The 72,089-nt window shown below is 40.8% G+C and overlaps 1 long non-coding RNA gene across 1 annotated transcript; it reads left to right on the top strand.

Annotated features, from left to right (window-relative positions):
• The first annotated feature begins 14,909 nt into the window (after positions 1 to 14,909).
• On the top strand, positions 14,910 to 56,720 carry LOC114673818 (uncharacterized). Its single transcript, XR_003724628.2, has 3 exons — positions 14,910 to 15,140; positions 15,811 to 15,893; positions 55,949 to 56,720. It is a non-coding gene; the product is annotated as an uncharacterized LOC114673818 (long non-coding RNA).
• The last annotated feature ends 15,369 nt before the right edge of the window (positions 56,721 to 72,089 follow it).

Genomic DNA, 72,089 nt, shown 5'->3' with positions numbered 1-72,089 from the left:
TGTCTACTAAAAATACAAAAATTAGCTGGGCGTGGTGGTACATGCCTGTAGTCCCAGCTACTCAGGAGGCTGAGGCAGAAGAATTGCTTGAACCCGGGAGGCGGAGGTTGCAGTGAGCTGAGATTGTGCCACTGCATTCCAGCCTGGGTGACAGAGCGACACTATCTAAAAAAAAAAAAAAAAAAAATTGAAAGGAAAATGGCTGTAACAAAGGCCATGAACTTTACTTCATAGGAAAGGAGATGGACACTTTCATTTTTTGGATACACTGTATCAGTATGGATACCACCAGAGTTTTACTGCCTTAAATTTTATGACAAGTATGGCCGGGCGCGGTGGCTCAAGCCTGTAATCCCAGCACTTTGGGAGGCCGAGGCGGGCGGATCACGAGGTAAGGAGATCGAGACCATCCTGGCTAACACGGTGAAACCCCGTCTCTACTAAAAAAAAAAAAATACAAAAAGAAATTAGCCGGGCGTGGTGGCGGGCGCCTGTAGTCCCAGCTACTCCGGAGGCTGAGGCAGGAGAATGGCGTGAACCCGGGAGGCGGAGCTTGCAGTGAGCCGAGATCGCGCCACTGCACTCCAGTCTGGGCGACAGAGCGAGACTCCGTCTCAAAAAAAAAAAAAAAAAAAAAAAAAAAAAAAAAAAATTTATGACAAGTAAAGTTGTCAATAGAAACAGAAGCCTGAATTCCAAACAATCAATTTAATGTACAAATTTTGGGTTTTAGCATGGAACTGTGTGTAACTGCATGTAACTGAGCTGCACGTCAATGGCTACAAATCAATGGGAAGCTTCTATGTAAGGAGGCGGAACAAAGTGATAGACTTTGTGGCAGTGCAAGCTCTCTGCTTTTCACATTCATTTTGAATGAGGGTTAGGGTTTCTGGAAGTCCATTCTTTGTATATGAGAGCTTTCCTCTATTACTATAAATGTGGCTCCTAGGGTCTCTTTCTACTAAAAAATTACTACTAATAAAGATGTATGTAGTGATGATTGTATACATCCTTGTTCACATCTGTGAAACTGAAATTTCTTGTGGGTAACACACCTGGCTTTTAAAAAATTACCTATAGGAATATTAAATGGTAAGCAAGGATCTCAGTAACCAGGTTCTGGAGTGCAGCCAACCCCCAAGCAATGAAATGATGATTTCTGCAACCAGGCTTGACTGGGCTGGACCTGGGCAGATGATGGAGGGGAGCAGGAGGTGCAGGCAGCTGCTGTCTAGTGAACCAAAACGGGGCATTCACAAGGTGGGCAGACAGATGCCATAATGACCCACTAAAGAATACCCACATGCAATACAACATAGCTGTGAAACGTGGGGAAACAATGGCAGCAGATGGACAAAAACCTGGCATGCAGCAGGCAGGGAGAAGCAGCTCATTTATAGCAAAAAGTCCTGGGTGGCTCAGGGAGAGACAAAAATCCAGACCCATACCAAGCCTGTAAATAGCAACAGGCCCTGTAAGCAGCCTTCATCCTTTTCAAATATTTATTGACTGCTTGCTATGTGTCACATACTTGGCAAGGTGATGCACAAATGCAGGGATGAAGACAGGCTTATCGACTGTCAAGGAGTTTAGAATCCAATGGACATGCAGCGGGTTTCTGTTTATATGAGACCATTTGGGAATTATGTTGTGGTTCCTGGCATTATAGGTGTTTAGCATTCTTCAAAATGTGGTTCTTCTTTTTCTAGATCTTGGATGACATAACTTCAAAACCAAGGGAGATGGAGGAGTTTTAGAGGAGTAGAAGGCTGCAAGCAAGAACCGATGCTTTACATCTCCAGCCACCTCACTCTAAGATTGTCCTGTAGCTAAGACTATTGAAGGAGACTGTTGTTCTTCAGTTTGTAGCCACAAAGCACAGAGGCATCTCCCCATGAATACACTGCAGGAAGGATGAACAGCCCTTACCTGGATTTTAGCTTTACCTAAAAATATATTTGTAGAAGAAGGAGCATTCTAGTTTCCAAATACAAAGGGCAATCTCCTTCTCTGTGTGTGCATAGCACACAAACACACTTCTACAAGTAAACATTCTTCTTTATTATCATAGTCATCATCATCACCGGGTTGGCAACTAAAAACGAAACTACAAAACTCTCATGTTAGCAGTTGAGTAACTTTTAATAACCAGATACAAACCATTCTTCATTGTTTACAAGGGGCATTAAAAAGAAAAGGAGGATGAACTGCAATGTGACATGTAGTTAAATATGTAGACATCTTGGATTCTAGAACACTTTGTAATGGATTAAAGGGTTAAGCTATGAAATTGTTGCCCTCTGTGATTTTTCCACACTAGAACAGACTGACGTGGTTTGAAGTAGCTGGGCTTTAACCTATAGATAGTAGGACAGAGATGATTGCCTAAGAAGCCATTATTAAAGTAGCTGCATTATCTTATATACTGTTCATAGGAATGTACTACCATTTTGGAGAACAGCTGGAATTATCTAAAGAAAGCTGGAGATTTCCTAACTTATAATTTTAAAAATTGGCACATGCCCTCAAATAACACTTGCATACCCAAGAAGACAGGTGTAAGTGTTTTCACAGCAGCATTATTTGTAATAGCCCAAACTGGAAATGACCTAAAATCATATGTTCTCACAAGGAGTACTACACAACAGTGAAAGTAAATAAACTATAGCTAAATGTTATCTATCCTGAAGGCATTTATAAGAATAATGATGCTTTTACAAAGTAAATTGCAGAATGTTATATACCTTATGATACAATTCATGTAAATTACCAAACCTGCAACACAATACATAAAATCATCCAAGGATAAGTATAAATGCAGTAAAAGTATACATAAAAGTAGGATAATGATGCTTGCTTGAATATTATTTATACTCTTTTGCACATCTTTAATATTATTTAATAAATGAATAGACAAATCAGTAATACTAAAAGCAAAGTCCAAGGGTGCCAGATTCTGTTCAAGAGGTGGAAGAAGACTGCTGGAGGGGAGGTGGAGATTGCAAGACATAAATGGGTTTAGAATTTTTTTCCTGTATTTTCCTCTGTGACAGTAGATATTAAGTTGCTATTTTCTTTAGAAAATAAGTTCAAAAAGGGAGATGATCCCCATTCCATTTTTTTTTTCCAAGACAGAGTCTTGTTCTGTTGCCCAGATTGGAGTGCAGTAGCGTGATCTCGGCTCACTGCAACCTCTGCTTCCTGGGTTGAAGCAATTCTCCTGTCTCAGCCTCCCAAGTAGCTGGGATTACAGGTGCCCGCCATCATACTCGGCTAATTTTTATATTTTTAGTAGAGATGGGGTTTCACCATGTTGGCCAGGCTGGTCTCGAACTCCTGACCTTGTGATCCACTTGCCTCAGCCTCCCAAAGTGCTGGGATTACAGGCATGAGTCACCTCACCCGGCCCTATTCTATTTTTTTTATCTGTCACTTTTTTTTAATTCTGAGAGGGCATAAAGATATGGGGTTATGAAAGCAAGTCTTTCAGAAGGCCCTCCTCTTTGAGGGACAGGAATAGTTCAGTACGTATTAAGCAGGTAATTTCTGAAACAGAGTTATGTTAGATTGGAACCAGATATTGATCAGACTGTGGCAGTGCTTAAATGTAAGTGTGAAGAGGTGAGACTGTGTCAGAGACGTTAGAGTGCTACTAATGCATGCATGCATGTAGGGAAACAGGATAAGGACAGAGAGATTAATAGAAATAGGTACATACCCTTATATACAGCTATACATAAATACATACGCATATATATCTTACATCTATAAGTATGTGTCTGTTATCTATCATTATTTATGTCTATAATTATCACTACAACTATATATCCTCTTTAGAATACTCTGACTTATCCAGGATTGGGATGGGGGTGGGAGGCAGAGTGTTGAAGAAAAGTTATAAAAATATTAGCTGGTGGGCTGGGCTCGGTGGCTCATGCCTGTAATCCCAGTACTTTGGGAGGCCAGGAGATCACGAGGTCAGGAGATCGAGGCCATCCTGGCTAACATGGTGAAACCCCGTCTCTACTAAAAATACAAAAACAAAATTAGCCAGGCATGGTGGCGGGCACCTGTAGTCCCAGCTACTTGGGAGGCTGAGGCAGGAGAATGGCCCACTGCACTCTAGGAAGTGAGACTCTGTCAAAAAAAAAAAAAAAAAAAAAAAAAAGCTGGTTCATTCGTTTTATTACAGTATGAGAATGGAAAGTGTCACTTTAAAATGAAATGCCTATATTTAAGTGGTGTAGCTTTAATAATTAATGGTAACTAATAGATTCTCAAAATACCTTTAAAGATGAGAACGCCATATACTGGGTAATGAGAATGACTATTATTGATAAAAATAGTATTAACTTGTGAACACACAATTGGGAAGGGAGATATACAAAATTAGTTTTTCCTATGTAAAAACAGAGATTGATATTTCTAGCTGTGGAAGGTGAACTCAGAAATTAGCTCAGTATTTCACAATTTTTTTAGAGATGTGACATATACTTCTTAAAATATTTTGTAATTTTTTCCATCTTAAAAAAAGGTGTAGAATACCATATTTATTTGAGGAATTATTTTTGTTTTAATATCATAACATAAAGCCGTAACAGGTGTTTAACAAATAATGATTGAAATAGCACATCTCTTCTAAAAATAGCGTCCTTATATTTGATCACACTTTTTAAAAATTCTTTTACCTATTTTTTCATTAACCACTTATATAGCACCTATTATGTTTTGGGCATCATGCCGAACACCCCAAAGAAAAGACATACAGGTAAAGTCTTAGGAGAGTCGCAATCTGCGGGAGAGAACAATGTAAACAGCTGAAATGTGATGTGTAGATTAAGGAGCAAGCTCTGAAAGGGCCATTAGATCAGTCTAGAGCAGGGTTTTCAATCTTCACACTACTGACATTTTGGGCCAGGTAATTCTTTAGTGGGTGGCTGTCCTGTACACTGTGGGTTTAGTGACAGTTCTGGCCCCTACCCACTAGTTGCCAGCAGCACTCTCCCGTACCAAAATGTCTCCACCAAAAATGTCTCCAGGTATTGCTGAGTATTTGGAGTGCTGGGGGTCAAAATGGCCTGTAGTTTAGAAGGACTTCTCTAGAGAATCTACTTATATTTCAGAAGTGAGAAAGACTTCTATAGATTTATTTTAAAATTATCACTATTATTTCAGCCATTTTTTTTCCATTCAGCCAATATGCATTTTTTTCTTTCTCTCTTTCTTTCCTTTTTTCTTTTCTTTTTTGAGATGGAGTCTCACTCTGTTGCCCAGGCTGGAGTGGTGCGATCTTGGCTCACTGCAGCCTCTGCCTCCACGTTCAAGTGATTCTTCTGCCTCAGCCTCCCAAGTAGCTAGGACTACAGGCATGCGTCACCAAGCCTGGCTAATTTTTGTATTTTTAGTAGAGACAGGGTTTCACCACGTTGGCCAGGCTGGTCTCGAACTCCTGACCTTAAGTGATCCGCCTGCTTCGGCCTCCCAAAGCAACATGCATGTATTGAGGAAGTATGGAAACTAGCATGGATGGAGAAGATAAAGTGAAAACTTTCTCCTTTTATAGGACATAAAGGATATCAGGGATTCTGTGTGAAACTTGTTTACCTGGATAGTTTCAATATTGTTATGATTAAGAAATGGGATGATCCAGAAAGAACATGGCACAGATTACAAATTCCAAGAGGCAGGGATCAAATCTGTTTTTAAGAACTTTTATTGAGGAATGATTTAAATACCATGAAATGCACCCACTATAAGTGGATAGAAGTTCTACAAGTGTAGGTAAATTCACACAATTACGCAGTCATTACCATGATCCAGTTTAAAATATTTTCATCATCCTGAAAGTTCCTGTGTGGATTTTTGCAGTCAATATCTGTTTCTACCCAGTCTCATGCATCCATCAATCTTTTCTTCTGTTTTGTAGTTTCCCTTTTCTAGACATTTTCTATAAATGAAATTATATAATACATAGCCATTACTCTCTGGCTTCTTTCAAGTAGCACAAGTGTTTTGAGGTCTAGCCATGTTGTTGCGTGTTATCAGTAGTTTGTTCCTTTTATTTATTCCATTGTATGAATACCAGATTTGGTTAATCCTTTCATTAATTGATAGCAGTTTGGATGGTTTTCAGTGTCTAGCTATTATGAATAATGCTAGTACAAACAATCTTCTTGCAGACATATTTTCATTTCTTTTTAGCAGATAACCCAGAGTGAAATTGCTCAGGGTGAAATTGCTGAGTCATACGGAAACATTTTGCTAAACTGCTAAACTGTTTTCTAAACAGACCATGACATTTTACTCTCACCAACAATGTGTGCAGTTTCCAGTTTCTCTGCTTCCTTGTCAACACTTGGTAGTGTCAGTCTGTTTGATTTTAGCCATTTCAATAATTTTGTAGTGATGTCTTTCATTGTGTTTTAAGTTTGCATTTCCCTAATGACTAATGATTTTGAGCATTTTAAAATGTGCTTTTCTGCCATGTGTATGTCATCTTTGGGGAAGTACCATTCAAATCTTTTGTGATTTTAAAATGTTGTCTTATTATTGAGTCATAAGAGTGCTTTATATATTCTGAATAGAAGTCTTTTATGAAATGTATGTTTTGCAAATCTTCTCTCCCAGTCTGTGGCCTCTATTAATTTTCTAATGATGTCTTTTGAAGAGCAAAATTTTTATATTTGATGGAGTATAATTTATCAGTTTTTTTTTTCTAATGATGCTTTTGATTTCATTTCTAAAAAAAATTGCCTAGCCTAAGTGACAAAAATTTTCTCCTAGGAGTTTTATAGTTTAGCTCACTCTTATAGTTAGTTCAGGCATCCATTTGCATTAATTTTTTTCTGTGAAGAGAGTTAAGGATCAAGCTTCTTAGTTTACTTTGTATATGAATGTCCAATTGTTCAACATACTTTCTGGAAAAGCCTATTCTTTCTCTGTTGAATCGCCTTGGCACTATGTTGAAATCAGTTGACCATATATGTTTTGGTTTATTTCTGAACTCTCTGTTCCATTTTTTATCTATATGACTATTCTTACAACCAGTACCACATTGTCTTGCTTACTGTATAGCTTTACAGTAGGTTTTGAAATCAGTGAGTACAAATCCTAAGAAGTTTTGTATTCATTTGTTTTCAAAATTGTTTCAGCTATTTAAGATCCTTGTATCTCCATATTAATTTTATATCAACTTGTCATCAATTTCTAAAAAAAAAAAATGCTTCTTTTGAAGCAGGGTCTCTCTCTGTCACCCAGGCAGGAGTGTGGTGGCACAATCACGGCTCATTGCAGCCTTAGTCTCCCGGACTCAAAATACCCTCCTGCCTCATTTTTTAATTTTTTGTAGAGACAAAGTCTCACTATGTTGCCCAGGCTCACATTCTGGGCTCAAGTGATCCTCCCGCATGGACCTACCAAAGTGCTGGAATTGCAAGCGTGAGCCACTGCACTCACACTTCCTGGGATTTTAATAAGAATTGTCTTGAATGCGAAGATCAATTTGGAGAGAATTCCCATCTTAGTAATATTGACTGTTTCAACCCATGACTGTGGTTTATTTTTCCACTATTTTAGATCCCCTTTAAGTTTTGCCATTCTTTCAGTAAACTTATTACTATTGTTGATGCTTTTGTGAATGATTTCTTAATTGAGGTTTTGAATTGATTGGTGCTAATATATAAAAATGCCACTCATTGAATTTTGTGTATTGGCCTTATAACTGTGACATTACCAAATTTGTTTACTTTAGTAGATTTTTTGGTAAATTCCTTAAGCTTTTCTATATCAAAGATTATGTCTCTGTATAAAGATAGTTTTACATCTTTCTTTACAACGTGCATGCCTTTTATTTATTTGTCTCGTTTTGTACCACAGTGTTAAATAGAAATGGTGAGAGCATGCATTTCTCCCTTGTTCCTGATCTTAGGAGGATAACTTTCAGCCTTTAACCATGAAGAGTGATGTTAGTTGCCCAAGTTTTCTGTAGATGTTCTTTATCCAGTTGAGGAAGTTCTCTTCATTCCTAATTTTGTGAGAATTTGTATAATGAATCAAATCATCAAGTAATTTTTTTCTATATCTATTAAGGTGATTAATTTGTTTATTCTATTACTATGGAATTTTATGTTAATTGATTTTAAGATATTAAAACAACTTTGCAGTTCTGGGATAAACTTCATTTGACCATTGAGTATAATCTTTTTCATATGCTTTTAGATTTTATTTGTTAATATTTCTCAAGGACTTAAAAATCTGTGTCCATGAAGGATATTGAGCTATATCTTTCTTTTATTTTAATTCCTTTGTCTAGCATTAGTATCAGGCTAATAGCGGTTTCATAGAATACAGTGGAACGTATTCTCTCCTTTTCTATTTTCTGAAACGGGTTTTGTAGAATTAGTATTATTTCTTTCTTAGATGTTTCAAAGAATTCATCAGTGATGCCATCTGTGCCTGAACTTTGTGGAGAGACTTTAAATTACTAATTCAATTTCTTTACTTGGCATAAGTATATTCAAAATTTCTATTTACTCTTGAGTCAATTTTGATAATTTGTGTCTTTCTAGGAATTTGTCTATTTCATCTAAGTTAACAAATTCATTGGCATACAGTTGTTCATGATATGCTTTTATAAGCCTGTTAATTTCTGTAGTGTCTGTAGTCTCGTTCCCTCTTTCGTTCCCAAATTTGGAAAAATTTTCATCTCTCTTTGTTTCTTGACTGACATCTAGCTAGCCTACTGTTTCAATTTTGTTGATCATATCAAAGAACCAACTTTTGATTTCATTGATTTTCTTCGATTGCTTTTTTCTATTTTCTAGTTCATGGCATCCTGCTCTGATTTTTATTATTTCCTTCCTAGTACTTTGTGCTTAATTTGCTTTCTTTTTCTAACTTCTCAATATGAAGACTTACATTATTGATGTAAGGTATTTCCCCCTTTCTAATAGAAGTGTATAAAGCTCAAATTTCTCTCTACGCAACATTTTAGCTGTGACACATAGATTTTGATATACTGGTTCTCATTTACATTCAGTTTATGATATTTTTGAATTTCCCTTATGATTTGTTATATGAATCATGAGATATTCAGAAGTATGTTGTTTCATTTATTTCTGCCTGCTGTTGAAAATAATGTATATTCTGTTGTTTTTGGGTTAAATGGTCTGTATTTGTCAGTTTGATCAAGTTGTTCAAGACTTGTATATCCTTACAGATTTTCTGTTATGATCTTTCAATTACTGAGAAAGGAGTATTAAAGTCTCTCTATATAATTATTAAATTGTCCATTTCTCCTTTCAATCTGTTTTATGTAATATTTTTGGCCCTAGTGATAAGGTATATGCATATTTATGATTATTGTATCTTCTGGTCATGTCAATACTTTTATCATTATGAAATGTCCCTCTTTGTCTCTAGTAATAGGTCTTTTCTTAAAGTCTGCTTTGTCCAATATTATCATAGTCACTCTAATTCTCCTACAGTTACTATATTCATGGAATATAGTGAATATGTAAATTTAACATGTGAATATGTGAATTTAATCTGTGTGAATTTAAGGTGTTTCTCTTGTAGACTGCATATAAATTGAATCTTGTTTGTTATTGTCTGATACTTTCTGCTTTTTGATTGGAGCATTGAGTTGATTAATACTTAATGTAATTGTTGATGTCATTGAATTATGCCTCCCATTTTGCTATTTTTTCCCTATAAGGCTCATGTCCTTTTTCTTGTTCCTCTGTTCCTCTGTGGTTGACTATTTTGTGTTAAATAAATAATTTTTAGTGTACCATTTTAAATCCTCTGTTTATTTTGTTGTTGTAGCTTTTGAAAACTTAAAAATGTGGCTGCTTTAGAGATTACAATATTCAATTTTAATTTATGACAATCTCAGGTTAATACTGGTTTAACCTGAGAAAAGTATAGTAACTAACACAACTCAATTTTCTTGTTCCTTCTACTGCTATTATTATATATGTTATATCAATGTCAGGTATAAATAAAAAAATACGGTGTTGTAATTAATGCCCTAAACAACCTTATGTCTATAAAAAATTAGTATAAGAAAAGGGAAAAACGTATATGATCTTCAATCTTTAATATTTACCAATTTACTTGCCATTTCAAATTCTCTCTCTTTCTGGAGATTCCAGTTACTCTGATATTTCCTTTCATCCTGAAGAACTTAAATTTTAGTATGTATTGTAGCAAAGTTCTGCTATAAAGGAATTTTCTCATTTTGTCCACCTGGATGTTTCTTTACTTTAATTTCTTTTTGAACAATGATTTTACTGAATATAGGATTTCAGATTGACTTTTTTTTTCTTTCAGTGCTTTGAATATGGTATTCCACTGCCTACTGGGTCACACTGATTCTGATGAAAGTCAGCTGCTTATCATGTTATTCTTTTGTCAAGGATTAGTCATTTTCTTTTGCTGCTTTAGAGATTTTCTCTTTGTTTTTATCTTTTGGCAGTTTGACAATGATGTATGTCTATGTGGTTCTCTTTGTGTTTATTTTATCTGATGCTTGTTGAGCTTCTTGGATCTGTAAGTTAATGATTTTCATCAAGTTTTGGGAGATTTCAGCCATTATTTCTTCAGCGAATTTTCTGGACCTTTCTCTTCTCTTCTGCTGGAACTCCCACTACACATATGTTGAAATGCTTGATGTTATCTGGCAAGCCTTTGAGAATCTGTTTATTTTTCTCCCTTTATTTCTCTCTGTTCTTCAGATTTAACAGTTTCCATTTATCTATCTTCAAGTTTCCTCTTATTTCTTTTGCCATTTCAAGTTTGCAGTTGTTCCTAGCTAGTAAATATTTTTCTTTCAGTTATACTCTTACACTCTAGAATTTCCATTTGGTTCTTTCATATAGTTTCTATTTCTCTGTGTGGACTTCTTACTTCTTGACCAGTTGTTAGCATATTTTTCTTTTAACCTTTGAGGATAATTTTCTCTAACTCTTTTTTGTTTATTGTTTCAGTTTAATTATTTGAACATATCTATAACAGCTGTCTAAAGTCTTGTCTGCTAAGCCTAACATCTAGGATCACTCAGAGTCAGTTTCTAAAAATTGTTTCCTCCCAAATCCTCCAAGTATGGGTCACACTTTCCTGATTTTTTACACGTCTATTAATTTACATTGTGGAAAACCTCTCCCACACAATGCGCAACTGCTGATGCCTCAGCCCATCTGTTTTTTCTATTTCTAATTTTTAACCTGGCTCTCTAGGGTCACTCCTCTGTCTGTATAGTTTAATGGTCAACTAATGATGGCTCAAGTTTTGTTCAAACACCTTGAACCTATTAGACTTCCATCCTGTGCCAACTGAGTTATGTGAGGAACATATTCAAAGTTGCAGCCAGTTCTCATGTCTCCCTTGGTTTATCACATTTCCTAAGGGTCCTTTGGATCTCTCCTACACACAGGTAGTTTAGCTGTCAGCCAGGGATGTGTGGAGAGCTTATCTCAGCCCTTTCATGATGTTCTAAATTCCAAGATTGCCTTATTAAATTTCTGGTTGGTCACTCACCTTAAACTGAGAAACACGACCTAAGTCTAGAAAAGCTGCAGCTTTTTACAGTCTATTCCAAACCAAAGTTGCCATATTTAGCTGTGAATGTAATAGAAGTTTGTTCCTTCCCCTATACCCCAAGGCAAGTCTGCCTTCTTTGGCAGCAAAGTCCCTTTCTAATTACAGCCTGCCTAAGTTGGCATGGCCATATTCTTGCCAATTGAACTGAGAAAGGGGAGCATAGGAATAGCCCAGGCAAGAGACCACAGACTTCCATCATTCCTGCCCAAAAACTCTATCAGTTTTTGTGTATTAGAATAAATTCTGCTTAATTTATTTTTTGGCTTTGGTAGGTTTCTGCATGCTAAAACAAATTTTTTAAAAGACAATTTTGTCCATTTTATGCTTGTTTTCTCTAAAGGAGAATCACCTGACCTCTTCATTATTTCTATTTTTGAGACAAGGTCTTGCTCCGTCACCCAGGCTGGAATGCAATGGCATGATCATAGTTAACTACAACCTCAAACTCCTGGGCTCAAGCGATCTCCCACTTCAGCCTCTTGAGTAGCTGAGACTACAGGCACACCCACACCTGGCTATTTTTTTTTTTTTAATTTTTATTTTGTAGAGACAGGGTCTTGCTATGTTGCCTTGACTTGTCTTCAACTCCTGGCTTCAAGCGATTCTCCCTCTTTGACCTCCCAAAATATGGGGATTACAGGCATGAGCCACCATGCCTGGTCATTATTTTTATTTTTAAATTTTATAGGTATGTAGTAAGTGTATATATTTATGTGGTACGTGAGATATTTTAATACACACCTGACCTCTTCATGTTGCCAATACCAAAAGGTCAAATCTGCTTCTATAATAAATTTGCTAGAAAGTAGTATTTAATAAATATGTGTTGAACATGATTTGTTGAAAGTCAGACTCTGTACTGAAAAGCCTTCAGAGCACAATAAACTAAGTATCTCAAGATGCCAAGTTATTCTAGGAACAAAAATAAATGTTTGTTGAGTGAATACATGATCTAAAGCATCAGCCAACTTTTTCTTTGCTTTTATGAGAAATTGAGGAATAATAACCTAGAAACTCTTTTGAAGCTTGTTTTTTTTGTTGTTGTTGTTTTTTGTTTTTTTTTTTGTTTTCAGACGGTCTCCCTCTGTCGCCCAGGCTGGAGTGCAATGGCACAATCTCAGCTCACTGCAACCTCCGCCTCCTGGATTCAAGCGATTGTCCTGCCTCAGCCTCCCCAGTAGCTGGGACTACAGGCACCTGCCACCATGCCCGGCTAGTTTTTTGTATTTTTAGTAGAGACGGGGTTTCACCATGTTTCAGTCTCCTGACCTCATGATCCTCCAGCCTTGGCCTCCCAAAGTGCTGGGATTATAGGCGTGAGCCACCATGCCTGGCCTGAAGCTTTGTTTTGATAATAAATCTATTGATTTATTTGAGCCATTATATTAGATTCTGCTAAGATAATAAAAATTCCGTACTCTTCTACATCTTAAGAAGACTTTTGCAGAGCTTCAATATCTCTTAATTTTCGTTTACGTAAAAAAAGCTGAGCAACTACAATGTAGGTAACCTTTCCCTGTAAAGGTTCTTACCCTCTTCTAGATCAAACTTCTGCACCAGCGTGTTGGAAGTTCCGGTGATAGTCACCGAATTTGTCAATAGGATGGTGCTGTGTTTAATTAATACATGTTTCCATTTAGGGATTAAACAAATTCTAGCTGTGAAGGAAGCTGTCTTCATAAAGCCACGTGGTTCTGAATTAGGTTGGTAGATTGGGTTTATTATCTCACTAAAGGCTTCATTTAATCTGAAACTATACATCAGAGGTTTCAGATTGACAGCCTGGATCCAGCCCACAAACATGTTTAATTTGGCCTGTGCAGTGTTCTAACAAAATCTCTTGTTATCATTCAGAAATCAGAGATTTTGTGCAGCGATATAGATTTTCTAACTTGAAGATCTCACAATACAGCTTTGCTTCCCTGAGGCAACAGTTGGCCATCAGCCCTTTAGAAGGTCCTGGAGCTTTGCTATCCAGCTCGCCTCAGTCCTGGCCTAGCCCCACCTGATTCGCTTTTGAATGAGCACCTGGCCCTGTAGACATTTGATTTCATGATTTTTTGGGACTGTGAATTTCTCTAAGGCCAGGTGGCTACTAGGGGGATAAATTGATCATCAGTGGAGGAGTAAGCCGCATGTATTTATCATAAAGGAACTTGGATCAAATAAGAAGTATTTGAGCCAGATTAGAGAATAATATTTTGCATCCAGAGTATATATCAGTGAAATCATTTAAAACTGAATTTGGATAGATAGGAGGACTAAGTTCTAGTGTTCTATGCCAGTGTAGATGACTATAGTTAACAATAATATATTAAATAGTTTCCAATAGCTAGAAGAAGGATATTGAATGTTCCCAGCACAAAGAAATGATGTTTGAGATAATGGATATGTTAATTACCCTGATCTGATCAATATACAGTATATGTATTGAAACACCACTATGTACTCCATAAATGTGTACAATCATTATGTCAATTAAAACAATTTAAAAAAATCTAAAAAGCCAAAATGGGGGTAGGGGAAAATAGCATTGCTGTATCTAAAATAATTAAATTGAAATAATATAAATGCAATGTATTTATTCATTCATTGTTTATTGATTCACAAAATATTTATGGATTGAGTGTTTCTGGTTCACCATCATCTCTCCCTAGTTCCTCATGTATAATAAGCCTAATATAATAAGTGTTCTATACCTTATAAACTAACTCTTCCATATACATTCTGTGGATAAATGAATGAATGAATGGCATCCATATTATTTCATTGCTCTAGAAAATGAGATAACTTACTTCCTCAATTTTCCCCCTCCCAGCAGCCCTCAAATGTCTCTTTTAATTGATTTAAAATTTGTATCTAGGGTATTAGTAAAATTTTTCACACTTCGTTAATGAAAAAAAAGAATTTAAAAAAACCAACCTGAAATATTAGACGTTTTACCTGTAATTAGGTCTGAACGGTCTAGTTCTCATAAAACAGAAAAAACCCAAACTTGTGGAAGCAAGCAGCTTATTATCATGAAGAAGACTTCAACCTTCCAGTTTCTGAATGAAACTAGGGACAGTAATATTAGAAACCCGAGTGGACCCTTTGCCTGAGAAACATGTTCATCTCTTAGTAATTGGGACTAGAGAGCATGCAAAATATGCATCAATATAAAATCAACTAACACAAATTCCAGGGTCACAAGCCCAAATAACAGTAAGATCTGTCAATATCAAGGAAAACACAGATTTAAAATTTCGGATCAGATTTATTCCTCCACTCACAGCTTATACATATTGTGGTCAGAAGCTGGAAGTCTGTGCTCTAATTAACTCTGCTCTGGGAGGCGAGGCTCTCGTGAGAGAGAGGAGAGAGAGAGAGAGAGAGGGGTGGGGGGTGGAGAGGATTGGGAGCACTTCAGAGAAAAGATCTGAGAGAAAATCCTGGGACTCTGCCACCCAGCTCCCTGTCCCCCGGGAGGGGCCATTGCAGATATTTGGGCTGAGGCAGCATGCTGGTCCCTCAGCAGCATCCTTATCAAGTCAGCTGTGGTGAGTGATATTCTTGATACTTGACGTTTTGCCAGAAGTTAGAATATTGCTTTTCTCTTGAATCTATACATGCTGCTTAGAAGCCACTGGGTTTCTTGGCATGTCTATTTAGAATTACAGATATCCCAGTAAAAATTTTCAAACATCATGTAACATGTATTATCAGTCCAGGCACGTGTAGATATTTGGACTCACGGAGACAGAGGAGTGTCACGAAAAAAGCATTGCATCAGGAATCAGGAGGCCTGGGGCCTAATTGTATCTTTGACACTAATGTGATTTTAGCAAGGGGGCTTAACTGCACGGAGGTACTGTCTTCTCTTCATGGCAGACCACCCCCGATCATTGCTGCTATCTCCATAAATCCCAAAGGAAAATAATACTCAGTCTATTCCAGAGCTGCAAGACTTACAATCTCCTGGTCAGGAATTTTAGGCTCTAATCCATATAAGATATCCTGGTCTTTTAGCAGAAATAGAAATGTCCTCAAGTGGGGCACGCTGTTAGATAATTTTTAAAAATAAATTGGAAAGTCATTGGTACTTTGTAGTAAGGAAAAAGACTTGTTTTACAAATCAAAATGCCAGAGTCCAAAACGAGCGAGAATTCCAATTGCTGACTATGAATATCTGAATACAGCACTACTTTCTAATTGCTTCACTTGCTACAGAGAGAAATAAAACCGTGAGACTGTGAAGTGTATAAAGGATTCTACCGCTCTCCCGGGGCTCGGAGTCCCAGAGATTGGAGAAAGTGAGTGCCTTTCTGACCATTGAATTCCTCACTCTCATTGCAAGTTAGAAAGCTCTAAGGACTTTAATGAAACCAGTCTCTGCACGTCCTAAAAGAGTACCGAAACAGCTGGAGAGACAGCGCCACCTCGTGTCCACCTAAAAAAACTCCCCGGCCATCATCTTTGCGGAAATGGGCCCCAGCAACTTCCATGAAATAGGGCAAAGAAAATAAATCCATCAAAGCTGACTGGATAAGAGAGAAATGCCAGCTGAAAGCGTTTTTGAGTGTTGATGACTTCAAAAGCTAGGAAACTTAATCCTAGCTTTATGTTTCTTTCTCCGTGCCCAAAAGGCAGCCGAGCTCGTCACTAAACCAGGGGAGGTGAAGCAGGTCACTAAGTTTATAATGTAGTTGGTTACTGGCTTTCATTTTTTCTCTGCATCCTGGCAGCAGGATACAGGCAGCTTGTTATAACTTAGAGGGGGCTCCTGGAAAGCCTGCTTGCTGGGTGTATTTCTGTAGGCGTGGGCTCACTGGGAATATTATGACCTCATGGAGTCACGAGTTTAATAGCATTTCTTCCACTTCATTCAGCACAGCACCACGTTACAGCGACTCTGGCTGCAGCACATTGCAGACGCACATTGTTCCCTGCAGCATCATGTCTTCACGGTCCCATGTGGGTCCCAGCCGCGCTGCCTGCTCTTGCACACATGAGCCATTCTCACACCTGCAGGCTCTCTGGCGGGGTCTCCACCTCCTACATCCCTAGCTGGTTTGCACCTCTCTCTACCCGTTTTCTCTCCCCTATTCTACCTCCCTCTTCCCGCCGCCTTTCCTTCTACTCTGTCATAATGACTATCATTTGCGGCACCTGCCATCGCTTTGCGCATCATTTGCTACTTGAGATTTTTCTGTGTCTCGCAGCTTGGGAGACTGTGGCTCCTGCAGTCGAACACAATCAGGGGAGAGGAGTGCTCTGCTCTCCTCATGCCGCTTGCAGTCTCCTGAAGTTCCTGCCACCGAGGGAGCTTCACTAGCAATTACACTCCTGACCACCTGATGCCCCTCTGGCTCCTCTTAGAAGAGGAAAGGAATGATTTCATCACATGGTAAGTTCCTAGAGATAACAGGGTTTTGTGCAGCGCAGTCCCCAATGCCCTGCCCGCTACAGGAGCGAGGCCACCCGTAGAGAGCCTGCATCTGGTGCACTTGTTCCTTCTTCCCATCTGTACATTTCACACGGCCACTCCGTCCCTGTGCTGCGGAGGAATGGGTGGGGGAGGCTGTCCAATCCGGAGACTCGGGTAGGGAAGCCCACCCCACAATTAGAAACCATGACCTCCACCATCAACCCTGTCAGTAATGAAGGTATTTTTCATCTCCCACCTCTCTTGCTACAGACCTGTGGTGTGTTCTTTACTGGGACACCTTGAACTCTTAACACTTAGGAAAGCATTTTTTTGTTTTTTCTAATACAGAGCAGAAATTCTAACTTCAGATGATTCAACCCCAAATGAGAGTTTTTTTTTTTTTTTTTCTTTTTTAGTTCAGAACCAATTTGCTGTGGTGTCGAGAATGTTCTGGCTGGCGATCAGAAGGTACGGGCTCTACACAGGGCTTGGAGCTTTCCAGCTTTGCAACTTTGAATGAGAACCTGCTCTAGGCCTCGGTTTCCCCATCACAGCTTCTGCGATTCCAGGATCAAGAGATGGCCATTTAGAGGTACCAAGAAAGGTGACGCTCACTTTTTAAGTCCTTCATCCACTTGAAATGAGCTACTGCTTGTTTAACTTTTTCCTTTTTGGCAAAGTCAATGCTTTTTCCAGAGACAGCAAATACATGGAGCATTTGTCTAGGACTCCCCGCTACCCTTGCCCTGTCCCCAGCCTCTATCACAGTTAAGAGCAAGCCTCAGGCCTTCTTTATTTGTTGTTGTTCACCCTGAGCATGGAGCTGCCACGATGTTAGATTTTTTTTTTTTTTGGAGCCCAAAATTGGGGTATTTGGATTAACAAGTTATTTTCTTTTTTGATTTGTAAATTTGTTCTAAAGTTACCCACTTTGAATCACATTGAGGTATGCATTTACTAATTTGGCTTTATTGAAAAGAATGACATAATGTGGATTGTGGCAAAACTGTGGCGCTTAAAGTCACCTAGAGGAAAGTAGAAGAGGCAGAAGGTCCATGGCCTCTGTTTTGCAGACAGGCAAGAATAGGAAATGAGAAAGGGATGCAGTTTGTCCCCTCCCAACTGTAGCCTCACTCTTCACCTCAACCTCACTCTAGTTTTAAGATATTTTAGCACCATTTTAAGTATCATTTCCCTTGAAATAGTTACTTGCTTCCTAAGACCTTGATACACTAAACACTACTGATACCAGATACAATCTACATTCTGAGTGGCCACCACTGTATTTTCACCCCAAGTTCAAGTCCACCTCTTTTGCCACAGAAAAGAGGGGCTCTGTCCTGGACTTACGGGCAAGGGAAGAATTGGAGTGGAATATGATTAATGGGATGCATGTTGGTTTTGATGCCATTCTAGACAATTGACAGATATTGTCTCCTTTTTTCCTTCTTTTTTCTTTGGTGAATTCATTTCTCCTCTCTGGTTAATGCCATCTATATGCTGTTAATTCCAAAACTGGTATCTCCATCCTGGACATGTCCTCCAAGTTGCAAATACACACACACATACAAACGCTATACATATATGCACACAATATATTTATAAATATATATGCATATAATTATTGCCTCCTCATCAGGAGGAGGAAACATTTGGATGTCCGACAGGAATCTCAAGGTTAGTAAGCCCCAAACTAAGCTCCAGATATTTTCCTCCCAGGTCTGCTCTTTCCTAGCCTTCATCTTTCATCTCAAAAAGCGGCTTCTTTCTGGCAGCATGGGCCAAACCTTGGAGCCGTCTTTGACTGCTCTCTCTCACATCCCTTGTCTGATCTGTCACCAAATCCGGTCATCTCCACCTTCCAATTATACACAGGTTTTGATCATTTTCTTTACTTTCCCTGCCGCTACATTGGTCTCAGCTGTCCACATGTCTTGCGTGGACGTCCACAGTAGCCCCTAGCCAGCCTCCCTTGCTCCTTCCAATCCCTCTCAGCCCAGCAGCTTACATGATCCTGTTAAAACACATCAGATGATAGCACTCTGCTGAAAACCTTTCTGATGGCTGTCTATGTCATTCAGAGTAACATCTACTACATTGCACTCTTAGCTGCCTCTATTTCCTCTCTGCTCTCATCTCCTCATTCTGTTTCTGCCGCATTAATCTCCACTTTTCTCGCCCCGCAGCTGTGCACTGACTGGGTCCTCTGCATGGAAGCTCTTTCCCTGGAGTCCATGTGGCTCACCCTCCACCTCCTGTAGCTCTTTGCTCCAATGCGTGGCCCTCCTCTGGTTGTTCTTCTAAAATCGTGCCCCTCGCCACCAGTTGTGTCCTTGCCACTATCTCTGCTTTATACCCTTTGCATTTATTACTGTTTAATATACTCTGTATGCTACTTACTTATACTGTTTTACCCAGAAGAAGGCAAGCTCTGTTAGGATGGGGTTGTTCCCAGCTATGTTCCCAGCAAGTAGATCCAGGTGCTCAGTGAACATTTGTTGAATAATTGAATGAAGGTGAGGGACGAATGGCAGATGAGGAGGAGAAAAGGGATGATGTGTTTCCCCTCACGTAGGCATCTGGAGATTGAGCAGGCAGTCACTCATTTCAGCAATGGCAGGTGGGCTTGTGACGGGGTTGGGGAGGAGGAAGGAGACTCACTGGAGTGTCCTGCTCCAATGGGAGTTAACTCAAAACAGGACCATGTTCAGAAATCAGAAATGATATTACTAGAGGTTTATTTTCTGCTTAGAGTTATTATTTAACTTCATTTGATTGAACAGACATTTATTGAGTAACCGCCTTGCCGGAGTGCTGGAGGCTGAGGGTACATTGGGCTCCGTTCTTGTGTAGAGTAAGACTGAGGTAATAAATTCACCTATAAGTAGATCCTTCAGCGTAGAGCAGCGTGTGCAGTGCCGAAGCACTCCATCCAGGGTCAACACTTCCTCCTGGTCTCTTCAATCACTTTCTCCTTTGAATGTGTACCAGCTTGTGGAGGGGAGTATATCTGAATTGGCAGGGATGGAAGGGAGAAACCGTATGCATTTACTCAAGAAGCACCTCATGGATAAGAACCCTTAGGAAACATAATTGAGGACAATCATTGCCATATAATACTTTGATGGCCTGATCCCCTATATTAAGAACTTACTGTTTACTTTGAATAAATTTTAGAAACTTTCAGTGCCTAGTAACTTGTCTCTGCAAAGGGAAATTAATACACGCTTCCTTCCATGAGAGGAGCAGTTTAGGGTGTGACTGGGTGAGCCCGTCTTCACCTTGATTCCCGCGGCTAACCCGCAGCTCGGCCCTGCTCTGTCGCAGCATCATTTTGGGGTGTGGTTAGTAATTTGTCGATTCTGTCCTCTCTGGGAGCCTGAATTCCTTCTTTAGTGGTTGGCTGGGCACGCTGTGGACAGGGAAACTTCCTGAGCAAAACCAGAAGTATTTCTGTGACTTGGGTGTTTGAAATCAAGACAGTGCTTTGTTGAGAAGGAAACATCCTCTTTGGGATTGAGTCTGCTTTTCTCAAGGGTTACTTTGAGCTCAAATGCTTAACCATCCTTCCTCCAGGTGCCAGAGAGAATGTTTCCAGGAAGGCTTTCCTGGCATTTCTTCCCCACCCGCCACAGTCTGGATCAAATTCTCTCCTTTGTGTGCCTCTGGCACCCCCAATTGCCTTTATTCTAGCCCCTCCAGTGTCAGACCAAACTTTCAGGTGGAGCCCAGTCCTCAGTACAGATAGAAGTCTGCCCAAGTCTTCTGACATCAGCCATAAGTTTGGGGGTTTTGGGGGGTACCCCCACTTTAGACCAGCTGGGTACAAATTTAGGGGTCTCCATCCCTTAAGGCACCCCCAGGTTTGATGATTCACTGGAGAGACTCACAGAACTCTCTGAAAACGCTGTATTTAGCCAGGAAGAAGTCTGGGAGGTTTCCAAACTCGAAGCTTCCAGTGTCCTCAGGGATGTGTTACCTTCCCAGCAATGAGTGACAATGCACAGAGAGTATTGCCAAGCAGGGAAGATCTCCCAAGCTCAGCTTCCAGAGTGTTAACTGAAGCTTCATTACATACACTGATTGATTCAATCATCGGCAGGCAGCTGAACTCGGTCTCCAGGCCTCATCCTCTCCCTGAAGGTCAGGCTGATATCCTAAGACTCAGGCACCAACCTTCTAATCATACTGTTGGCCTTTTTGGCATGGCCAGCCCTAGTCCTGAGTCATCTTTTTAGCGTCAGCTGCAGGTGTGGTCTGAGGGGTGCACCATGAATAACAAACATTCCAATCACTCAGGAATCCCAAGGGTTTAGAGGTTAGCCCCCAGTATCTGAGGTCACAGTCCAGCCAGACTCTTTATTACACACAGTCCCTCTCACACTGTATTAGCTGCATTTTTATCTGTCTCTCTAATTAACCTCTTGAGGGCAGGGAATGTGCTACCTTGTTCATCATAGTCTTTGTATTTAACATAATGTAGATACAGAAAATAGTCATATGAATGTGAAAGAAAAGCAATTATTAGATTTTATTCTGGCATTTATTTTAAACCATTACCATTAGGGAATTGCTCAAATCCTAAGGCAAGTATAGTTAAGGCAATTGTCCTGGTCTGGATTTTCTTTGTGTCTTATTTGGTTCTCTTTAGCCTACTGATTTTCTCCCAGATCTTGAGGTGGTCCACTCCTCACACTGATCCAAGCCACTTCCAGTCAAAATAACTAACTGTTTTCTTATACTGATATCAACATGCAGAAAGACTGTTAGTGTGGAGATTAACAAAATCTCCATCAACTGTATTTACGTAGCTCTAGCTCTTAGCTACTGCACAGATCCTTGCAAAGGCTGGAACAATCAGTTTCCTTTCTTAAATGCTCACTCTACAAGAAACTCTTTGCTTTATTTGTTTTAATTCTTTTTGCTGCTATGGTATAGCTAAAGTAGGGTGACATGTGGCAGGAGGTTTCAACTGCTGTAACTTCCACTGAAATGAAAGCTACTTCCAGGCTACATTATAGTCACTTTTCTAAGGCAAAAGGTTTTCCCCATCTTTATGAGTCAAAGTACCTTTGTTCTGTGATTATCTTTTATGCTGTATTGTTAAATGTCTCCCTGGCTACCCAAAATACCCCTTCCCACTGGCTATGGTAGTCTATGATTCTAGCTTCAACCATTTCATGCCAATGATGTGTAGAGTATACACTGAGGATAATGGTAGAAAATGGGGGCAAAGGGGAATTGGACTATGGAGGAGCCATGGATAGAAAACCATCCCTCTGGCCAGGCGCGGTGGCTCATGCCTGTAATCCCAGCACTTTGGGAGGCCGAGGCAGGTGGATCACAAGGTCAGGAGATTGAGACCATCCTGGCTAACACAGTGAAACCCCATCTCTACTAAAAATACAAAAAATTAGCCAGGCGTGGTGGCACACGCCTGTAATCCCAGCTACTCAGGAGGCCGAGGCAGGATAATCACTTGAACCCGGGAGGCGGAGGTTGCAGTGAACCGAGATCGCGCCACTGCACTCTAGCCTGGGGGACAGAGTGAGACTCTGTCTCAAAAATGAAATGAAATGAAATGAAATGAAATAAAATAAAATAAAATAAAATAAAAAGAAAACCATCCCTCTGAGGGGGCTCTAGCAAGGAAAGAAGAATAGCTGCCAGCCATGAATAGAAGGTGACTTTCCTGCTCCAGCAGGGGCTACTGGCGTGTTCCCTGATAAGAGTTCCATGATGCCAACTGCGAAGTGGCATTTGCTTGCCAGCTGCAGAGCATGCATTCTTCCTGGACTTCGGCTTGCCCCTGAGTCTAGGAGACATTTGAGGAATGGGTGGTGGGGGGAGGCAGGTGCTTTGTTGGGATAAAAGGAAAGCATTTAACTAGCGTTGGCCTCATCTCAGGCTCCAATGCAAAGCAGCATCCACGTGAAGAGTGAAGACAGCTTAAGGACAGCTTAAGTATTCCATATCCTTTCCAGAAATTCTAGAAAATAAAGATAAGCGAAAGATGTTCTTATCCTTATATAACACTATAAAATATATGAAAAGGACCTGGGCTGTATCCAAGGTCATCAAATGTTCAAAGTCCAACTCTTGGAGAACCCGTGATGTGAGGGACCACGCTGATCCTTTTCTTCTTTTCGCTTCCCTTTCTCTTCCCGTCCCCTTTGATACAGAACAATGCGAATATTGAGACAATGGGTCAGGCTATATGGCTTTTACAGGGCACGCGCTGCTGGCTTGCGGTGTGCCACCTGAAGGGATGACAATTCTGTGACAGGCAGGGCTGAGGGGAGCCCAGGTCCCGGACCAGATCCAACCCCTGGTGGAAACGCGCACTTGCTATTGTGTGTGTGTGTGTGGAGTAACAGTGACATCCTGTGGCCAGTCTGGTTGATCTAAGTGGCTGCTTTATAGATAAAGACCATTTTGTCTGCACTGAAAGGTGTGCATGCACTGGCTCCTCCTTTAGACAATGCACAAAAGAAAGAGGCAGTGCAGAATTGCCACCCGAGCCTTCCAGCAGCTCGTTTTCAGCAGCTGTCTCTGACTTAGGTGGGGGAGATTCTTGGGACTGATCAATTTAAACGTTACCATTTGAGTGTGGAGTGAGCCATAATAATAACCGGGAGAACAGTGTGAGAAAATAGTGATAGGGAAGAGAAGCACTTCTCTTTGTAAGACATCCCTGTGGATTAATGCAGAATATAATCTGTTACTTTAAAATGCCTAAGTTGCTTGACATTTAGCATTTTATTTTTACAATTTTTGGATTAAATAACTTCATTTTGACCTTATTTAAAGCAGAGGAGGGAGGGGTTGGAGAAGAAAACAACTCCGGTCTGAAGTTGTTCTCCATGCTTACATAACCTGCAAACTATGTGCTTGGCTGGGCTTATCAGGGGCTGGGGAGTTTTGTGATTCCAAATCCCTAATGTGTAACCTCCCATAGTGTTAAATGGAGGTGAGGTGGAACGCCACTGTCACCTGGCTTGGCCGTGATGAATGAACCCTCTCAGGCCTGTTCTCCGTGGGGACATCCAGCACCACACCCTGAATCTTCTTGTTTCTATCAAAAAGATGCCATTGCCCCCAAAACATGCCTCAACCTGGCTCATTCCTGGGTGTTCCCAGGGCTGCTGCTTAGGGAATAAACGCAAAGGCAGCTTGGAAGTAAAGGATTCATGCTAGGGAGTTACACACACTTGGGTTCTAATTCCACCTCACTGCTTGCTAGCTCTGTGACCTTGGGCAAATGCATTAACTGCTTGGAGTTTCACTTTCGTCAACTGCAGGACGGGGTCCATGATAAGTGCTTTTTTCTTGGGATGTTGTAATGCATTTTAAATACATGCAACAATGCAGGGTACCTTGCCTGGGGCCCAGCTGGAACTCACACAGCTGAGCTTCTGCTACTGCTACTGTTGTGGACAGGCTGGTGTCCAGGGCTGAAGGCTAGGTGGGAGGAAGCCTCTCTGTCCCCTCTTCATTGACAATCAGCAATAAGATCTCTGTAGTTGCCTGTTGAAGCAGGTTTGGGTTGAGGGCATAAGAGAAGGCAGAAGTACATGTGTGTTGTGTTGTGTGTGTGTTTTGTGTGTGTGCTGTGTGTGTGTTGTATGTGTTTTTGTGTGTTGTATGTATTTTTTGTGGTTTGTGTGTGTGTTGTATGTGTGTGTTGTGTTTTTTGTGCATTGTGTGTGTTGTTTGTGTGTCGTGTGTTTGTGTGTATGTTTTGTGTGTGTTGTGTGTTTTGTGTTGTGTTTGTTGTGTGTGTAGTATGTGTGTATTTTGTGTGTTTGTATTTTTTTGTATTGTGGGTATGTGTGGTGTGTGTGTTTGTGTGTGTTGTATGTGTGTGTTTGTGTGTTTTGTGTTGTATGTTTTCTTGTTTTGTGGCTATGTGTGTGTTGCATGTGTTTTTTGTGTTGTATGTGTTTTTTTGTGTTGTGTTGTATGTGTATTTGTGTGTTGTATGTGTTTGTGTGTGTTGCATGTTTTTGTGTGTTGTATGTGTGTTGTATGTTTGTGTGTTGTGTGTGTTTGTGTGTTGTGTTTTTGTGTGTTTGTGTGTTGTATGTGTGTTTGTGTGTTGTATGTGTGTGTTTGTGTGTTGTTTGTGTTGTATATTTGTGTGTTGTGTATGTGTTGTATGTGTTTGTGTGTTGTATGTGTTTTTGTGTTTGTGTGTGTTGTGTGTGTTGTGTATGTGTGTTTGTGTGTTCTGTGTGTTCGTGTGCTTTTTTTGTGTTGTGGCTATGTGTGTGTGTTGCATGCGTGTTTTTTGTGTGTTGTGTGTTGTACGTGTGTGTGTTGTATGTGTGTGTTTGTGTGTGGTATGTGTTTATGTGTGTGTGTTTGTGTGTGTTGTATGTGTGTTTTTGTGTGTGTTGTGTGTGTTGTATGTGTGTTGTATGTGTGTTTGTGTGTGTTGCATGTGTTTGTGTGTTTTGTGTGTGTTGTGTGTGTTGTGTGTTTGTGTGTGTTGCGTGTGTGTTTGTGTTGTGGTTTTGTGTGTTGTGTTTGTGTTGTGTGTGTTGTGTGTTTTTTGTGTGTTGTGTTTGTGTGTGTTGTGTGTGTTTTTTGTGTGTTGTGTGTGTGTGTTTTGTGTGTGTGTTTGTGTGTGTGTGTTGTGTGTGTGCTGTGTGTGTACTTATTGGCCCATTCTTGCTGAAGTTCAGCATGAGCATGTTGCCACAGGAGGGTCAGATGTAAGGGCTGCCCAGAGATGATCTAAAACACTTCGGATAGGAAAAGAAGACGTAAAAGAGGTAAGGAATAGGAGTAAGGTAGCCAGGAAAATGCCAATAAAGGAAGGAAATGTAGGGGATTCATGGAAATAAGGCTTTCAGCATTGAGAATTCTCCCAAGCCATTTTAAAGTTCTCCAAAATCATGATAACTTAATTCTTGTGTCAATAAGGGTTTCACACACTTTTTGTCTAATGGCAGAAAAAAGGACAAGGCAAAAGATTCCTTCCACAGGGCACACATTTTGCGTTTTGAGTTCTTGGGTGACTTAAGTGAGAGTATTAAAGGGATGGCTTGTAGCTGACCTACTCTCCTTCTAGTTGATCAGCCAACTGTGTGGAAGAAATGTGATGATTTTTCAGTCTCCCTTAAGAGCACACAGCCTGTTTCCTAAGTTTCTCTTCTGCTCTTGTCCTCCTCTCCCTCTGTCTTTCTTAGCGGCTCCCAAATCTTGGGATGACTCTTGGCCTACACAGATGGCGTTTACTGACTTTGTCTCAAAACCTTTCTTGCCTTCCAATTCTGTCATAAGTTTCTTTATGCCTTATGGCAGACGCCCTGTTTTACAAGTTTCTACTTGTGCTTGTGGCAGATGGATTTCTCACCATCTTTTCCCTGGCTGGAAAAGATAATGAATATGTTTGAAGATAGGTTCTTTTGGGTGTCAATAATAATAATAACAACAGGAAAATGTCATAGTACCTATTGGAGACAGACTATGAAATTACTATACTTGGGATCCCCAGGGAAAAGAAAAAACAAGAGTTTAAATCCTTAGAAGGTATTGAGAGGCATTTTGGCTTGAAGACTTGACTGCTGTGACTTGGGAAAGCAGAGAAATAAAGCAAACCAAGTTTTTCACTTGCTTGGCTGGAGGTTTGTTTATCCTGATCATGTGAAGCCTGAGCCAGCAATTCCAATGATTTTAACTGCCCCTCGATGCTTCTCTGCATTTGGGCAGGGAAAGTATTAGAACGGGCCAGTTAGCTCCTATGATGGGTGCAGGACACAGATTTCTCTTGGGAAACCAAAGCTTGAGGTTCCTGATAATATGAATAACAAAGCTAATTACACTTCAAATTATGTATGAAAACACATTAAACTCAGTTTTATACACTAATAGTTGCACCTTTAAGTATACGGCCCGGAAGAGTAGAGCAGTTCCAGCAAGTGCTTTGTGTAATCAGTTAATGCCCATATGGAAAGCTCCAGGGCAGCCCAGGGATGATGCGGGCACATTCCAGTTGGCGTCTTTCCTCCGTGTCTTGCTTCCCACTCTCTTCTTTCCCTGCTCCTTCCCACACTACTTCTTCCCAGTTTAATAAAAAGAGAGGCGGCTGAAGAGGCACTGATGGGTAGGTGACTCTTAAGACATGCCATCCCCTCCTTCTTGTGTCTTTGTCTCTGCAAAGATGGAGCCGACATTAAAGGTGATCAAAGTATCCCCTTCTCCTGCTGGGCCCAAGTGCGTTGTGTTCTGACTTGTCTCCTGAGTGTCAGCCGGGGTGCTTTTGGTTCCAAGGGACAGAAACCCCCATTCCTACTGGATTAAACAATGAAACACAATTTTTGGCTCCCGTATTTGCATAGTCTATAAGTAGGGTGTCTTCAGGATGTCTCCAATGCTCCAATAGCATAAACCAGGATCCAGTCTCTTTCTTTCTCTCTGTTCCACCTTTTACGTTATCAGCTTCATCTTAGGACTGGATCCCCTCATAGTCACAGAAGAGCTGCCAATGCCATTGGTGTGGCAATGTAACTCATTTTCCATGAAGAGACAGAGAGAGAGAGAAAACACAAGTGAAGTGAGTTTTGTTTCTTTTTTTGGGGAGGGGGTTGGGGGCGGGAAGAGATGTCTCAAGACCATGAAAATAAACCTCAGGCATTTTTTTGTTGAATTAACTTAAGTTCTATATCTCAACTAATTGCTAAATTGGATGTCTAGGGAGTGTCGGGTGCTAATTGGCTTATGCCCACAAGACCTACCCCTGGAGCTGGAGGAGAAAGCAGAGGTAACTCAAATAACACGCTTCTACTCAGCATGCAAGAGATGCCCATTACTTGTTCTTATTCTTTCTAAATAAACTCTACTTCATCTTCATGAGCCAGTGTGATAACCCATTGATCTGTCATGTACATAATACTAGGATAGGCAGGTATTGGCTTTATGAAATCAGTAACCTGTATTGTTGGTTATTTGAATTGTATCCACAGAGCCTCCACAACTGTCTCCATTCAGGGCAGTTGTGTGCCTGGACATCTTTGGTACTGTCTATGGGTAGGGTCTCAGTAACTTAGTGAAGGATCAAAGATAGTGCTTTTCTTTTTCACCTAACTGTGGTAACATTTTCCTGGAACAGAACTGACACCCTAAGAGTGAAGCTTATTGGAATCTGGTAGGTTGATAAAGGTATATATGCCAAGTGTTGGAAGTTTGAGTTAGAGAAATTTATTCTGTTCTGGAGTATCTGCTTGAGATGTGGACCATTGGTAGAGCAAAGCTGCCTCTTTAGACAGTGTGCTTCTCTGGGTTGAAATGGATATTTTATCAGTTCCTTTCTCTCCTTCCCCTTCCGGTGCTTTATTTTGTACCAGGAAAGAGAAGAAAATCAATCCACTAGCACATCTGCGTTTAAATAGGTTTGGTTGTGAAACTTACAAGTGAACCAGGGACTGTATCTACTTCCTGATGGAAAGCACAGAGGATGAGAAGAATTCTAGGACCAAAGCAAAAATAAAACACAGATTCTCATTATTAAGTGCTTACACTGGTTTACTAATGAAGCAAGTGAGAAGTGTCAGGTTAAATTCCCACTGTCACGTGGCAGTGGTGGTAATGGTTTGTCAAATGCTAATGATGTTAACTGCTTGGTTTTCTGATGGGGAGGTGGACAACAGCTCCTACCTGCTGCTTTAAGATATTCTAGCATTCCCTAGCAGTGAAAAAGTTTGAAATGGCTATCATTGAATTATCATCATCATTTTAAATTTTCTGCACTAATGAAAATTGAGATGAGAAGCAAGACCTGAGCACGAGCTTTTCCACCTGCAGAGCAAGAAGAGAACTTGGGGAGAGCAGTGGTCACCACTGCTGCAGGTTCAAGTCCTCTTCATGCAACTTCTAGGAGCACCAGGGCTTATGATCTAGTGCAGAGCAGGTAACTGGGGTCCTGGGGGCCAGAGGGATGCCAGACTTGCTCACATCTTACAAGTGAAGAATAATTCATTCGCTCCTTCTCCTTAAAGAAGCAGGTTCACTTGGGTCTGGGCCTCTTAGTTCTTGATGTACTGATTTGTTCTTCAAATGCTTGGGTTACCCGCTCAAGTGACTTAACACTTAGAAAATTTCTCTTGCCAAACAACCTCTCTTTGTTTTACACATGGCTTCTGCAGCTATATTAATATATTGACTGACTTGTGCTAACCTGATGCAAGTCTGTTTCCTTAAGGTGAGTTTGCCTATCTCTGCTCTTATATGTGCCTGTGCCTGATCGTTTTCACAGTCGAAATAGCAGAAGGCGATCTTCTAAGATCTTTTTAAGGTGCACCTTATTTTTGACTTTCCTGCCTGTCCTTGACCACTGCGTTTTTCCTTTCTGGTTTCCATTGTATCACTTCTTCTTGGATCCCCTTGAAATCTTCTTGATCATCTTCACCTCCACAACTCAGATATTGAGTCAATCAACTGAATGCCTCTCCTTCAGGTGTCTGCTCCAAGCCTTCGCCGTGCCAGATAGGGCTGATGTCATTTGGGAAATTCCTCCTGTAACAAGACTTCCCTGGAGAACCCTGGCAGATAAGGGAGAAGCCGAGGCCGCCAGTCTCCTGCAGGTGTTTCCTGCTTTCTCCTGCATGGCTTGGCATTATTTTCCCCAGGACTCTCACCCCCTACAGTAGTCCCTCTCCCCAACCTTGGTCATCCTTCATGTTTACCTCTGTTTTGCAGGTTTGCTTCTCACAGGCCAGCATTCTGTGTGCCTGTGAGAAAACCACAAAACTTCCCCCTTAAAAGGCTCTCTCTGGGCACCAGCCTGACCATGCTGGTGGTATTAGGGATGAATGGTACTAGAATATGTCATCTTGAAATGTGCCACTTTGGTATAAGGATTATTTTGAGTTAAAGAAAATTGAGAACCTGCAGACCCAGGAAAAGTTCTTTACCTCCACCTGTCTAAAAATAAAGATTTCCCCCCACCCGTTTTTTAAAGGAAATTTATATTTATAAAGAAAATTTCCATGAGTAACAATGTCTCTGTATGGGGAAGAGTGCTACTTCCAAGACCTCTCTCATCACCTGGGAGATTCTTATCTGCATGACAAGATGACTCGTACTTACCATTTCCTCCTCTCCCCTTCCCGAAACTTGTCTCCCTGCCCAGAAGCCCCAAATCCCTTTTCTTTGTTCAACTTATGATGGTATGTCAGCTTCAAACATCTATAAGCTTCAATCAACTGGCCGTCTCCTTGAGTCCTATTTCTTCGTGAAATTCCCACGCTTGCTTGCTCATGTACATAATTAAACTGTTTTTCCTCTTGTTAATGTCTCTTATCAGTTTGATTCTTGGAACCAAGCCATTGAAACTAGGAGACTAGAAGGAAAAAGGTTTTTTCTCCCCTACAGTGGCCATGGCAATTCATTCTGAGCTGGCATTCTTGAAGATGTCAATCTTATAAGTATATTATAAATATTTTGTCTCTAGCTGTCTTTCAAAAACTTTATTTCATGTGTAAGTGACTGGGACTCCCATCCTTGAAACTGACCTAGGTTTGCATTAAGACTTCAAGTGTTACTGTCATCTCAAGTCTCCTTCCATGCTATCTCTACCTCAAAAGGGGGTCATAGTGAGCATCCCATTGGAGGAGCTCAAGCTTCCATAAAGATTCCATCCTAGATACCACAGCCCTTAAAGGCCAATAGCTCCCTCTTTAGCCTATCAGCCACTTTCTTCTCCATTATCAAAAAGGTAGTAACAAGACTAATGGCATTCGCCAGGCTTTTCTTTTCTATTTAAGTTGGTCTGTGTCTTTATTCCGGCTCGGTAAAAGGAGTGTTGGAAATGTATTAGGAGGAGATGTGAAATGTAATTCTGCTAAGGCTAGAGAAATCCTGACTGAGTTGTAGCAAGAAAACAGCTTGTTAAACACCAGCTGAGGCAGAAGGTTTCGTCTCATTGGAACTCTACTTATTCAATGCTTGAACAGCTCTTAGAACAGCAGGAACCTGGGAGTGTCTCTGTATACAAAAGGCAAGCATGGTAGATGCTAAACTGGCATTCATTTATTGGAATCCATTTTGGGTACTTTTCCTGTTTCTCTCCTGGGAAGACATTGTTGGTGGCATCTTTGAGTTAGATACAGTCATATTGCAGACACTTACATCTCTTGCTTGGAAGAAAGGCTGGATTTGAAAATAAAATTGATATTCCTGTCATAGCCCTAGCCCTAACAAAAGACATTCTCACCAAAAAAAGGAGTTTTTTGGTTTTTTTTTTTAGTTTTTTAGACTGAGAAAAATGTTACATGTATTTGATCCGCATTTCAAAAGCATTTATCAGTCATTGGAAGACTATCGTAGTCAACAAATTAATACAGACCATGTCTACCTCCTCTACATTTTGTTCTTCTTGTGCATGCTATTGATTGATGTACCTCAGGGAGAAGATTCTTCTGACTCAGACACTAAGCAAGTACCTAAAGAAAATATCAGCTTTAACAGGGACTCAAGGAAGTAGCAGCAGCAGCGAAAAATTGCTAATCTTTCATTTATAAGAGCTACTGAACATCTGGAAAGCATGCGGCTTCTTTAACCCCTGGAGTGCAGGAACAAATGAGCACCAAAGGGCAGCCCATGCTAACGTGGTGCCATTAATTTGAATACAATGGAGGGCCTATAACAAACACCTTCAGAGCCATCTGGGTGTTCCCATACACCTTGCACCGCTCCTTGGGGGCATTGGAGGCACAGCTTAATGGGAGAAGAAAATCTCTGGAGGTTGAAGAACAGTGAAGACGTCTTTCAAGAGCAGTAGTAAGTTAAAAAAATATAATAATCAGAATGAAAAAAATCAAGCTATTCATAGGAAAAATAGGTTTTAAATGATTCATGGGGGTGTTGACTGAAATTAATATTTATGTCTCTCCCTCACCCAGCATTGATAGCATTTTTAGCCAAATGTCAGTGTGTTCGTGAAAGTGTAGGAAAAACAACGTGCATCAGGAATAACTACTGTGAAGTTCATATTGGGGGGAGAATATAGGCCTGACATGTAGTTGAAATGGTGCAACTTTTTCTGTCACCTTTCCATGGGGCACACCCTCTGAAGAATGTTTAACTCAATGTAAAAAATATAAGCGTGGAGATTATAATATTTATTCTCTTTTGCTCCTCTCCACAGTCTCATGGGAAAATGTAAATATGCTGTGGAGTTGCTTTGTATAGAAGCCTGGGACAAATGATCAATGCAAGAATTAATGTTGTCATGCAGCAGTTGGAGCAGCCACTCCAAGTTTAGAAATAGGGACATATTTCTAAACATGTCCTTTCCTACCATCCGAAAAGATTTCCCACTACCTCCTTAGAGCAGAGAGTGCACCCTGGCAGCCAGGGCCCAGATCTAGCTCACAGACTAGAACTGTTGGCTCACACAAGGTTTTAAACATTTTGAAGGATTTACCAACATGGACAAAAATATCCAGACTTTTGATTTCTTTTAAAAACTGGAAAAATATGGCAATGATGGTACCCACAATTTGACACAGCAAGAGACAGTTGGAGTGGAGACTGGCTGGGACCTGAGGACATGGCATGCTCTCTCTTGCTGTGACACTCATTTACATTTGTTTGTAGGCATTTGAGTTTATAGGAAGCCACTGAAGATGTTTTTCCAAAACTTTGAGTAGCACACTGTATTAGTCAGGGTCCTCCAGGGAAACAGAACAAATATATATATATATATATGACATTAAACAGAACCTATATATAACATATATACACATATAAAATACATATGCATGTATTTTGTATGTATATATATAATCCTTATATATAAAAATAAATATGTATTATAAGGAATTGGTTCATGCAATTATGGAAGCTTAGAAATCTAGATCTGGAAGAGCCCATGATATAGTTCCAACCCAAGTCTGAAGGCCTGATAGTCATGAGAGCCAATGGTCTAAATTCTGTCCAATCTGAAGGCAGAAGATTGATCTCCTAGCTCTATGACAGTTACTTAGAGAAAAAGAATTCTTTTTTTTTTTTTTTGACAGAGTCTTGCTCTGTCACCCAGGCTGGAGTGCAGTGGCACGATATTGGCTTACGGCAGCCTCTGCCTCCTGGGTTCAAGCAATTCTCCTGCCTCAGACTCCTGAGTAGCTGGAATTACAGGTGCGCACCACCATGCCCCACTGATTTTTGTATTTTTAGTAGAAACGGGGTTTCACCATGTTGGGCAGGATCGCCTCAATCTCTTGACCTCGTGATCTGTCTGCCTTGGCCTCCCAAAGTTCTGGGATTACAGGTGTGAGCCACTGCGCCCAGCCAAAGAATTATTTCTTAGCATTTCGTTCAACTCAAGTCTTGAACGGATTTGATGAACCCACCACATTAGAGGGGACAGTCCGTTTTACTCAGTCCACTAACTCAAACATTAATCTCATCCGGACACTCTCACAGACACACCCCCATTTAGCCAAATGTCTGGGTATCCCATGACCCAGTCTAGTTGACATAAAATTAACCATCACATTCACCTAATAACTGCTTAGCTTAAATGAGTGCAGGCTAGGCCTCCTACATGTCTTTTACCTAAAACCCTGACAAGACCACTTGGTTAGGAATGCCTCTCAAGTCACAGGCATCTGGTATGAAGCAAGAGAGCTGGAGAAAAAGTGTCAAACAATAAGGCGGATCCCAGAGAAAAGAAACAACTATTAATTTCTCTGATGGTTTGAATATGTCCCACAGAATTCATGTGTTTGAAATGTAATCCTTATTGCAACAGTGTTGGGAAGTGGCACCTTTACGAGGTGATTAGATCGTGAGGGTTCTACTCTCACAAATGGATTGATGTCATTTTTGTGGGAGAGGGTCCATTATCTCAAAAGTGGGTTTGTTATTAAAGTGAGTTGGCTCTCTCTTGCTCTCTCTCTCAAGCCCTCTTGCCATGTGCTACCTTTTGCCATGTTATGAGGGAGCAAGAAGGTCCTAACAAGATGCAGCCCCTTGAGCTGGGACTTCCCAGGCTCTAGAACTGTGAGTCAAATAAACTTCTAGTGTTTGTATATTACCCAGTCTGTAGCATTCTATTATAGCAGCACAAAACAGACTAAAACAATTTATTTCTCAAAGTTCTCTTCCCTTTTGATGTCATAAATAGCTATAAAATAGGTGTGAAAATCTACCTATAACTGTGAAATTGGGATGTCCACACAGTGAGAATGGTTATTTCAGAAGCTTGTAATTCTATACTCAATGGGATCCTGGGTAATTAATTAACTGGATGTGGGAGGCTTGCCCAAGATCTGGGTGCAGATTCTGAAGGTAGCACCACCCAGAAACTTCCCATGCAAACCCCGGTGAAAGTGCAAGGCTGCCCTTTTGGGACATGTCGTTATCCATATTGGCTGATGCCCCTTGGGTGTTGGTAGTTACGAAGGAGCAAAGCATACCAGCTGGTACTTAAAAACAGTGAAAATCACGGTCAGAATATTGTTCCAACATCTTAAAGATGGTGAAAACAATTTTAACTCAAAGGCAAATTTAAGGTCACAGGTAGCAGCCCCAGTCTCCACTCACTGTGAATGAGTTGGGAGCAGATGCACCAGTTAAAGTAATTACTTTTCATGGAAAGCTTTAAAAAGAGGTAGCCACATACAACATGCTGTCTACCTCATAAGACATCAGAATAATAACATATTTTAGTTTAGTTCTTTTTGTGGACTTTTGTTTAGATATAACCATTGACAGTTTCTTTTTCTTCCTTTTATAAGAAATATTTAAAATGAATGACCACTTGGTGGCTGATTTCCATCAGTATTATTCTGTCATTTGACACCTATCTTAAATCTCTGCCCCATTGGCTTTTGCTCAGTGTTCCTGCCTGCTCAGCCCCCACCTGGGCTGTGGGCATGCCTAGCAGGGCTGAGACAGAACCAGAACAGCCTTTCCACTGTCTCTCAATAAGAACTCCCTCTGGGGCCCTTGCCTACCCCCTGCCCTTCAAAAGGGAAAGCGAACCTGTCCAGTAGGCGTGAGTGGTCATGAATTAAGCGGTGCCAAGTGCTCAGCTCTCCACTGGGAGCAAAGTTCTCTGCCTCGTAGCATTCCTGGCCATCTGGGCTGGGAGATGGAGACCACTGTGGTACCAGAATAACCTTGGCCAGTTCTTTTGCAGCTTCTGCTTCAGGAATTGCCATGCCCAATGCTGTGGCATGTGACACAGGGGGCACGGATGCCATGTGACCTGGAGGGGCAGTGTCCTATTCTCTCACCTCTAATGCCCCTCTTTCTCACATACTCACTTAACATTCTCTCTCATAAACTGATGGAAGGCGCTCTTTCTTACCAGGATGTGAGCTGGGCTGCGCACGCATGCGCACACACAGACACACACACACACACACACACATACACACACATACATACACTGAAAATGCTTACCATCCTCACAGGAGCAAAAGGGCTCCCCACAATGGCAAGGTCAGGCTCCAACTCGCTGTGACCTATGGGAGTAAGGGGCCATCAGGCTGGGGAGACAGTTGGTGAAGTCTGGAAGAGGAAAGGCTCTGGGGTTTATTCTGCTGAGCCTGGAAGTTTTACTGCATGTGTCTTCAGTTATCAATTTTTGCTTTGTCTTCACAAGCAAGTTTCCTCTTTCACTGTCTTTGCTGGCACCAGGAACCACGTATAACTAGCCATTAACCCCAGAGACTCCAAGCATCATGTAATATACTATCTTTATTAGTAACATTGTATTTGATGATCTTTCATGATTTTCCAAGTTGACTAGATCCTTAAGGATTAATGAAACCAAAAGGGTGTGTGTAAGGGAATACATGCGTCATCTCTCCTGCTGCCCCCTAGTCCAAGCTACTTAATTTATCACTAGGATGTGCAATAGTCTCCTAACTTGTCTTCCTGCTCTGATTTCATCTGCTTCAATCCATTCTCACATAGCAGCCAAAGTGATCTTTCAAAAATGCAAGTTGTATCTTTTCTTTCAAGTAATTGAAGACATAGTTATTGGGCACCTACTATGTGCCAGGCACTGTTCCAGGTGCTAGGAATATTGTGGTAAATGAGAGAGATGAAGATTTACTCTGTCTCCTTATGAGACTGACATTTTAACAGCCCCCACGGGTCGTAGGATAAAGTCCCAAGCCTTAAAATGATTGAATACAAGGCTATGCCTGATCTGGCCTCTGCCCTACTCCCCAGCTTCATTTGGAACCTCTATCCCCAGCTTTTTTACTTCCACCACACTGGGGTATGCCAAGATCTTCTCCCTCAGAACCTCTGCACAGGCTGTTGGCTCTTCCCTACCCTGTCACCTACTTCACTGCCACATGCCTTTCATATCTCAGTTCACTGCCCTTTCCTCAGTGATGTCTTGTCTGGCCAGTCCCCCCTCCACCCTCAACTAATGAGGGTCCCTTCAGATATTCTTTCTCTTAGCACCCTGCCCTTTTATTTCATGACACTTACCATAGGATATGCTCCATGATCCCTATACTATATGATGATTGGTGTCTCTGCCTTCCCCACCAGCCTGCATGCTCTGGCAGGTAAGAATATGCTGTGTTTTGTATTTTGTTACATCATTCTTAAGTAGTGTTTGGTAAAAATTGAAGAATGAATGAATTAATGAAGGAATTTCAAAAAGTGAACAGGACAAATGAACTAAAAATAGCTTTGTGGATCTATCTTAGAAGTATTTAGATTTTTACAGAATTCTTTAATTTTTAATGTTTTTTATTTTTGAGAGAATGGCTTGTCCAAAATCACACTCCATGACTGTTAGGAATTTAAAAAGTTCTGAGATTTTATCTATTTGCAAGCTACAAGTTAGCCTGTCACAGTTTCACGGATGCTGACAGAAGATAGGAGATTCCTGGGTCAGAGAAAATGGATTCTATTACTCACAGAACAGCAAGCAGCGTGAGCATCAGTGTTTTTGCATAAGTTTCCCTTCCTCTCAAGTCCCATAGAAATGATGGGGATTGCCCCAGATGGATATGCTACAGGACAGCATTCCGGAGTTTAGGGAACCCAAATCTTTTACAATGGACAATAAGCATGCCTGTCCTTTGCTCCAGAAAAAGATACTGTCTTAATCTTCTAAGACTATAAGCAAATTATCTCCTTTTTTTCTGAAGGAAAACACTATCTCTATCTATTTGCTTTATAAATGTCCTTGAAAAGATAGTCCTGGAGAAAGACAATTATTGCATCATTCACAGGATGTGCAGAAACATTAGAGATATGTCTAGAATTTTCCCCCACCAATATTCATCCCTGATTTTTATACCATCTTGGATTCTGGTGATTTTTCCATGAGTATGCCAAATCTCTGGCCACTCTAATTAATCTGATTGACAGAGACCGGGGCCAAATCTAATCAATTGATTTCATGTAACATTTAATTATGTCCACTATCAACACGACAACTCCAAGCAGCAGAATGAGGGTAGCTTGTGGCATTGACCTCAACCATGGCCCCTGTATCTTGGATCCAATCAGCTGAGCAAATTCCATAAACCTAAGGGACTTAACTTTATAAGTCAGGTGACTTTCTCCTTTTGTTTCTGTATTGACCTTTTCACTTGGCTGAGGAATTCATTTAGGTACAGCAGGATGTTTTAGTGATTGCTTAGACTTTGCTTTGACAAGAGATGAGGAAGTCTAGGCCAGTTCTCTCATCACTAACAGCCCTGGCCAATGAACCAAGGATGATTTCAGTGCCTTCAAGACCCAAAGTGGTGTCATTAATCTCTTCAGCTAAGACAAATTTCGTACCACTCCCTCCCTCCCTCCCTCCCTCCCTCCCTCCCTTCCTTCCTTCCTTCCTTCTTTCCTTCCTCCCTCCCTCCCTCCCTCCCTTTCTTTTTTCTTTTCTTTTCTTTCCTTTCTTTTCCTTCTTTTCTTCCTTCCTTCCTTCCTTCCCTCCTTTCTTTTTTTTCTTTTTTCTCATTCTTTTTTGAGCCAGGGTCTGATTCTGTTGCCCAGGCTGGAGTGCAGTGGCATGATCATGGCTCACTGCAGGCTCCAGTGATCCTCCCATCTCAGCTACTACAGGCATGCCCCATCATGCCTGGTTAATCTTTTTTTTTTTCTTTTTTTTGGTAGAGACAGAATTTTACCAGGTTGACCAGGCTGGTCTCGAACTCCTGGGCTCAAGTGATCTGCCCATCTCAGCCTCCCAAAGGGCTGGGATTATGGGTGTGAGCCACCACACCTTGCCACTGTACTATTTCTAATTGGATGACTCCTATTGTAGAAAAAGCTGGCCTTGGGGTGGGCACAAATAACATATCTACCATCTCTCTGGGAATCTCTCCCAAATACAGAAGGGTAACCTCATTTTGGAGAGCTCTCCACAGTCATCTGAGAGCTACGTAATTTACTGGTGATATTTGCTTTAACATCTGACTTGAAGTTTCTTACGGCTACCCCTGAGGTGCCAGATTCCACACAATTTGTCTGAAATTTAACAGACTTCTGTGTCTGTTGTTCTCCACCAGACAGCTCTAACAAGTCCAGCAAAACAGCAGGGGACGGCCCCAGTTCCTGTACCTTCCCTGCAAAACACGCTCACACCTCGGGATGTTTTTCTCACCACGATTTCCATAGCTGTCACTATTTCCATACCTGGCTTCCATACAACATGTGTAGTTGCAGGAGTGTTCATGGTTCCCCTAAGAATGAATCATTATTTACAATAGATGCCCCTCTGCCTCCTCCTTCAGGTGGGACCTATGGGAGTTGGAGGGCCCCAGCTGTCCATGCTGTCAGCTTGGGATTCCACTTGGCTGGTGGACCTTAAGGCTCCCAGTTCAGTTCCCATGTCCTTGTTTTTCACCTGAGGACAGTCAGTCCAACCTGTCCTGTTCGTCCACGCTGCCAGACTGGAGGCGTTCAGCTGCTGCATGGGATGACTGAGTGACAGCTGGAAAAGAGTGATGAGGAAAACATCCAGAGGTGTTGAAAGGGTATTTTGCAGGGGAGGTGCAGGAACTGGGGCTCTTCCCTGCTGTTTTGTTAGAACCATCTGGTGGAGAATGACAGGCACAGAAGTCAGTTAAATTTAACGTGCTTGCGTCAGGTTGAGAGAGTGACACCTTCGGAATCAAGAGTCCAGGGAAGTTTCTGAAAGACAAGTAGTATTAGTCTCCCTCACCGCTCCATCCCTCCTGAGTTCTGAGGTGTTCTCTTCTCCAGTGCCAAGGTCGTTATTCTTCTTCGATGGCCACAAAACTAGTGTGTCCCGTTCCAGGAGCTATAATATCACCTTAAAAACATCATCCTATATTCACACCCATGCCTTTCATTCAGAGAGATCAAACGTGAGAAGGACAAGGGCATTTTTATGAAACTGGCAGAGACCCACCATATCCCCTACTTTGGCACATGTGGGCCACTGTAGGGGACTCGGTGAGTAGTGTACTCAACCAGGCAGTCATCATCCTTATGCCCCCTTACCATGTCAGTCCAACAAGAACACCCAGGTGGCCAAATTTGAGTCCTAAAATCAAATTTGAGTCCTGCAGGTCCCCTTCTGCCTGTGCCTCCACCCAGAGGGTGATCCAAGCAGGCTTACGTAGGGTTGTTTTGAGGGGACTGAAAAGAGTATGATGCCCAGGAATGGTCAGGAAAGATCCAGAATTTTCAAAAGAGGCTTATGTAAACCCTCACCCCTTACATCCTAATTATTATCCAGGAAGTGAAAGAGAACATAATCCCTTCCTGGGAACAGCCACATTCAGTGGCTAAATTGTCTTAGGAAGGTATATATACTAGAAGAAGGTGATTGAGGTAAAATCAAAAATATGAAAAAGCCTTTCCCAACTCAAAATAATACCATATACCTGTGGATGGCAGGGAGTGTTGACTGTCTATTGAATACCTTGACCACTAGCCTGTAATTGGTTTTTGTGATGAAAAAGTTTACCCTTATCAGACCACAAATGGTCCAGCAAGCCCAAAACATGATGCATCAACTTTAAGGGTTATGTGTAGCCTTCCTCACTGGGAGATAAAAGGATCAAGACAGGAGTCACAAATTCTTTTGGCAGGAGTCACAAATCTGGCATGCAGTGGGACCTTCTGCACCAGAAGCATAAAGACCCTTGCTTTGTCCACAGTCCGTGATGGTGGCCATGTTGCCGTGTCTGGGAAGATGAGAGATCATGGTGGCAATGGTGGCAATCTGGACACTGCAGACCCCACTAAAAGCTTGATTGCAGCCCTTCTCATCAGAGCACAGACCCTTACTGTGGGCATCTGTAGGAGCAACCCAGATGGTTTGATTAGCAGCCATGATATGTTTCTACATTTCATGACCCCAAAGTGGGGTGTCTTTAATCTGCCAGTCTGTAGTTGTCTAAATGGCAGACTGAATAGCTAAGCCATTGGCCACAGTCCAAGAGTTAGGAGAAATATACTGTGGTTCATCAAAGGGAGTATTGGTTGGAGCTATGAGTATGGCTTTGAGTTCTGCTCACCGAGCAGAGCAACCACATCCTGGTTCTGCATAGCTGGCAGGGAGTTGAACAGCTGTTGGACACCATCAGGTTTTAGCTTAGCTGAACCATCAGTGAACCAGGCACTTAGTGGGAGCCCAGGCACTTAGTGGGAACTCTGTGAATCAAGGGCCTCACTGAGCCAGTGGCTTTACTTCAGGTGGCAGAATGGGGAATAAAATTTTTCTCAAGGGATAGCTACTACTTTTTTGTATAAAGCCAAGGATGCTGCTGGGGCTAGGCTCGCTTCATACATTTTTGACAAGAGGGGCTTGTTGGGCTCTTCTTACCTTGTTGGTCATTGGGTTCTAGTTCTCCCATGCCAAAAAAAGAACTATCAGAGAATTACAAGGCCTCCTTGTGTCAGGTGTTCAGTTTGGACGACAGCCCTACAGCAATCTCATAGCTTCTTTCCAAAATGCATGTACCTGTTAATCATGTCAGGGAGGTGACAGGTCCAAAACCCCAAGGGGCATCTCTGAGTAGAATCTGCCTCCCTTTGCCAGAAACTCCAATAGACAAGTTCATCAGTCACAGGGACTCATGGCTCAAAGTGGCCTCATTAGGGTCGAGACCTCCCCAAAAGTACAACCAGTTCTTTACATGTGGCTCTTTCTGACTGGGAGAATCCCCTTTGGCACGTATAGGATGGGGAAGTACAAATATTTAATGTATGTGTTACTGTTAGACATTCAGAGGTAGAAGCAACCACAGCTCCTGCCCAAAGACCCCCCTCTCAGCATCACCTTAGCTTCTCCCATCTATGGTGAACCTCACTCCAATCCCATCAATTGAATTTGGGTGCTCCCTTCTCCTATGGGACCATGTGTAATTGTGACCTGGGCAGCTGTACTTAACGGTGTCATAACAGTTTTATTCCTTCTCACCAAAGTTCCCCTGCACACTCATATGGGTGCATATGGTCTTTGATTTTGCTTGGAGACAGAGAGACGGCAGCCTCACCCCTAATCATCTTTTTCCTTAAAGAAGCTGAGGTCAGGACAGCGAGAGAGGGAGGGATCAGGGCATGTAGGGAGAGAGTGGCTTTGAGTTAATCAACAAGGCTTTGCATTTATTTTCATCTAGTGGCCATTTGCTCTGAGCTCAACCAAACAAATTTGTAATGTCTTCGATACACTTGAAATTCTATGTGCTCATTGGTGGCACCTTATGTTTCAGCTTTAGGGACTCTTGGGCTCAGCAGGGACAGCCATATTGCCTTTTTGCTGGGGCCATGGGCTTGCTGCCCCATGATAACATTTCTTGTAAAATTTATATATTTACATATATAAATTTCAATAGCTTTTGGGATACAAGTGATTTTTTGGTTATGTGGATGAATTAGGTAATGGTGAAGTCTGAGATTTTGGTGCATTCACCACCCAAGTGATGTATATTGTACCCAGTATGTAGTTTTTTTTTATCCCCCACTCCTTTCCTACCCTGCCCTGCTTCTGTGTCACCAATATGCATTACAACACCCCCATGCCTTTGCATACCCATAACTTAGCTCCCACTTGTAAGTGAGAACATGTAGGACATATTTGGTTTTTCATTCCTGAATCCCATGGCAACATTTCTTCCTCCTCTTTCCTGAGAGAGAGTGAGCAACAACAAATGCACCATTTGGGTGCTTGGTCAACCCTGCCTATTTCTGCTCATCTTCTAAACATTCATCAACCTTCATGACTCTCCACTTGCTTACCACTTTAATGAGTGCATTCTGTCAGATCTCAGGGGGTCTTCACATACTCCCAAACATGCCCAGCAGGGTCCTTTTTTCCTCTCATCCCCAATACTGTCAAGAACTGAGACAAGGTCTAAGATTTTTGCCATATTTCTCCATTTCACAAGTGAGGGACCAGAAAATAGGGCAGGCATGGATACGTTAAGTTGCTTGTCAGTGTCACACAGTAATTAAGCTCAGAAGCCAGGATTTGAATCCATGCAGTTGCAAGCTGACATGGCAGCCTACCAGTTTCAAGGATGCTGGCAGAAGACACACACTCCTGGATCTCACGGTGTGGCAAGAAGCAAGAGCATCAGCATATTTGTGTCAGTTCCCTTTGCCCCTAAGTCTCCCAGAGATGATAGGGATGGCCCCAGATGGATGCCTGTACATACAGTAGTTTGTATTACAGGAAAAGACTCTGGGATTAAGAAGCCCAAATCTGTCATAATGAACAGTAAAAGCAGGCCTACAGCTTACTCCAGAGGGAGTCCATATCTTTTTTCTTCCAAGGCTCTTTGCTTTATAAATGCCCTTCAACAAATAACTCTGGACAAAGGACAGTCAGTGCCCCATTTGCAAGATGTGCAACAATGCAAGAGACCCAGGGTGAATTGTATCCCAGTAACAACTAATAATGGGTAATGGAAAGAGCTTTTTGAATTAATTAGTGACTGAACAATCCAGACCTGGGTTCCAATCTCAACTCTACCGTTAACATCTTTGTAATCTTGGGAATGACTGAATTTTAGTTTCTTCATATATAAAATAATACATTAATAATAATAATAAGCTTTTTTCTGAGAGCTTACTATATGCCAAATACTGATCTAAGTGCTTTTCACCTAGAATATTATCTTATTTATGATAACTCAGGAAATAGAAACAAGAATTTTTTTCCATTTTATAAATGAGGAATGTCATTTATAAATGACAAAAGTGACAAGCAATGTCACTCAACTAGTAAGTCCTGAAGCCAGGATTTGAATCCACGTAGTTCACTCTAGTTTCAGTGGTTTTAAGTACTATCCTCTGCTCCCTACATGAGTCCTAATAACAGTATCTGCCTCTCTGGGGTGTTGTATGAGGATTGAAAGAATTATTATGTGCTTAATAAAGGATGGTATTCTTTCTTTCTCTTTCTTCCTATGGTTGCTTATTAAAGCAAACAACCCCTGACTCAATGTCTTGGAATCTTCTTTTTTAGAAATGGTGATTATTACTTTACCAAGGAAAGGTGGAAAATATGTCTCCCCAACAAAAGGGGAGAAAGGCTGAACAGTGGGTACAGTGTGGTGATGGGAGGTTAGCATGAAGGAATTAAACCCAGCCCTCTCCAGGTTGAGGAGGAAGAGCCACCCACAATGGTGCCTGGACCCCCAGGTGTCTGTGAAATGGCTACAGAACTGCAGATGCTGGCTCTGAAATACTTCTTCCTTCATCAACTCCAGATGAACCAACCCACAGAGAGAGCAGCCTGAAAGACTGCCTGAGAAATATTCAGAGAACTAACCATGAGGCCCCTAATTCATAGCCGCCTAGAACAAGCGGCATTTCTCTGTGCTCTTGTCTGGGTGTTGTTCTTGGGGTAATCTGAGCTGCCTGCTATCATCACCATATATAACAGTCCTGGCCTGGGACTCCACTACAGCTTCAGAAAAGAAAGAAAGAAAAAAAAAGTCTCGTGGTTTCAAAGGCAACTTGGCCCAAAATGTAACTTTTAAAAGCTGTGCACATGTACCCTAGAACTTAAAGTATAATAAAAAATTTTTTTTAAAAGCCTATACATTTAGTGAATGTATAACAACCAAATTTGAAACATATTTAATGGAGATATATTTATATGCCATTAATTCTCTGGGAGGGTAATTTATGCATCCCTGTGTAACGCTGGCATTCAATAGATATTGACGTCACACTGCTTAGAATCATTTCGAACAGACACTTGGGCAAAATGAGTAAAATGACATTTGATGGATTTTATGATTCAATTATTCATTCCCAAGGTATGTATTTTCTTTATAATTACACGCTTTTTAGATAAATACGAAAGATTTTTGGTGTGGATTCAGTAACCTTAAAACTCTCATTGCATTTACTTGGCGATGGCCCCTGCTGGGACAAAGGCACTTTATTATAGATAAGTACTGTTAACTGGGCTGGAACAAAAACTAGAAAAGAAGAGGCAAGGCACGCGCGTCCCATAGTGATTTCAATTTGCAGGTCCTGAGAAATCCTAAACCCCAACTAGAGAGAATGAATAGAAGACTCTGTCGTACTTGCTACTACCTAAGAGAGCTAGAATTGGTCCAAGCCAGCAGAATTATGTTGAGATTGTGCTCAGAATAGTACTTTGTACCTACCACTGTTACAGCACCTCTTTGTGTCTTGTTTCTTTACCGGTGTATAACCCCTTCCAGTCAGTGGGCTCCTCGAGGGCCGTGACCAGAGCTGTCATCTTTGCATTCTGGCAACTGCAACAGAAGAGGCTCACAATGCATGCTTCTTCTTTCAGTTCTGACCACCTTCTTGCTTTTGCCATTCACATTGCTTTTGCAAAAGGTCTGCACAGCTACTTACCTTGTTTTATGCCCCTGGTTCTTTGCTTATGTTCTTCTGTCTACCCGTAATGCTGCATTCCCCATAGGTAGCTCTGTAACTTTTCTACTTGTCTTTCAGAACTCAGCTCAAAAAGAAATTGTAGAGGCAGTGACCTGATACAGATGAGAGGGAATGTTGGTGAGGCAGTCTCAAAAATATGGGTTTTTTGGTCGGGCACAGTGGCTCACGCCTGTAATCCCAGCACATTGGGAGGCCGAGGTGGGCAGATCACTTGAGGTCAGGAGTTCAAGACCAGCCTGGCCAACATGGTGAAACCCCGTCTCTACTAAAAATACAAAAATTAGCCGGGTGTGGTGGCGTGTGCCTGTAATCCCAGCTACTCAGGAGGCTGAGGCAGGAGAATCCCCTGAACTCGAGAGGCGAAGGCTGCAGTGAGCTGAGATCACGCCACTGCACTCTAGCCTGGGCAACAGAAGGAGACCCTGTCTCAAAAAAAAAAAAAAGGCCGGGCGCGGTGGCTCAAGCCTGTAATCCCAGCACTTTGGGAGGCCGAGACGGGCGGATCACGAGGTCAGGAGATCAAGACCATCCTGGCTAACACGGTGAAACCCCGTCTCTACTAAAAAATACAAAAAAACTAGCCGGGTGAGGTGGCAGGCGCCTGTAGTCCCAGCTACTCGGGAGGCTGAGGCAGGAGAATGGTGTAAACTCGGGCGGTGGAGCTTGCAGTGAGCTGAGATCCGGCCACTGCACTCCAGCTTGGGCGACAGAGCGAGACTCCGTCTCAAAAAAAAAAAAAAAAAAAAGAAAAGAAAAGAAAAAAGGGTGTGTGGGGTGGGGGGCTGTTTTCGTGTTTTCTTATCCAGGGTGTGCCTATTTGAAAGGATGGTGCTGCAAACCACCTATTCTAAGAGAAACTTTTTAGGTCCCTTCAATTCCTTCTGTCTTCATTGATATCCGTTTACATTTGGATGGCTTAGTTTCCCATCTGTTTTGATTACAAGTAGAGAAGGTAGTGGGAAGCTTACAGTAAATATCCGGCTCATAAGTTGATAGTATGCTATGTATATAAATCTATCTTTGAGCTTGGCTAATGTGCTTTTATACTATATATGAATGTCTTATCTGATCTACCTATCTACCTGTCTATCTCAGGCTCTGCGAGCTTGATTAATGTGAGTGTGCCCCTGAGCCATCCATTTGTTCTCTAGGTATTAACATTGTTTCTGACAATAAAATCCTGGGGCTTGGTGAATTCTTCTGTTCTGTGGTGAATTGTCTGGGTGACCAGCTGGCTTTCTCTATGTGCCAGCCCTTCACATTGCAGTGTGGTATGCATTTTTCCTAATGGACCTACAACAGTAATCTAATCTAACGAACAGAAAGAAACAGGTTTAACAAAATACGTAAAATAGAATAACAGAAAATAAATCAACAAAGAATGTGCCCCTCTGTTTTCTTTTCTTTTTTTGTGAGTACTTAAAAAATTGAATTGCTAAATGATTGCTATGTGTCACAGGTTGTTAACATGAGTTCACAGATAATTACTAAACCAGCAATCCATTGATAATGCAAATCTCAAATCACAAGGCCAAGTCCTTTTTTCCAGACTCTTGGAACGCTCACCTGGAATCTCTGAGCAGGTCTGAAATAGGAAAAGAAGTAGGACAGTGAAAAGGAAGGGGATTTTGTGAGGCAGATTTACATGGAGCTGCTGGTGTGCTGTGCATCTTATGACCTCCCTCAAAAGGGTGGGTGAGTGCATCTGCCTCCTGACCCCGAGAAAAGTGAGGAGACATTCCTGAGACCTAGAGAGCGTGGAACCTGTTTCCTGAAGTTGGCTAACCTGAAGGATGGAGTGCTGGGGAGCAGGAGAGATGGCTGCACCTGGGAGGGCCCAGCATACAGCATTATCTTCCTGACAGCAAGTGCGAAGAGCAGGTGGTACACTGGGATGGGCCAGCACTTCCCCAGTTTGTTGGGGCAAAGTTCCTATGTTTTCCATTAGCCTGATGTTTGTACATTTCCCAAAGCCATTGCAGAGAGAGCCTATCTGGTGCTGCTTTTGTTGTTGCTGTCTGTTTGCTTTGTTTTTTTCTTTGTAAACTTTTAATTGAGGACTAATATGCAATATAAACTCATATATATTAATGTGTATTAGTCTTAGTGAATTAAATTCATATATATATATGAATCAAATTCAATTCGATTCATATACATATAAACATATATACACCCATACAATGAAGCACATAGGAATTTTAAATTATTAAATATTTAACACCTACCACGTACGCACAAGAATTAAAAATTAAAGTAAAAATAAAACAACAACAACAAAGTGGCATAAGTAAGGAAAGGAAAATTGAGAAAAATATTTTAATGGTCTCAAAATCTGTGAATCATTAGAATGCTAGAGGAAGTTCCCAAAATAATACTCTGAATGAAACATTTTAAAGTATCACCAAGAGTCTTAATCCAAAGAACTTTGGAGAGACTCTGTCTCTTTAATTTTCTTTAATATGTGCCCTTGAAAGAAATATGCCAGTGCAATAAATGTTGACTAGAACATGTTGGCTTTGCAGTTATGGTTTGCTACAGAATTAAAGGTAAATTCTAATGAACTGGGCAGAAGTGTAACCTCATAGCTAGGTAGGTAATGATATGGTCAATGCCAAAACACAGTTCTCAGAGAGAGCTGAAGCTTAAAGTTTGACATTTTATTTCTTTGTTCCATGGGTTTATTTTTTGAATTTCTTAATGACTATGAGATGAAGTAAATTAGTATCCTTAAATATCCATTGTCTAAAAGCAATAGCCATTGAAGCTCCACTAATGTGTTCAGTTTGCTTTGAACAATGCAAATAAAAAGCAGAATGTTCTACCCTAAACATTATTAAACATTCAAAAATTTTAGCATATATAAAATTAACTTTTAAAAAATGTATAGCTCTGTGCCTGGATACGTACATATTAATGTAGCCACCACTATAATCCGGACACAGAGCAGCTCCATCACCCCAAAAAATGTCCCTCCTGCCGCTCGAAATCCTCCTCGACTCCTGACCCCTGGTAACCACTGGTCTTTTCTGCAGCCCCTGTAGTTTTGTCTTTTCCAGAATGTCATATAAATGGAATCACACAGCATGCAATCTTTTATGTTTGGCTTCTTTCTCTTAGCATAACGCTTTTGAGATTTATCCATGTTGTGTACATCAAGAATTCATTCCTTTTTATTGCTGGGTAGTGTTCCATTGTGTAGATGTACACAGTTCATTCAGCCACCTGTTGAGGGACATTTGGATTGTTTCTAGTTTTTGACAATTATTAATAGACTGTAAGAGTTTTTGTGTGAGCATAAGTTTTCATTTCTCTAGGGTAAATACCTAGGTATGGGATTGCTGGGTTATATGGCAAGTGTATTTTAACTTTATAAGAAACTGACAAATAGTTTTTCAGGGTGGCTGTATTGTTTTGCATTCCTACCAGCAATGTATGAGACTCCTGGTTTCTCTATATCCTTACCAGCACTTGGTCCTGTCTTTTTGTTTGTTTGTTTTTTATTCTAGTCATTTTTAGTAGGTGTGTAATAGTGTCCTAGTGTGGTTTTACTTTGCATTTCTCTGTTAACTAATGATGTTGAACAGCATGTCTTTGTCATCTACGTATCTTCTCTAGTGAAATACCTATTTAAATATTTTGCCCGTTTGTGTATGTGTAAGTGGTGTTGTTTCTTTGGTGGAGTTTTGAGAGTTCTTTGTATTTGCTGAATACAAGTCCTTTGTAAGGTACATGACTTGTAAATATTATCTGTAGCTTGTCTTTTCATTCTCTTAACAACGTTTTTTACAGAGCAAACATTTTTGTATTTGATAAGGCCACGTTTGTCTCTTTTTTAAAATAGGTTGTGTTTTTGGAGTCTTATTTAATAAGTTTGCATAGCCCGAGGGTTACTAAGATTTTCTTTTTGGAAGTTCTGTAGTTTTATATTTTACATGGAGATCTATGATCTAGATTTTTGTTTAAATTGTGAGGTACAGATCAAGGTTCATTTTCTAACATATGGATTCCAACTGTTTCAGCATCATTTGATGAAAGCTACTATGCTTTCTTTAATGAATTGTCTTTGCACCGTTGTCTAAAGTCATGTGGCCATGTTTGTGTGGATCTATTTCTAGACTTTCTATTGTTGTCCATTGATTTATGTGTCTAGCTCTTCACCAATACAACACTGTCTTGATGATTGTCACTTTAGAGTAAGTCTTAAAACAGATTAGTGTGAGTACTCCAACTTTGATCTTCTTTTTCAAAATTATTTTAGCTATTCTAGTCACTTTGCTTTTTTATATAAGTACATGGATCATAGGTGTACAGTTTGCTTAACGTTTGGAAAAGTGAAAATCTCATGTAATTACATCCAGATCAACACTGTGTATTATCAGCATCCCAAAAGTCTATTTCATACCCTCAGTAAGTTATTACCTCTCCACTGCTCACTACCCACCTCTGTCCATAGAAAACATTAATTCTGACTTCTACATCAAAGATTATATTTGTCTATTTTTGAAATTTATACAAATGGAATCATGCAATATATTCTCTTGGATGTCTGTGAGATAAGACAGCTCTGAAATTCATCCTAATTATTACATGTAGCATAGTTTGTTTTTTGCATTGCTGACAATAGTATTAATTTTTAATAATACACCCTAATTTATGTATATATTCTGTTTTCATAAGAAATTTGGGTATTTTTAAGGCTGTTGGAAATATTGCTGCTAAATCAAAACCACAATAGATACCATCTCACACCAATCATAAAGGCTATTATTAAAAAGTCAAAAAATAACAGATGCTGGTAAGGTTGCAGAGAAAAGGGAATGCTTATACACTATTGGCGAGAGTGTAAATTAGTTCAACCATTGTGGAAAGCAATGTGGCAATTCCTCAAACAGCTAACAACAGAACTACTATTCAACCCAGCAATCCCCTTACTGGATATATACCCAAAGGAACATAAATCGTTCTACCATAAAGACACATGCACGCATATGTTCGTTGCAGCAGTATTCACAATAGCAAAGGCAAGGAATCAACCTAAATGGCCATCAATGGCAGATAGGATAAAAAAATGTGGTATATGTACACCATGGAATACTATGCAACCATAACAAAGAACAAGATTGTGTCCTTTGCAGGAACATGGATGGAGATGGAGGCCATTATCCTTAGCAAACTAACACAGGAATAGAAAACCAATACTGCATGTTCTCACTTATAAGAGAGAGCTAAATGATGAGAACCCAAAGAGGGGAACAGCACAAACTGGGGCCTACTTGAGGGTGGAGGGTGGAAGGAGGGAGGGATCAGAAGACATAACTATTCAGTACTAAGCTTAGTACCTGGGTGATGAAATAATCTGTACAACAAATGCCTGTGACACAAGTTTACCTATATAACAAACCTGCACATGTACTCCTGAACCTAAAATAAAAGTTAAAAAAAGAAATATTGATGCTAGAACATATTTTTACATATCTTAGTGAATATATGCATACATTTCTGTTGAGTTGCTAGAAGAGAAATCGCTGGGTTATGGAACATGCTTATGTTTAGCATTAGCCTATATTGCCAAACAGTTCTGCAAAGTGACAGTCATAAGTGTAGTCAACAAATTTAGTCAAATTTAGGATCATAAGTTTGTATTAACCTCTTTTTAAATATTTCCAGAATCTGCAGTGATAGCCTCTTTCTTGTTTTTAGTATTAGTAACATGTTCCTCATTCTCTTTTTTCTTGATTAGTCTTGCTAAGCATTTATTAATTTTAATAATATTTTCAAATACTTGTTGCCTTTTTTCTATTAGATGATTCCTTTCTATTTCAATAATTTTTGTTCTTATTTCTATTTTTCTCCCACCTACCTCCTTCTTTCTCTTGGGTTAATATGCAGTTTTGCTAACTTGATGTGAATACTTGTGTTAGAGATGGTAAGTTTTCTTTTCATTTCTAGTTTATGCATTTAAGACTACAAAATTCCCTCTAGCCTGTCTTTACTTGCAATAACATGTTTTCATCTACGGTCATTTTTCTTGTGCCATTGTTGTTGTTGTTCCTGCTTGTTAAGTGCTTGTTTGAAATTGTCTGCTTAGTCTTTATTTTTGAAAGCCATTTTCCTTGTGTACACAATTCTAGGTTGGCAATAATTTTCTTTCAGCTCTTTAAAGACATTTTTGTTCACTGTTTCTATTGAAAACTCAGCCATAGTTATATTGTGTCTCTCTGAACATCATGTGTTTGTTTTCTGTCTGTTTATAAGATATTCTTTTTAGTGTTTGTGGGTTAGCTTTATCTGTATTTATTTTGCTCAGAATTTGTAGAGTTTCAATTTACTAATATCTTTTGCTTGTTTTGGAAAGTTCTCACAGTGTTTCTTCTGTTCAATTATCTCTCTCCTTTATAGACTACAACTACACTTATGAAAGTTATTTTCATCATGTTTTGTATGTCTCTTAAACTCTTTTTCTGTGCTGTTTATTCTTTCTATTTCTCTGAAAAGTATCAACCTGAATATTTTCTACTGATCTACAATCCAGATCACTAATTTTTTCTTCTGCTATATCTAATGTGCTCTTAAATCCAACTGAATTTCAATCCAGTTGGTTTTAATTTCAGTGTTGTATTATTAAACTCTGCATTTTCTGATGATGTTAATGGATTTCAGTAGTTGGATGAAATTTTCCATCTTTTTGTCTATTTTGATTATGTTATTTATAGTTATTTGAAAATTTATGTCCAATAATTTGAACTTAAATATTTGCCTTTGAGTCTGTTTCTAAAGTCAGTTTTTTTTTTGTTTTTTTTTAAAACTGTTGTTTTTGGTCATTTGATCTTGTATTCTGGCAAGCTTGGTAAATGTGACCAAATGGCAGACATTATAATGTCTGCCAAAAAACTGTAGATGTAGATGCTGTGGATGACATCTCCCTGTAGAGAGGATTTAATTTTCTTCTGACAGGCATATAGACCACAGGAAGATTATCTTGATCTATTGGATTTAGATTTCAGATTCAATGTTAGGGTTTGTGAGAACTGGTCTATTTTAGGTTCATCTTTATTCCTAGAGCCTATCACTTCAAGGAGCTCAAGGGCGAGCCTAGTATGTTTATTAGAGATTCTCTTTCTCGGCAGGCTATGAACTTCAATTTTTTCTAGCACCATGAGACTACTGAAATGTCTGCTTAGATTTTTAGCTTCTTAGCAGCTGCTTTTTACTTGTTTTCTTGGCAACTTGCCTCACACATGTGCAGCTAGAAGCTGGAAAATACCTCAAGGAAAAATTGCACATATAATACTCACTTTACATCTCTGCAGTTAGCTTTTCTTTCAGATCATGAGTTCTCAAGTTGTAGCGTCCTTGGTAGCCCTATCCACCAATTTTCAACTCCCCTGCCAATGAGACTGTTAGAAACTCTTGGCTGCTGATCTTTGTTCAGCATCTATGTTCCACAAAGCAAATTGGCAAATGCCCTAAGGGTGGCAAGTAGAAACTAGTGTAGTGTTCACTTCTGTCTGTTTTTCTTCTTTCCAGCATTTTGGTCTTTCAAGATCGAGAGACATTTGGAAGATATAATGGAACTCCCACAGGAAAGAGTTTATGTAGAGTAGATTGCAAGAAAACCCAGGGATGATGGGGAGGATTGAGTGGCAAATAGAGGAAAAATTTCTAAAATTACAGAAGTTTCAGCTAGATGAAGCCTGGGAAGCGAGCCTCAGGTAAATTCACAAAAATGCCCATGAGAAAGAAAGAATCAGCTTTGAACATCTGCTTGGCCCAAAGAGCAAAAAACCATCTTAGGGCAGTCCTGATTTACATAAGGGAAGAGTTTTCTTATTCCTTTTTTTCATCCCCTTTTCCCACACTCCAACCTATACTGAATTAGTAACAACAAATAGATAATGTGGACAAGAGTCAGGGAAAAAAAGAAAAGAAGGATCCAATCCTCCCTTCCCACTAAGAGGCCAGCCTGCATTGTGTTTGTGTCAAAAGTAAACACAATGTCATCGAATTACCTATATTCTAAAATAATTCACTAGGTTTTGCTATTTCCGCTTCCAATGGGTAAACAACTGTATCACTGAAGCTCAGGTTCCAGTAGGCTCTCCGTGGCGGCTGTATGGGGGCTCTTGGAAGGCAATTTGAAAGATAGAATGGTTCTTAATGCTTAAAGCCCCATCCCGTCTAAAGAGAAACCTTGAAGAACAGAATTGAGCCCAATATGCTGATATATTCTTTTCTGAATTCTAAACTTTTTCCATTCTGGCCTTTTTAATTCTATCTCATTTCTAAGCATAAAATAAATATAGCATTGAAAAAGGTGTTTGTGTCCCAGTGACAAATATAATCCATGTAATTGTTAAAAGGGAAATTCCAGAATCCCCATGTGGCCTTGCCTTGTATTAGGCAGGAAGAAGCATTCCCCCAAAGACAGACTTGACTAGAGTCTCGTGTCCCCAGAGGGCCTCACTGGAAGTTAGTCTTTGGAAGTTCTAGCATAAACATACTCCCACCCACCTGGCTCATGTACAGGCCATGAACAACTTGGCTTTTCTTCGCAGCAGAGCAGTTTCTGTATGAGTCACTTCTGTCTCCTTATTTTGGACTTTCTGCCTCAAGGGACCTTGAAGATCTGTCCAATACTGTACTCAGAATGCACTCAGCAAACAATGAACAATAGAAAACCTACTAAAAAGACAGTCCCCTCCTCCATGTGGGCCTCATACTTAGTTCAATGGAAACCAATAACCTAGGCCAAAGTAACACACAGATGCAAACACACAAGGGAATATGTTAGAAGATGAAGGTTTGTCTTTCTGAACAAAGAGACTGATCAGTTCGGGTCTAGAAAACACAGTGTCCCAATGCTGGGAAGTCTTGGGCAATCTTCCATAGAGCAGTCATAATCCCTAGACCCAACCTTCGCTTCTGGAGCTGCTGTTGGAGAGCTGCCTGTTATGTACACAATGGACACACTGCATAGAGCCAACACTTGAGAAGAGAAGGCTAAGCAAAAAGATACCAGAGGGCTCACGGTGGTAGAATGGAGCACACAGGCAGTGGCCTTTCCTATAAGCATCCTTGGCTTGGTCCCAATGTCCTTAGTCAAAATTTCAAAGTTTTGTCCTGATGCACTGGCATATTAAAAATTATTTGGCTCTCTGCCTATTTTCAGATCACCATCATGGAGGAACTTCACTGAACAAGAAATATGTCCCTTCACAAGCCAAGTACAGTAATTGAGTTTTTATGCTTGTGGAGTATTTTTAATATTGTGGGATAAGAAGGGCCTTTCCTTTTCTATCTTAATTTTCTGACTATGCAAACCATTATTAGTATCTTGGGGCCCCTGGAAATAGCTAAGGTCCCTATTGGTGCTTCCTTGACCACGGACTCACTAACATTTATCTGTCTGAAGTGAAAGGTATCTCCAATGATCCCAGCTGACATTTATTCAGTGCTTCTCACTCAGCGATCCCAAAGAGCTCTACAAGCTGATTTACGGGCTGTCCGCGGAGTGGAAGTGAATGGTAATGACCACAGTGATGACGATGGTGATGGATCACCCAGGCCCTGGTATTTGATATGTCATGTTGTTTCTGGGGCGTTTCCAATTTCCTGAACTTCCCGGTGATTAGAAGCTGTAAGAGAGTGCTCCGTCCATTTCATCTTGCATTTCTCAGTGGAGATGACTCTGATTGGAGCTTTGGGAGGTCTTAATTCTCGGTCGCCCTTACACAAATTTTAGTAATGAGCAGAGGGCAGACATTTTGAAATGCTGCAGAGTTTGTCTGCATTCCTCCTCTTACAGAACGTGGAGACATCCGCTCACCTCCTCTTTTAGAATGCCCTCAGCCACCTGAAATTCTCTGGGGCTTTTCTGCTCCACGGGGAAAAGGGAGGAGGCAGAAGCCAGGATAAACTGTCAGTTTAGAAGGTTTATGGTGACATAATCAGGCACAGTGCTTTCTAATTTTTTTAAATTTTTAAATTTTTCTTTTTACGCCATGGGAAGCCCTGGTCCCTTTTCCAACAAAATCCTTTAGGGTATCAACATGTGAAGCAGATAAAACTGAGCTGTTCCACCCCAGTCCTTCACCCTCACCCCGCAGCATGGTGGCCCCTGGGACCTGGATGGAAAACCTCTGGCTTCCTGGGGTTCTGGGCTGTGAACTGTACACAGGAGACCTGAATTTCTTTCTAGGGCTCCTCACAGACTTCTGAGTACATTGTTGAATATCTGTGTGCTCTCTTTGTCCCATCTCTAAAATAGAGACTAAACGGTCTTCATTGAATATTACCATTGAGGCTTTTAAAGGTAGGGTGCAAGTATGCCTGAACTATAGTAATAATAGGGGCAATATGATTTCAGGCATATTTCTAAATGCTCTCCTTTATAACCTAATTTAATTCCTAGACCCTCTCTTTGGGGCAAGTACTATTAAATATTATTATCTCCATTTTAAATGGTGGAAACTGAGGCACAGAGAGGTTATACAAATTTCCCAGGGTCACTCATCTTGTAAGTGGTGTAGGCATGATTCAATGCCGGGCAGCCTGGCCCCAAAACCCCTTGATATGAACCCCTGACATTTGGTTTTAAAACTTGTTTGCATATTAGAATTGCTTAAAGAATTTAAAAAATTTAAAAAATTTCAGAAGACCAGGCTGCACCCCAGACCAATTAAATTGCAGTCTCTGGGTGTGGAACATGACAGTTGGAACATTATAGCATTTTTAAAAACTTCATTTATGGGTTGAGTTGGGTCCCCCCAAAAAGATATGCTGATGCCCTAAACCTTGATACTTCTGAATGTGACCTTATTCCTAAATAGGTAATTGAAGGATGTAACTGCTAAAGTTAAATGAAGTCATATTGCAGTAGAGTGTGCCCTTAATCAATATGGCTGGTGTCCTTATAAACAGATGGCCGTGTGAAGTTGGGGCCTGGTGAGTTGTGAGTGGCCTCTAATCAGAGCACAGTATAGCTGGCGAAGAGAGTGTATGCAAAAGAAAAGAAGTCCAGAATGGTAGGTGAAGGCAATTTTCTTTGGCTTCCAATTTCCCATCTTTTCCTGCTTTCTCCTGTTTTTCTAGTCTCCATCTCAATCTTCTTTGCCACATCATGCATGCCCTCGAAGCATTAGAATTCCTTAAAGCTTCATGGGAGAATGCCATGGGATGATAAAGACAGAGATTGGAGTCATGCATCTGCAAGCCAAGAAATGCACAAGATTGCTGGCAAACCACCAGAAGCTAGGAGCAGGCAAGGAAGGATCCTCCCCTAAAGGTTTCAGAGGGAGCCATGGCCTTGCTGACATTTTGATTTCAGACTTCTATCCTCCAGAATGGTGGGACACTGAATTTCTGTTGTTTTAAGCCATCCAGTTCATAGTATGTTGTTATGGAAGCCTAGGAAACTAATACAGCTTCCCAAGTGATTTCAATGTGCAGACAGGGTTGAGAACCACTGCTGTATTTTAATTTCATTTCTTAAGAACCTACTGTGTGGATGGAGAAAATCTCCTAAGTTATTAGATAATTTAGTCTTGATTAGGGCTGGTGCAAGTCATTTGTCATCCTATGCTAGTACTGGCTGTGCCAACTTCCAAGGCATGGGTCAGTGTTGACCAGGTGTATTTGAGAAGGAAGATGGTTGGCATTAGTGGGAAGTGAGAGAATCACTCCCAGTGCTGCTGTTCATAGGGAAAAGTATAGTGGTGGGAGTGACTATGGGTATAGAGTAAGAGGTGCCTGGCACACGAGAGTTGAGGATGGAAGGGTGCAGAATGAAGGTTTCCTTTACAGCCAGTACAGTATAACACCGCAAAACAAAACAAAACAAAACAAAAAAAAACTGGTCATGGGAGATAGAGTGCAGTCAACAAGGCTACCTGCAATCTAGCGATGCAGGCACAGGTAGAATAGGGCCCTATGAGAGACCACTGGGGTGTCTGGAAGAAGAGGATACTTGAATGCCTCACAGAGAAGGTGATATTTAGGCCCAAGGGTCAGATTTGATCGCTGATATGGGTGAAGGCTGTTCCAGGCACAAGGAACACCTTGTGCTGGTGTTGTGAATGGTCTCTGGTTAGAGCACAGCATAGCTGGGGAGGAGAGCTTGGATACAAGAGAAGTCTAGAAAGGTAGATTAAGGCAATTTTCTTTTGGGATTTGAATATCATGATGAACGTTTCTTCCAACTTCACTTTGTAAGCAAAATGGAGTCAACAGAGGCTTTTGATCAGGGAAGAAACCCTGTCATTAACTTCAACGATCTTAATGACATTTCATAGGGGCCTTCTCCTGTGTCTCAAGCGGAAGTGTCTCATTTAATTTTTCCAATGACTTTATGAGATAGGTACTATCATTATCCTAATTTAATGTGTTTAGGAACTGAAACCAAGGACATTTCAGTTACTGCTGAAGGTCACATTGTTAGTAAATATGGAAACCTGGATTTGAACCCTGGTTATCTGATTCCAGAGTCTGTAGGCTTAACTGACTTATCACTGAGGGTTTCCATCATTGGTGTCAAAGAAAAATAGCCCCACTGGCGGTGTGAGGCAGGTGGGTAGTCAATTGCAGGAGGAGAGAACAGGGATAGGCCAGCTATAATAGAAAGTGACTTTAGAATCATATGAAATATCTCAAAAGAAGGCCAGACAAGATTTAGCAACTGCTTGTAGATTGAGAGATATTCCCCTGATTAAAGATAGTTTACTGGGAGAAAGATGATAGCTTTTTTGAATTAGAGAATGCAGGAAGAGGTGTGCATTGGGTGGTAGAAGATAAAGAGATGTTTTTGGACATTTTCAAAAAGAAGTACTTACAGAATATCCATGTAGATGTTTGCAAAATACACAGAAATGTAATTTAGATGTAGCTATGCTGCAAGAGATAGATCACTGGACCTGATTCTGGGAATTTACAATTAGGATTGTGGAGACAGTATAAGTGTGGTGCTTAAATCCATAAGCTCTGGAGCTCAACAGTTGGGTGGAATCCGTAACCACCTGTTTATTAGCTGTGTGTCCTTAGACAAGCCTCAGCTTCTTCGTCTGCAGAATGGGGATACTAACTCAGATTCATATTTCATAGTACTGTGCGGAAGATGAAATGAGAGGAGCCACGTGGAGCACTTGGCACAAGACAAATGTTTAAGAAACAGGCATTGCATTTGTTTTTGCTTCTTGTAACCCAGAAAGATGCCCCTTGGCGATGTACCTCACTTTTCATTTCTTTTCCCTACCAAGACCTTTCTGTGTCCACATTAGAACTTAGTTTTCCTTGTTTAATCTTTCAACATAGCCGCTTCCTTTATCTTAAAGCTCAGTTTCTCTACTAACCCAGGATAATCTTTTTTTTTTTTTTTTTTTTTTTTTTGACAGAGTCTTGCTCTGTCGCCCAGGCTGGAGTGCAGTGGTGCCATCTCTGCTCACTGCAAGCCCTGCCTCCCGGGTTCACGCCATTCTCCTGCCTCAGCCTCCTGAGTAGCTGGGACTACCGGCGCCCGCCACCACGCCCAGCTAATTTTTTATATTTTTAGTAGAGACAGGGATTCACCGTGTTAGCCAGGATGGTCTCAATCTCCTGATCTCGTGATCCGCCCGCCTTGGCCTCCCAAAGTGCTGGAATTACAGGTATGATCCACCACGCCCGGTCAACCCAGGATAATCTTTCAGTGTTTCCTTTTTTCCTTTTTCTAGACTCAGTGTGGATGTGATTTTCTCCAGTGTAGCCACCTTACTTCATGGGGTTATGTGCCTTAGACTGAGGAGGGGACCAGGCAGCCCACGTTGCTCCGTTCCTCGTTACCTTTAATGATACAGCTCATTTGTTTATTTCACAAGTTACCTCTGAACATCCTTAGGCAACAATTCAGGAATTTCTTTGTATGCTTCACAAGCAGTGTCTGGTATGTAACATATATACATGTTGAACAGATATGAATAATAGTTGCTCTTCTTAGGCAGGATTGAGTGGAATCAGATAACAGTAAGAAAAACCTAAGATTGGTTTCCTGCTCTTTTAGTACTACAAGTGTCTATAACAAAGAAGAGAAGTGTGGAGGAAATGAGTTATTATCATTTCAATTACGATGCTAAGAGAAAGAAAAAGAACTTTTTATCCTGGAGAAAATGATGGACATGTTGTGTGGGTAGGGTCATCTGTCCCTGATGGTTTGGGGGCTGTCGTTAGAAACCAGTTTGAAAGAACAATTGTGTGGGCTTCTACAATAGCCTCATAAATGAGGTCCTATCCAGGATTGCTCCTTTTTTCAGTCCATGCCAACCCCAAGTATTGCCTCAATTTTGGCCAGGCAAGATGGCTCATGCCTGTAATCCCAGCACTTTGGGAGGCCGAGGCAGGTGGATCACCTGAGGTCAGGAGTTCGAGACCAGCCTGGTCAACATGATGAAACCCCGTCTCTACTAAAAATACAAAAATTATCTGGGGGTGGTGGCGGGTGCCTGTAATCCCAGCTACTCAGGAGGCTGAGGCAGGAGAATTGCTTGAACCCGGGAGGTGGAGGTTGCAGGGAGCCAAGACTGCACCATTGCACTCCAGCCTGGGCAACAAGAGTGAAAAATACTCCGTCTAAAAAAAAAAAAAAGAAGAAAGAAAAACAAAAAATCAACACTTTATCAAGTTACCCTCCAGCTAAAAATATTTGTATGACTTCCCTGTGCCTAAAGGAGTACCAAAGCTTTTCAGTAGTCATCAAAGTGCTCTGCCCTCAGCTCCATCTCATCTCTCCACCCTTCTCTTTCCCACAGCCCTTCCATCCAGTGTGTCAGAGCTGCTTGCTACTCCTCATTCCCACCTCTATGTATGGCCTTTATCTTTGTGCTACACACAAATATCCTCCAGAGTCAGCATCCATTTGCTGAGTGATCAGCAGTCTTTAATTCTCTCATGCACTTTGCCTCCTAGATCAGCCCTACCCACCTGCCCTCCTGGCCTCCTTACTTTTCACAGACCCACAACTTGCCTGCCTCCTATCCTACCTGCATACTCAAGTTAAAACTTAGATTATTTGCAAAAGATCAACAAGCAAACTAATGAAATACATGTAATTGAAAGAGAATGTGGTCTGCAATGTTAAACAGTGGGTTGAGGGTGAAGGCTGTAGCCTTTGGGCTTTAGCTTTTCATAGCATCTGGCTCAAGGTGGAGTAGACTCTGTGAGAGCTGCAACCTTCTAGGGGCCAAGCCTACATCACTGGTAACGTAAAGGGCCTTAGAAAGGAGGTGTGAAGAATATCCTCATGATCTGAGAGAGTAGGACTCCTTAAACATTTAATGTAGTAACAGGAAGGAGCTTGAGAGAATCTTGTTCAGTAATTATTTGTGATCCTTCTGACTGCCTATCTGAGTCATTCTATCCACCAGTCAACTGGAATTTACCAGATTTCTCTGATCCTGGTTGAGTTGATTTGTATGAACTATAGTGAGTTTCTTTTTGGACACAATGCTCCATGGAATTAATCAAACTTTGGGTTTGTCTACGATAATCAGTTCGATAGTTGCTTTCTGCCCAAGGATGACTCCTTGCCTTCATTAAATCTGAAGGTTTCAGCTTTTGTTAGCACACACCATCTCAATCAATGCAGGCGAATGCAGCTGTCTCCTAAATGAGACTGTCAAGCCAAGGCCCCAATAACCATTGGTTACTAAATGTTTAATGATCTGCTTTGTGTGTCACAGCACCCTCATCACATTCAGTCTAGGGCCTTGAACCTTACCTTAAAAAAATACTCTTTTCTAAAATCTATCCTGTTACTTACCATTTTTATTTTCCTTTGTAAAGATGTTGTTATAATGCATCAGCACACTGCACTAGGAAATACAAAGTGGGACCCGAAAGCTGGCAGAGCTGAGAACCATCAGCTCCACGGCACCTTCTGCCTCCAAGAGGGTAGCATCTCCTTCATATGCTGCCTATTAGTGCTGTTTACCAAATGTTCTCATCTCTCTTCATTCCAAGTATGTACATTATATGATTGTATTTCCTGACTCCCTTTCTGATGGTATAATGTGACTAGGTTTGGTCAATGAACTGAAAAGATAAGCAACATGTGTCGCTTCTTTGCTGGAGCATTAAGGTCAACATGAGACTCTTCCAGGTTCAACTTTCCCTTTGCTACTGTATCAGCCTGGGTTCTTCAGAGAAACATATCACAGTTATAGGGGCTGAGAAGTCCCAAGATCTCTGGTTGGCAAGCTGGAGACCCAGGAGTGATGACGATGTATATTCCAGTCTGAGTCTGAAAGCCTGAGAATGAGGAAAATCAATGGCATAAGTTGGAGTCTAAGTTGGAGTTTAAGGCCAAGGACAGATGACTAATGTCCCAGGTTAAAGACAATCAGGGGCCAGGCGCAGTGGCTCACACCTGTAATCTCAGCCCTTTGGGAGGCCAAGGCGGGTGGATCACTTAAGATCAGGTGTTTGAGACCAGCCTGGCCAACATGCTGAAAGCCCGTCTCTACTAAAAATACAATAAATAAATAAATAAATTAGCTGGGCATGATGGCAGGCGCCTGTAATCCCAGCTACTCAGGAGGCTGAGGCAGGAGAATCGCGTGAATCCAGGAAGCAGAGGTTGCAGTGAGCTGAGATTGTGCCATTGTGCTCCAGCCTGGGCAACAAGAGCAAAACTCCATCTCAAAAAAAAAAAAAAAAAAAAAGAGGACAATCAGGCAGAGAGAGGGCAAAGACTCCCTTACTCATACTTTTGCTCTTATCTAGGGCCATCTATCTATCTAGGGCTCAGATTAGATGAGGCCCACTCACACTGGGGAGGGCAATCTGCTTTACCCAGTCTACTGGTTCAAACATTAATCTCGTTTAGAAACATTCTCACAGATAAACCTTGAATAATGTTTGACCACATATCTGGGCATCCCAGGCCCAGTCAAGTTGACACATACTTGGCACCCACATGTATCTTCCTAAACCATGCTTAATCTCCAAATAAAGACAATAACAAGACTATGATTCCACCCAACATGACACAACTATCCTGCATACAACTGAAAACACAGTAACCTCTTCCCCAGAAAAAGAGGTAAAATCCTTGAGTGATGTTTACCCTTCTCCTTGATATCCCATACATGAAATAGTATGATGTATAATTAACAATACTTAAATGTTATGATATAAAATCAGTACAGCTTATACTAAACAATAAAGGAATAAGAGGAAAGAAAACAAAGATTTTTACTCAGTACACACACACACACACACACACACACACATATATATGTATATTTACAACAAAATAAAAAGGAAATACTCAGGAAAATTACAGTCCTCATTTCTGTAACTGGTTATGTGGTCGTAGCTGCTGTTTGTAACTATCTTCTTCCACTACCCATTCTGTATGCCTTTGCCCTCTGCAAATGCCTTGGTTAGTCATGATTTTTCATCTGGTGGAGCTATCCAAACCCTTATTCCTGAAGGATCTGGGTTGTTGTGTTTTCTATTGACTTTAATCCCAGGGCGTGGTGATACTAAGAGATGCCTTCAGGGATCTTCTATATTCCAGACATACTCTTATTTACCTCCATTATATAGTAGCTGCCCAACTGACCCATGTTAGTCAGGATCAATCACCCCAGCCACCACAGTCACTTTCTTCTTTGCTTGCTGATTCAAAGGCATGCAGAGTTCCAAGTGGCCAGTGGCAGTGTGAATTTTCAGTTCAATGGACTCAGTGTTTTGTTTCCTTTTAGAAGCATTCCTTCCTTTAGAACTAAGACCTCTAGGCTAGCCGAGCATTTTACTAGTAGGTCACTGAGGGTAATAGTGAGTGGTGCCACTCCCATTTCTGCCCCTGCATTCCTGAACCTGTGAATCCTGGCTTTGGGAGAAACAGCACCATATATTAGATGCTGATTCAGAGCATGCAGCCTTCAGGAGAATCTTGCCCCGACCTGCATAGTATTGCTACTTAGCTGGTATAACTGAGTCTTCGAAAGGCTATTTTACCATTCTATTCAGGATGGTAGAGACTAAGGTAAGGCCATGAATTCCATGACCATGGGCCCTGGGCCTGAACAGGCCCTAAAGGCAGAAGTAAGTTACATGAAGATGTGGTCCTGGGCCCAGCACTGCACATCAGCTGCTGTCAAGTGAGTTCTTCAACCAGAAGCTATGTTGTATGGAATACAATGATGATAGATAAGGCACTCCATAAGCCTTTTTGGCAGAAGCATTGTGTGCAGGGAATGCAAACCCATATCCAGAGTCAGTGTCTATTCCAATAAGAACACATGTAACCTCTTCCATGATGGAAGTGATACAGTGATATCAACTGCCCTCCAGGTAGCTGTCTGACCACATCAGGGAATGGTGCTATATTGTGGACTCAGTATTGGTCTGTCTCTGCTGTTGGCAGATTGGATACTGAGCAGTAATTGTAGCTGGATTGGCCTTAGTGAGTGAAAGTCATGTTTACTGAGCCCAGGGATAACCTACATCCCTGCCACCATGGCCACTTTGTTCATGCCTTATTGGGTCATGAATAGGATGGCTGGGAAAATAGACTGACTAGTATCCACAAAATGGGTCATCTCATCCACTTGATTATTAAAATCCTCCTCTGCTGAGGTCACTTTTTGATGAGCATTCACATGAGACACAAATATATTTCCATTTTTTGCGCATTCAGAGAGGTCTATCTACATACCTCTTTCCCAGATACCATTGTCACCAACTTGCAAATCATGGACCTTTTAAGTCCCTGACCAGTCAGTAAAATCATTGGCTGCAGCCCATGAATCAGTATATAATTATGTGTCTTGCGATTTCTCCTTCCAAGCAAAATATGCAACCAGGTACATTGCTCAAAGTTCTGCCCACCAGGAGGATTTCTCTTCACCACTGTGCTTCAGGGATATCTTAGAAAGGGGCTATAGTGGCACAACTGTCCACTTTCAGGTGGGATCTTCATATCATGCAGAGCCATCTGTAAACCAGGCCTAAGCCGAGTCTTCTCTTTCTCCATCAGCTGATCCTAGGGAACTCCCCATGAGGGTGTAAGTGCAGGCTGGGAGAGAGAAGGCAATGTAGCAGGAGCGGGCACCATGGGAATTTGGACCACATCTTCATGTAACTTACTTGTGCCTTCAGGGCCTGCTCAAGCCTGATTGTGTATATACCATCTGTTTGATGGTGGAGTGCTGCTGTGTATGTCCAACTTTATGACTTGATGGGTCAGATGGCATTCAGTTCATGATGGGTAGCTCAGGTTGCCTAGTAACCTGGTGGCCCATGGTTAAGTATTTAGTTTCTACTAAGGGCCAGTAGTAGGTCAAGAACCGTTTCTCAAAAGGAGAGTAGCTATCCACGAAGGATGGCATGTTTTGTTCCAAAATCTTGAGGGCCGGAACTACAGTTTACCTATAGGGGCCTGTCAAATGCTCCAAACAGCATCTCCATTTACCACTGACACCTCGAACACCATTGGATCTGCTGGATCATATGGCCCAAGTGTCAGAGCAGCTTGCACAGCAGCCCAGACCTTTTGCTGAGCCTTCTCTTATTCTTAGCCTCATTCAAAATTGGTAGGTCTTGGGTCATTCAATGAATGGGGTGGAATAAGATACTCAAATGAGGAATGTGTTGTCTCAAAACATCCAAAGAGACCCACTTGGCATTTTGACCTTTTTTTTTTTTTTTTTTTTTTTTTTGGTTGTAGGGGAGGTCAACTGCAACAACTTATCCTTCACTTTAGAAGGGATGTCTTGACATGCTGCACACTGTTGAACTCATACGAATTTCACTGAAGTGGAAGGTCCCTGAATTTTTGTCATAGTTTTTCGCACCCTCTGAACATGCAAATATCTTATCAATAAGTCTAGAGTAGTTGCTACTTTTTATTCACTAGGTCCAATCAGCATATTGTCATCAGTGTAATAGACTGGTGTGACATCTTGTGGAAAGGAAAGGCAATCATGATCCTTGTGAACTAAATTATGACATAAGGTAGAGAGTTGATATACTCCTGAGATAGGACAAGGTATATTGCTGGCCTTGTCAGCTGAAAGCAAACTGCTACTGGTGGGCCTAATAAACAGATATGGAGAAGAAGGCATTTGCCAGATCAATAGCTGCATACCAAGTACCAGGGGATGTGTTAATTTGCTCAAGCAACGACACCACATCTGGTGCAGCAGCTGCACTTGAAGTTAACACCTGGTTAAGCTTGCAGTAATCCACTGTCATTCTCCAAGACACATCTGTCTTCAGCATAGGCCAAATAGGTGAGTTGAATGGGGATGTGGTGGGAATCGCTACCTGTCTGTGTTCTCCAGAGAAACAGAGCCAATATGATATCTCTATCTATATATCTACATCTACATCTATATATCTACATCTACATCTATATATCTATATACATGTTTATTACAAGGTATCAGCTCATACAATTACGAGGGCTGACAAATCCCATAATCTGCCATCTGCACACAAGGGACCCAGAAAAGCTGATGGTATAGTTCCTGTCGGAGTTCAAATGCCTGAAAACCAGAGAGCCAAAGGTTTATATTCCAGTTCAAGTCTAAAGGCCTGAGAACTGGGAGTGTCAATGGTGAAGTCCTAGTCCAAGGGCAAGAGAAGATCCAGGTCTCTGCTTAAGCAGTCACACAGAATGAATTCTCCATTCCTCTGCCTTTTGGTCTACTCAGGACCCCAGTATATTGGCTCATGTCCACCCACATTGGGAAGGGCAATCAACTTTATTCAATCTACCAACTCAAATGCTATTCTCTTCTGGAAACACTCTCACAGACACACCCAGAACAATGTTTAATGAAATATCTGGACACCTCACATCACACTCAAGTTGACACATAAAATTAATGATCACATCACTTCTGATCTTTCAAGTCTGTGATGGTGGCACTAATCTCTGCAATTCTTCCAGGAATGAAGTACAGGTTGAGTATCTCAAATCCGAAATCCAAAATGCTCCAAAATCTAAAACTTAAACTGACCTGAAGCTCCAAGGAAATGCTCGTTGGAACATTTTAAATTTTAGATTTTCAAATTTGGAATGCTGAACCAGTATGTATAATGCAAATATTCCAAAATTAAAAACAAATCCCAAATCAAAAACTCTTCTGGTCCCAACCATTTTGCATTGCAAATGCAGGGATACTGCATTTGAATTGCATTTGATTTACTATTTTTCTATGTAGAGGCAGTTCTAGTGGCTTCCACTTGGCATTTCCCATCACAACAGCCCCCACTTTACAGGTCATGGAGTCAATGTGGGGATTTTGCCACATGCAGAGTAGATCTACTCCAATTATGCATTCTGAAACTGAGGAAAGGCCACAGGATAGGTTTAGAGACTCACTGGATCCGCTGAGGGATGAACCTGAGCTAAAATTCCCTTTATCACCTGACCTCCATAAGCTCCTGTTCTAACTAGAGAGCCACAGTGACATTTCGAATTTTCTGGAATCAGTATCGGTTCAGAGACAGTGTTCAGTGGTCCCTGAAAAGCCTGATTATTTCTTGTATTTTCCCAATGTACAGTTACCCTAGTAAAAGGCAATAGGAATGTCCCCATTCCTACTTACAGAATCCTTTGGGAAATGCTGGGAGAAAGATTAACAGTACACATTTTTGGTAGTGTACGTGATCCTTCCTTGAGGGGACTCAACCTTCCATTTATTCAAAGGGTTTTGGGTCTATAAACTGGCTCAAGTCTGGTAATTGACTGAGGGGCTATGACTCTCTTATGATTTGAGTTAGACGTTTGTTCACTTGATCTAGAACTTTTCTGCTTATAAAGATCAAGTAAGAATTTAGTGGGCATCTATCTATTTCACATTTAGGAACACAGTCATTAACTAGCTAACACCATAGATCTGAGTAAGTCAGACTATTCTGATTGCTGCTTTGACCCTACTATTACAGTTACCACACCTGCTTTACCTTTGGCAATTGAATGCTGCCACTTGGCCTCTGCCACCCCATCCTCTTGCATTTAGATTTTCCAACTCTGTCTGCAGTCCATATTATCAGTTCTGACCTACAGAGAAGTGATCGCAGAACTCAACAAGGATGTTATGTTTCCCATCACAAATTTACTTTTCACAATAGTGGTGAAAGATGTCTTGTTAGAGACCCATCTAACTCCCTGAGCTGCAACATTAAATGCAGAATCTCTGCTTGGTGGACTCTTGTCAATAAATTCAGACTGATCTAATTTAATGTCCCTTCCACCATTATCCCACACCTTTAATATCCATTTCCACATATTAACCCAGATTTCTGGCTGTATAAATTAGAAAACTCAAGTAGTTCTGGAGTATAGCACATGTCCTCATGGGTCATAGTTTTTACCTCACCTGCAGGGGTCTTTTGTGACTTGAGTCTAGTTATAGGTCAAGAATCAAGGAGAGGTAGTATAGGTAGGTTCTGAGGAGAATCAGTATTGTCTTCCATGGCAACTGCCTCAGAGGAGGCCATTATAGTTTCCTTGGGCAATGAGGGGTTACTCCCCTCAGATGAGATTGGAGAAGCCACTATCCCACTCCCAGTGAGGGTGCTTCTACTGGGGATGAGGAGGTCACTTCCACTGGCAGTGGGAAAGCCTCTTTCACTGCAAAAAAAAATCATCACAATTTAAGGGTTCAATGTCCCCACCTTTATCAGGGTCTTCTTACATGTCTCCATGCCTACTTACAGAACCTCATTCTTTGCTGATCAGTGCTCTTACTCTAACAGTAGATACCCTGTGAAGATGGGAGTTAAATTTGTATTGTGATTCAGCCAGTCACAGGATGAGATTCTGCATTTGATTTTCAGCAATCTCAGCCCTGTGGCTACAGGAGATAAGGGTCTCCTTCAGAGCACACATAGATCTCTTCAGATTAGTTATGCTTGAGCTGGAAATTCAAGTCCCTGAACTCATCTTTGTCTTTCACCACTTTGTTCAGTAGTATCAGGAGCAATCAGCCAATTTAATAATAATATTAATTAGTTTTCCAAAAATGTTCAAAAGTATCATATACACAGTCACCCAACTCCTTATTCTTATAAATGTTTAGTTAGGAGTATCCAGTGATGATATTTTGTGTCTCTATCACCTGATCACCCTATGGCCTATCGTTGCAGTCTTTACTACTGGAAATAGAGTTACTAGTGTCTTTAGATCTAATTGGATTAGAGACCCAATTCTAGAAACTCTAGAACAAATTTAGAAAACTCATCCTTAAAACTCTGTTCCTCAATCAGTCTTGATACCTAAATTTGTATTAGTCTGTGTTCTCCAGGGAAACAGAAGCATCTCTCTCTCTCCCCGCCCCCCAACACACATATAATGTTTTGTATATAAAATATATATGTAACATAAAGAAGTTTATTATAAGGAATTATCTCATGCAGATAAAGAGGCTGACAAGTCCCAAGATCTGCTACTGGCAAGTTGGAGGCCCAGAAAAGCTGATGGTGTAGTTCTGGTCTGAGTCTGAAGGCCTGAGAATCAGGAGAGCTGATAGTGTAAATTCCAATCTGAGCCAGAGGCCAAAGGTGGCAGAAGACTGATGTTCCAACTTAAAAATAATGAGTCAGCAAGAGCGCAAATGTTCCTTTACTCAGACTGTTCTATTCGGGTCTTCAATGGACTTCATGAAGCTCACTCACATTGTGGAGGGCAATTGGCTTTACTCAGTCTACAGATTCAAATGCTAATCTCTTCAGGAAATGCCCTCACAGACATACCCAGAATAATGTTTAACCAGATATCCGGGCATCCTGTGATCCACTCAAGTTACATATAAGACTAACCATCTCAGCTACTATGACTGACAATTCTTTAGACTTGGCAGCTCTGCCCGCCTTGGACATAATGATGATAGCAGAGATTTAGAGCAGAGCCCCCAGCCAACCTACTACAGGCAGGTAGCATGAACAAGAAATGAACCTCTATTGTTTCTAGCTACTGGTGTTTTCCAGTTTTTGTTACTGTAGCATAACTTAACTTCTCTCAGTGAGCTAGGCAGCTTGCAAGATAATAATTTAAAAAAACTCTTGTAAGGTGTGTAAGGAGCACATTACTAATATACTCTTGCTAATCTGACGACTCCCAGATTTACATTCCTAACTCATACTTCTTATCTGGGCTCACACTTACCTGTCTAACTGCCCTCCTTGACATATCCACTTGGATGTCTCAAAGGACGCTTCAAAATCAGGCCTGGGGTGAACTTGTGAATATTTCCCAAACCTGGACTGTTTGCAGTCTTGTGTCACCAGTAGCACCAGTCTGGTCTGTTATTTCAGTCAGTGTCATCATAAACTTGTCTCTTATTTCATGGGAAATCTAATGAGACATAATCTTTTCATCACAAAAGCTTGATGATTCTACCTCCAGAACATAGCTTGTCTCTCTCTGCCCATCTCCATCTTCACCGTCAACATTCTAGTCAATGCCACCACTACCCATCATTTAGATTACTGCAGTGGCCTCCAACATTCTCTCCATCTCTCTTGTGTCTTTTCAACTGACTCTGCATAACAACCAGAAAGATCTTCAAAAAATGTGAATAAGATCTTGTTTACACCCTTATTGGCTACACATTAAAACTTAGAATAAATATCCAAATTTCTTAATGTGGCCTACAAGGTCCTGTGTGATCTGGATTCTCCTATCTCTCCAGCTTCATCTCTTACCTCTCTGGCCCTGACAACACTGACCATCTCTCAGTTGCTAGAACAAACCAAGTCTTTCAGGCATCAGGGGCTTTACTCTTGCTGTTCCCTGTGAAATTCTCTTTTGTTGGCCTACAAATTGCTTATTCCTTCCTATATCTTAGTCTCAGCTTGCAAGATGAATAAGCTCTAGAGATCTGCTGTAGAACACTGTACCTGTGGTCAATGACACTGTACTGTACACTTAAAATTTGTTAAGAGGGTAGATCTCATGTCAGTGTGTTTATTACAATAAAAAGAGTAGGTCTCATTGTTATTTTCCAATTATTCCTATTTATTTCTTTGAGAGTACTTATCACAACCTGCAAATTCATTTAATTCACTTAATTCATTTTTTATGTGTGCATTGTTATTTTCACTAGAATGAAATCTTCAAGGGGACAAGAATCTTGTCAATCTTGTCATCATGACAATCCTGGTATCCTGTGAAATGAAAATATATAGAATGTTTTCATAATATGTTTGAATGAATGAATGAGTAAATCCTTATTTCACAAATGAAGATAAGACTTAGGAGGCACAAGAGTTGCCCAGAATTACACAGTGAGTGGCAAGGCTGGGTCTCCAGTCACATTTTCGAACCCTGCAGCCTGTGCTTTGATTCCACATAACACAGCCTTTCATGTTGTCACTTGAAAAGCAGAAAAAGGTAATGTTCTTGAAATCCATTTTTTACCAGAGTCCTGTGTATGCTTCCTTTTTCCCTCACCTTTAAATCGGGTGGCTTTGCAACACCAGCAGCCTGGCTAGTTTATTCATTTTTCATATTATAAAATGTTATTAAACTGCACCACACAGATAAGTACTAGAAAAATTGCCAGCTTATTTTCCTAACATAAAATTAGCCAATTTGCCTGTGTATGGGATTGGAAAGGCTGCAAAGAATCCCATTCAAGTGATTAACCTCTTAGTTAATAAAAGCAACAATTTCGTGTGTATAAATAATATAATAAAAGGAACATTCATATGAAAGTTATGTAGCCCTCCCCTTCCTGTGTTCATCTCCTTAATTGGTAAATAATTCATCAAACTCTGAAATGAATTGTGTTCCCACCCACATTTCTTCATCCAATTATCATGAAATAGGAAAGCAGGCTCTTTCTCCCTTTGGAAGGCGTGAGATAATGAAATTGTTCAGGGTTTTCTGAGCCTGTGCTAGGCTAGATATAGAACCCAGCTGGCATGGGCCTTGTTGGGTAACTGAGCAGTGCTTCTTGAGACTCAGAAGAACTGAGCTTTTCCTTTCAGTTTGACCTCCTGCACCCAAAGTTCATGTATTTGTCTTTCCACTAGAGTGGCCATAAATATTACCTGTTGTGAGTGTGACTTTCAATAGAAGAAAGAGGTTGTGTGAAAGAAACCAGTTGGCTGAAAATTTTAATATGACTTTTGCATCAAATGAGTTGCACAGATCCATTTTTACAATGCTGATGAGCCACAATTCCTGGACACAGAAATGTCCTTTTATGTTGTAAATTATGTAAGATTATTGCTGAAAGTTTCTTGTGGGAGCTATAATTTTTTCCCCTTTGGACTTCTTCATGTGTGGAAAAAACCTTACATTAGATATAAATTAATATACTCTTGGGCTGATGACCTTTGGTTTTTTGCCTTTTACCTTTAAATTAAGATAGAATAATGCCCAACATAGTGTAATTTGCCTTTGCAAAACTCTTATATGTATGTCACTATAATTCCCAAGGATGGTCTTGCTAATAAATCCCATTAAAAAATCCCTTTTTTGAATCGTTTTCGTTCTTCTCATGAGTTCTGTTTAGAATTTTATCACTATCATATGCAACAGCTTTAACTTTGTTGTAGATAGATCACAGAGGTTGTGTACTGAACTTACAATAGCAGTGTTTATACCTGGGGTTTCTTTATTTTCCCTCCAATGCATTAGAGTTTTATGGAAAAAGATAAAACAGTTACTGCCTCCTTTACTGCAGCTTTTTGAATAGCCTCTTCAGCTTGAAGTTTATGGATGCCAAAAAATCATCTTAATTTGCAGATTGTGGAAGCACTGTTTTCTGGGCCTTAGTCTATAGTCAAGCAAAGGGGGAAATGGAAATGTCAGCAGCAGCATTTATGATGGACTCGGTGGGGAAACTCTTCCTTTTGAGTCAAGATGGTGCAAATTACCCAAGTGAGCTGGTGAAATGTTGTGAATGAGATTCAGCCGTGATCTTTCATTCTTCTTCATTGCGTCAAGTGGTCAATTGCAATATTCAGCTTTACCTTTTGTACAGTTTGAAGTTGTAGACTATACTTTTTCCTTAAAAATGATAGCTTGAAAACAAGACATTTTAATTCCTCTCTAAAAATGTTCCCTTCTCTTTTCAAATAAATAAGCTATTCTTCACTCTTGCTTGAGAGACGGTATTGTGAAATTCTGGTTATTTCTGCTACTTATGGCTGTTCTGAAGAGACAAAGACATTTCTGTAGAAATGAACAAAGGGAAAAGAACTATACTGGAATTGGATTGACTGGACTTGCTCAAGCAAC

Source organism: Macaca mulatta, chromosome 18, assembly GCF_049350105.2.
Source record: "Macaca mulatta isolate MMU2019108-1 chromosome 18, T2T-MMU8v2.0, whole genome shotgun sequence".
NCBI classification, from domain to species: Eukaryota; Metazoa; Chordata; class Mammalia; order Primates; family Cercopithecidae; genus Macaca; species Macaca mulatta.
The sequence above is the reverse complement of the archived record's forward strand: the minus strand, read 5'-3'. Positions and strand labels throughout refer to the sequence as shown.